We start from the raw sequence: 52,183 nt of genomic DNA on the forward strand, positions 1-52,183 counted from the left end.
TAAAAAAATACATGATGGTAACATTAGTTGAAAATTGTAATATACATGCACAATATAGTTACATACTGCTGGGGGAAAACGATTTAAAATGAATGGCATTTTTTCATAACGATACAGTACAGTTAGGCAGTAACACCGATGATGCCACTGGTGTCTAGTAGGTACAAAATTACATATTTCACATAGATCCAATAGAAATTTACCGTTACTAAAATTTCACAAATTAAATGTGATTTTCTATGTCACACTTTCATATTTGAATGCAAGCAACTCCCTAGGAAGTAAAGCAAACTGTTGAGGAAGTGTCATGTACTGGCTTCTGCATCAAGTGTACTTCTGACTCCATCTTGAAATGAGATTGGCTTGGTACCAAGAATATGGGTTAGTTTGGTGGTGTCCATGGATACGTCTGGTGGAGAAGCTACACCTCGATTAACCTGGGCAACAGGTAGATGCGGGCACTACAAGATGTTATGATGGAAAAAGTAAGCATATGGAAGCAAAATGTTTAAAGGGACCTCAATGCTCAATGTTGGATACTATTTCAGTTGTAATGTTAAGACCAATTGTATCTAAAACATGCTTGTTGAGTAAATGTGTTCTAATAGTACTCGTGTTAACACTAAATAGGCAGAGTGCCCCATAGCCGGGATGCTTGGTGCATCCACCAACTCGCCACGCCTGGTTCATCCACGCTTGGGAGTACTCGAGACAATTGAATTTTCACCACACTTGGTTCATCCACCAATTTATTAGGACCGCATGCAGTTGGGACTCTATCACAACCTTAACACACACAAAATACTAAAATTCATAGCACGAACGTGAGAAGTGAAAGGGCCTAACCATATGAAGGAGTATATAGAAACTCAGCATCAACATAGCAATTCGTTGGGCCATTGGGTCCTGCAAAAGAATTGGTTAGTAATGTTTGATATGAACTCAAAATATACACAGGCCAACAGGGACACCATGTTTGAACCTTGAGACCAAAGGCATTGAAATCAGGGTCCCTCCATACAACCATGAAGAGACGGTGCTGCAACTACTCACATGAAATCGTTCTGACCCTCCGCTATGCACAACGCGCTGCTGCAGCAGGGCATCCGAGAGCTGCGCCGGTCCTACCCGTCCGCGACCATCTACTACGCCGGCTACTTCTACGCGTACGTGCGGATGCTGAGGTACGCCAGTAAGGCGGGGTTCGATGAGGGGGCGCGGATCGAGGTGTGCTGCGGCGCTGGCGGCGGTGCCTACAACTTCGACATGGACCGGATGTGCGGCGCGCCAGGCGCGTCCATGTGCACGAGGCCCGACGAGTGCATTAGCTGGGACGGCGTGCACCTGACGCAGCGTGGCAACAGCGTCATGAGCGACTTGCTCTACCGCAGGGGCTTCGCGTCCCCAGCGCAGGTGGAATTCCCGTGAAAATTGAGATTCGGCTTACATGGACGTTCCCATTTCAACAGTATGTCCAAAGAGACTTCCTGGTTATGCAAAAGTCAAACACTGAACACGGTTGGAGAATCAAGTAACAATGTAGTAACAATAGTAAAACAATTAATCAATACTATAAAGAAAATGTTCCATACAAAAAAGGTTATCACATCGCCGTTGTTCATATACAGCTCCAGGGAAATTTTCTGTTACAGGTATCGTATCTGGAAAATCCCTATTGAATTATATGCCTATCAAAATGTATGCTGCTCTGTCACTCCCACGGCCACTAATGGCCGGCCACCGGCCTCATCCCAAAAATGAAAGGAAAAAATGGAGAACACGTTGGTACTTCTTTCTTTCTTTTGGCTTTACAGTGTACAATAGTTTATTCAACTCACAATGCTACATGAAATCTGCTGCTCACACGACAAAAAAGCTGTCTTCCTATCCTACCTGCAGAACAGAAAGAACCGGTGTTCATTTGCTTGCGAGAGAGAGAAATATTCCAGGAAACTTGTCTCGCTTAGTATATTGCACATAGAAATATAGAACCCATGTGGAAATCAAAATCTTATATTTTAGCCCACAGCTGCCAACCTATGTCGAGCTAATAGGTACAGCTAACCAGATTATTTTCATCTTCAAGCATATATCCAAAACAATGGAGCCTATGGATCAGCATTTGGTGCCTCTACCATCAATTTGCAACAATCTGTTTTCGTAAATTGCTATAGAAAATGAACTGCCACAGACAAATATCCACTAAAAAATCACGATTTATCTTGTGTAAAATATCTATAATCATACACCTTACTGAATTGGCAAACTACGTGCATATAGCTATTTACCATGTCAAACTGTTAACTGGGCAACACAGTAGAAATATGGCTACAAGAATCTATGTATACCTCAAGAAACTAGTTCATGTAGGCAACAACGGTTGCCTCTCATCAGTTCCAATCCGATGGCTCGCCTGAAATGAAAGCCAAATTAGATGTAGCCTCTAAAATGACACATCTATTCTAAAATGGAAATTGAGATACTCACATCATTAGCGGCACCAGCAGTCATATTTACAAAAGAAGATTCAGATGACCTGTGAAAAATATGCATCACATGAGGCCACATGTCAAAAGAAACTTAATAAACAGCCTGCTATTTCTACAACAACATTAACAGGCATCCCAAAGCACATGCCAAAGCTATAAAAGTCTAGATGGAGATCATGGACACAGTGCAAAACAACACTTCTTCAAAGGCCAATGCTAAGTGAAACCTAAATCAAGTATTGGAGTAATTTGTTAATACCATTTGAAGCGAGATAAAAACTTACCGGTGATTTTGGGTATCTTCCAACTCTATTAAGCCAGTTGGTTTGTCATCTTTTACTTTAGCAAGTGGAGAGAAGAACTAAGGAGAAATGACAGAAAGATACATGAAATACAACAATGGTCGTTCAACAAAAAAAGTAATAAAAAAAGGTCAGTTTACCTGGTGCATTGAAATAAACACCACTGATATGCCTAGGAGAAAATTAATGGTCAAGGTATGCCCCAAGAATGCAGCAGAAGCCAGGACAGTAAATATTGTGGCAACAGTTGACGAATACTTCTTTAAAATTATGTCTGCAGTGTATTTCAGTTAGACAATAGATGTGATAACTGCAATAATAATAAAGAGCAAATGTCAAAAAACATTACCTGCATACTTAAAGAAGAATGAAGATAGAATGCCTTGTGCGGCATTGTTACATATGAGAAACATTGTGGCCCTTGAATGCCCTCGAAGAATATTAAAACTTTCTGGCCCTGCAAAAAGACAGGACAATGTAATCATCATAAACATAAGGCAGACAACATATCTATCGTGTTTGCCTCAGGGAAACAGACATTCACATTCCCCCCGCCCCCTACTAACCATTAGTAAATACTTTAATTCTAATGTTCTACACAAAATCAGTCAGCTTTTATGAGCTATGCAGTTCGTTATGCATATCCTTTTTGTTGGTACAACTTCTTAAGCATGAGGGTACCACCATACAAAATTATGGGCTGCCTACAAAACCAAATAGTGAATGATCAAATAATCAGACAGTGTAGGGCAGACCCAGTGCCGGAGGCTTACACATGAGTGGGGTCTAGGGAAGGGAAAAACCGAGGCAAGCCAGAGACCCAGTACTTCGAACCCACGACCTAGTGACTCAGTGAGACAGCTCTCACCACTGCACCAGGCCTGCCCTTCCAAATAATCAGACAATGTAGCAAAAATTAAATATGGAGCAACAGTACATATCAAAGTACAATATATCTTGTGGTAGATAAATAACCTGTATGAAGGTTGAACGTGCCAAAAGTGGCTTTTCTCCAACCTGTTGCTTTCTAGACTATCACATTGGAACAACAAAGCAAAAAAAGGTTAACAGATAAGAAATTATGAACATAATACTACTTACTACAAACTAAAGAGAAAACACTACAGAGTAATTGTAATTCGGTACATCCACCAGACACCATGAAAATCCGCAGTGTGGAGGAATACTAACAAAATCCTAAGCTAATCTGCGCACACGGAAAATAGCTTACTTGGACTGACCAAGCAAGAGTGCCACTCCACATTTTAGAAGGCATTAACTGCTAGGAAAGATGGCTTCATGTTTTGTTCGACAAACACTTTTTTCCCATTTCCTTTTGCATGTATACACTTAGTCCTCTTATCCTTACTCTAGAACCACAAATCATAAGAGTTCTTAATTTTTTTTTGAAAGATCATAAGAGTTCTCAGTGGGCTGCTTATTAGGAGATCATAGATGTTATCAGACTAACATGTGAAAATAGCTCACGCAAAATGGATCACTCTTCATTTCTAAAGTCACCTCGAGTCAGAATGCTTGCAAAAAGGGAAAACATCAGCAAGCAAGTAAGAAGAACAAACCTGAATTATGAGCATCACAATAGCAAAGATGCCTTTCATAACCTCCGTCAGAAAGTTAACACTGACGGGACTGAACTGAAACTTCCCATCAACCTTTGACATGAACACTAGGATGGGCTGCATAAACCAAGTCAAACATTAGCATAATGCCCCAAGGCCAATCATTTGCTATTCAGATGAACGTAACACTACAGCAAAGGGCCATGTCAAGCATGCGAGGCATCATCACTAGTAAAAGCATTACTTCTGTACCAAATCCGTGAGGCCATTTCACTCAAACACTGATCGTGCAAAGGTCTCCCGCGCTTGGGACTGAAAATGAAGCGTTTAGGCGCGCACACACCTGGAGACCAACAAGGATGCAGTCACCGACGATGAGGAAGACGTTGAGCGCACGGAACTTGGACGACATCTTGCTACGATGCTTGTCGTATGCCCTAGACATGCTCCGAGGGCTCGGCACCACCACCCGGGAGCGGCAAACGCTGCATTCCACCACCCCGTTCCGCTGCATCTCGGTAGGCAGCCAGCTACGCAGGCCACGCCTCCGCCGAGATGCCGCTCAGTCCCCGTGGCCTCTGAGAGATCACGAGAGCATCCACCTACAGCGACCACGCCATTTTCAGCAAATCAGCGGCAATACATCAGAGAGGACTACCTAAGCGAGCAGATCCGAGGGGTTCAGCTTGGCCTCTGTACCTCGTGATAGGCGTAGCGGTGTCGGTGTGGATCATGCAGATCTGGCCCGTCCTGGGCACCGCGCTCACGGCGAATAGGGCTTGGTCCGGCTGGGTTTCGGGGGGGGGGGGTTGGGGGGGTTCTATCGAGAGCACGATGGTTTGATCTAGCGAGCGGAGCGCAGGAGCCCTTGGGAAGCTGCCTCCAGGATCTCGAATTTGGGTAGGAGTTGGGGACGCGGGAAGGAGAGAAAAGCCAGAAAGGGGTGAAGGGGAGAAGAGAGGAAGGTGGGGGAGGAAGAGGGGACGCGATAGGAAGGCGGGTGTTTCGGAGCCACCAGCGTTGGGGGAGGAGAAGAAGAGGACGCCCGCCGCCGCTCCGGGGGCGACCCGCGTCGGGGTAGGAGAAGAAGAGGGTGAGGTACCGCTAGATCCAGGCGCCGAGTTTTGTCGACGCCGCCACTGACGGCGAGGAAGAGGTAGCGCCGGGGGAGACCAGGGGCTCAGACGCGGCCGCGGCCACCGGCGTTGGACGGCGCACCATGGCATCGTGCCGGGGGACGCCGCTACGCCACGCACAGGGTGCGGGGAGCCTCGGCGGTCGCGACGAGGAGCGAGGGAGAGGAGAGAGAGGAGGGGAGGAGCGGAGCTACTGCCACCTACCATTTACATGAGAGAGAAAGAGGAAGGGGCACCATTTTACATGAGAGGACCACGGTGGAGCCATGCCGGTCGGTGGCCCATCCCATGCCGAGCGTACCAGCATGGTCGGTGCATGGTCAGTGGGTAAGGAGGAGAGACGTTAAATGCGTCCATCTGTCTGACTTGTTTTTAGCTGACGATAGTACAAAGGGGATGGATAAAGGATGGCTGTGACGCATCTCATCTGAGCCGTGGAATTTCGATCTAACGCACAAAATAAAAAGAACTTACGTGGACACTCTAGAAGGCTGCCGATTCGGCGTGCCTTCATATCTTTAATGGGGAATCTGCCATCGAACTACCACTGGTATGATCCGTCTTCGATTGACCAGCATCAGGTATCGGCTAATGGCATTTAGAAAGCTTCTCTTCCCTTGTTGGGTTCCTACCGTTTACTAATAATAAGAGTAGTGGTGCCTTTAGATTGATTTTCTTGTCTGTCTTTGAATGAGAGATGCATAAACTAAAGAAAAGATATGCCCATCTGGATAAATAAATCAAGGTGCTATTATATTACTAGGGGCGATCCTCTTTTGGTGGGGCAAAGGGAACGAAGAGAAGAGGTTTAGTATAAGAACAGAGGAAGGGTTGGAAAAAGATGAATCGGACTTGGCAGATTGAACTGAAGACTATAAAGGAGGAAGAAAGCCCATAATTATCATGTATGACAAGGTTGTTCTTATCATGGTGAAACTATTGGAAAAAGGTTACTGTGATTTTCTATCTATTAGTTGACTACAGAGCTTCTTCATCCCGACCTATCTATATGTGAAAAGCACTCTGCCAGAATCCTCGTAGTACTAAGTCGTGGCTTACAAGCTAACCCCTACTCCTTATTTGGGCAAGATCTATATGGTTTACCAACCTGGCATAGACACCAGATCCTTTTTATCAAGCGTGCAGGACCAGTGAAGAAAAAAGATTGGCAAAAACACACATGAAACATATTGAACTCCTAAGAAACACCTGACCTCTCTGCAATGTTCATATGATTGAAGAGGAAACAGTGTGCCCACAATATTGCTAATGATGCAGAGGAAGTTATATGAGCGTGAAGGACTTAAGGTATACCCAACCAAGCTAACAAAGTTCGAATTAGAATGTCAGTATTCAACCCTGTCACTTATATATGCCCACTTTTGTCTTAGATTGAAGGGATCTTTAGGATTAATGCAGAAAATAGCCAGGAAGTCTATGTTAGGGACTAGTTAAACAGTGGAGTGGTTCCAAATGAAGTTGACTTGCACTGCCTTGCCGGGTTGATAAAGGTATTTAGAACACCCCAATTTACCATTGGTCTTCCATGTGATTTCGTTCTTTGACCTCCAGATTGAGAAAGAATTGAAAATGACAGCCAAAGATGCAGAGTTGTAGATAACACCTTAAGTGTTATGAATATCAAACAGTTAGGAGTTAGGAATAATTAACATGTAGTTATTTTTATTGTAGGATATCCAAGTTCCCATTGCTTAATTATTTTATTGTACACCATTCCATGATCTACGCGGTGCCTTTTTGTAGGCATGGTTTCGGGTGCTTCCTTCAGGTGTATTGGATGCACTAACACCATCACAAGTAATGCACTGCAAGATGGAAGAGGAGTGCGCTCTCCTTGCTTTCCTTATTTTAGCTACTTTACCTCAGAATCCCTCTCTGCATCCGGGCTTGCCTACACTATCATTCCGATCAAGAAGAAGAATGGTCGGATACGCATATGTGTCAATTTTTGGGACCTAAACAAAGCATGCCCCAAGGGAGAACCCCCTTTCTCTCCACAAGGAACTGATTCCTACAACGGTTACGGCTTCCTCTGATCGAGCTCCTCCAACGAACTACGAACATACGCTTTTAAGGAATAGGAATAGAAGTCCTATCCGGTCTAGGTTCCTAATCTGATTCCTTCCTTGGCATTGGAACAATACTTTGCTCTACCCTCACACACCCAGGCCTAGGAGATAATGAGATGGAATTACTACAAAAGATACACCCTTTGGCAACCGCCCACGTCCCATCAACTGATTGGCCCCAGGCCTACCACTATATGTCGACGAAATACGGTCGGCAGTCTACCTAGGGGTATGCCCAAGGTAGTAGATTGTCGGCAGACAGATGCGCAAGTCACAAACAAGACGGTGACGCAAGACAGACACGAGGTTTTATCCAGGTTCGGCCGCCAAGAAGGCGTAATACCTACGTCCTGCGTCTGATTGGTATTGCTGTATGTCAATGAGAGATGTTTTTTAGAGGGATCCCCTGCCCGCCTTATATAGTCCGGGGGGCAGGGTTACTGATCTGGAAACTAATCCTAGTCAGCTACAATTGCCATATGTGGCCGGACAAGGATTCCTATTCTAACCGACCAGGATCCTGCTTGATCGCCAAATCCGCCTTGACTCCCTACGCGGGACTCCAACTAGGTTGGTTGGGCCGCACGTCGTCTTTCGGACCGGACCCATCGATCCGGGCCGGTCCAAGCTTAGCCATAAGGGTATAGGGGTTAATACCCCCACAGCTAGTCCCCGAGCACCATGTATTATGCTACTACACGCCATTTCGACCTTCTCCGACAAGTTATGCCCGAGTCCTTGACATCTTTCGACCACCGTCGTCGCCGGAGAAATAGGTTGTCCGAAGAATGTATGGTGCTCTTAAGAAAAAAGAAAAAGATTTCCGTCCCAGGAAGTGTGCCCACTTGTATTTCTGAAAAGAAATGTAAGTGCATCTTGGAGCATAGCATCTTTGATCATCAGAGGCGTAGTGGTCGAAAAACAAACATATTCACCGCAAGGTGAAGTGTGCCCACTAAGTCCCCGAGCCTGGTAGTAGGTGAAGTAGGCACGTGGTGCCAGGGTCTAAAAAGAATTCCCAGTTAAGTTGAGAACCCAATTGTCGAACAAGCAATACGAGATGCACCGGCAGGTGCATCGTACCGATGTAGTCCCCGAGCTTGCTGGAAGGCAAAGTATGAGCCTTGTAGCAAGGTCTAAATAAATATCTCTCCACTGTATGTGAGTACAAATCACATGTAGCCGAGAAGAACGATTCTTCGATCAGTGGTCGGGATAGCCCCCGAGCACATCAGTTGTCAGAACAGTCCCCGAGCATGATGGTGGTCGGAGTAGTCCCCGAGCACGTTAGTGGTCTGGACAGTCCCCGAGCACTTCAGTGGTCTGGGCGGTCCACGAGCAGGGCAGTGGTCTGGGCAGTCTCTGAGCACAGCAGTGGTCTGGGTAGTCCCAGAACATTGTAAGAGTCTGATCCATCCTTGAGCGCGAAACAGGCATAAAAAACTCGAACGCCATAAATGTATTTATTCGTTGTATTTATTTATCTCTATTCTCTGCCAAGTCCAGTCTGACACGCCTGGTCAAAAAAAGCAAATGGGTATAGTACGTCATTCTGTCTTCTTACTCTTTTCTGGCAAACACTCGCTTGGCACCTGTATGGAGGTGCATCAGTGTGGGCCCTCTTACACTATCAATGAAGAGGCGCGTACACTGGTAACGAAGGAGCGCATTTATTGGCGTAGAATTCGAGGTTGTGTGAACAACCATCTACGGCGCGTGCGCACAACTCCCAATAATCTCGGGCGAACGAAACGACGGAGCTCTTTGTTTTATATAATGTAGATCTGGTAAGTTACTCACACCGTTCCCCATTGTCATCCGCCGCCGCAACCTTCTTCTTCCTCCTGCCGAACCCTATTCCTCTGAAAATCATCGCCAATCCCCTCGCCACCGCATCCACCCCCGTAGTAAGGACAGACTAATGGCGAAGAGAGATGCCCAGAAGAAAGGCGGGGTCATGGTGAAGGAATGGTGGAAGTCGCAGAGCAATCAGCAGACCATCGAGGACCTTGTCGCCATGGGAGTGCTCCACAACAAAGCACTCGCGGGATGGCGTGCGCCGGAAGGAGAAAGCTTCCCCGGTCCACAACCAGGTGAGATTATGGTTTTTGAAGACTTCTTCAAATGGGGTTTCGGGATTCCAGTGCACCCTTTCCTTCAGGGTCTCTGCTTGTACTACAAGATTGGGATTTGCAATCTACATCCCAACTCGATTCTCCTTATCTCCACCTTCATCCATCTCTACGAGTCTTATGGTGGCTTCTAGCCCCATTTCAACCTCTTTCGCCACTTGTTCTGTCTTCGGAAGAAAGGGAGCGGTGGCTCAAAGATAGCCGGAGGCGTCTACCTGAATCTTCGCGACGGCATGAAAGCACAATACTTACACTGCCCCTAGAACACTTCGCTGGATGAGTGGTACAAGAAGTGGTTCTACATCCGTGAAGAACCGAACACCATCACCCTGTGCGACGTGGGGCTGATTCCAGAGAAGAAGAACAGCTGGACAGAGAAGCCCGAGAGCCTGGAGCAGATCGCCGAACTGCTCGGGATGATCCCATGGGGAAAGCTAGATGGACCAAGTGTGGTCGGGAACTTTATCAGCTGAAGGATCCAGCCCTGCCAGAAGAGGGTTCATCCAGGCTTCGAGTACCAGGGGAGCGCCGATCCAACAAGGACCAGGAAGGAGCCGCTCGACAAGATGGAAATCAAAGCCAGGATTGGGGAGCTCTTCAACCTGGCTGATCCCAATTACGTCAGGCTGAACGACATCGAGCACGCCTTCAAGCTAGCTCGACCTCCCCCAAAGGTAAATGATGCCTCCTTTTAATTGTAGAGTCATATTGTAACCATAAATTGACTGTTGTCCCCGCTTTGTGCCTCAGTGTAATGGTCGTGACCGGGCAGCAGTGTTTGTGTCGCCTCCCCCCGGTGTAGATTGGCCTCAAGCTACCGGCCCAGCCGCCCAGACCAGCACCAGGACCGACGACGTCCACTAGGTGGCACTCGAGACCGTGGAGGACGCATCGACCAGAGCCGCTGGCAAGCATCCGGCGACCAGCAAATGACGCCAAGCCATCTTCCCCCTATCGGACGACGAAGCAGAGGATGCGGACATCTTCTGGCTCGTCCCTCAAAAGAGGAGAAGACAGATGGGATCGTCGGAGCAAGGTGGCTCCTCTGTGCCAGCAGTGGTCGCATCACCGACCACTGCAACACAGAGGACAAACGAGGGAAACGTTGAGCATCAAACCCCAACGCCTGTACCGGAGGTGGAAAGAGACCCGGTGGAACCTGTCGAGCACACGGAGCAGGGGCGGTCGAGGAGACGCTCCTTCGCAACATCATTCTGCAAATCGAAGCTGTAAGTATCTATATCTTTGATGTAAGCTTGTAATTTGCATTGGATACTATTATCCTCTGAACTTGTCTCTGATATATTAGGTCGGCATCCACCGAGAACCCCGACCAGCTAGCCGGGTGCGGCACAACTTCGCCAGCAACGGCGGGACAAACTGCCCAGCAGCCAGCCGTGGAGGAGCCTGTAGTAGGAACTCCGCCTGGACCTCAGCAGGCGGACGACCAGACGCCAGTCCCCGAGCAGCTGGTCGAGAAGACAGCCGAGCAGAGTACAAGTGCTCCGAGCATGAACCCTGCTGAGGCGGATACCATGGTGCCAAGGGAGCCGGATCTAGCCGAGGAGCAGCAGCCAGAAGTGGCCCAGAACATTCTTGCCAACGCGACGGCTCGTGGAAAAGCCCTGGTGGTTGTGGAGTCTGTAGACTCCAGACCAGCGCCGCCTCCTGAACAGGAGGCTGAAGAGGAAGAGGTAGAAGAGGTCCTGGGCCATCCCCAAGATAGGCGACAACATGTATATGTGTCGCGCTATCGGAACAATGAATGAGTTATGCACGAAGAAATCCCAGAGGTCGAAGAGACCCTAAGAGTCGAACGAGCGGCCAAGCGTCTGGTGACAAAAGTCCAGGTACGTTTGGCTTGAATCCTTGACCCTGTTATGTAGTCTAACTGTCTAACTTAGCTTGTCTGTATGCAGGACCTGATGAAAACCGCAAAATACCGAAAGAGGTGCTTCGACCAGATTGAAGGAATCACGGCGACCAATAAAGAACTGGCGGCCGAAGTGGAACGCTTGCGGCGCCAACTTGAAGCCGCCGACCAGGAGAGGACAGATCGAGAAACACAGAACCAAAACCTGGTCGGCCAGCTCAATAACAAAGAGCTGGAGAAAACAAGTAAAGTTTCATCTTATCATAGCAAGTGCAGGACTTATGTTGTTGTATTCTTGGTAGTAACAGCTGTAATGCAGGTTTAGAAGCTAAAGTGGCCCGCCTCGAAGGGGAAAATAGCCGTGTGACCACAAAGTGTGGTCGCCTAAAGGAGGACAACGTGAAGCTAGCACGCAGCCAGTCTCAACTCCAAGACCACACCAACAAAATGAAGGAGGAACTAAAAAGTAAGTATTCTAGATCACCTTCCTCATTCTGTTGCCCACCTTGCCTTGTCGTGTTTTCACATTTGATGTCTTGTACTGTGTTCAGTTTTGAAAGTCAATGCCAAGAAGCACCTAGAGGCCATGATCAGAGAGCATGATGACTGGAAAGCACGATGCCTCAAGGCCATCGAGGAGCGGGACACGTGGAAGAACCGGTGCCAAGAAGTGGCAACTGGCATTGTGCCCGTCCTCGACCTTATCGACCCGGCGCTCACAGAGGAAGAGCCAAGGACGCCCCAGCTCGGGCTGGTCGAGAGATGCAAACAAGCGTGGGGATGGTTCCAGGAGTTCGTGAAGGAGGCTGGTGAGTACATGGGTGCCCATGTACTAAGCATGGTGCGTGCCCACTACCCCCTGATCGATCTCAAGCGCCTGGAGGCTGGGTACCCGAAGGAGGTAGACCCAGACAAGGCAGAGGAGCTTCGGACGGCCCAGCTGGACTTGTCGTCAAAGATAATTGGCGATATTAACCTGTGTGGAGGTGGGACAGCACTTGTATAGGATACGCCATCGACGAGTCAGCTGGAAATGCCATCAGCTGCAAGCCAACCAACGAAGCCTACGGTCTCGACCAGCTAGGCACCGGCGGGGCCATCCCTTTCAGCTCAACTAGCACAAGAGTCCCCGAGACTCGAGTAGGGTATCGGAAGCGGCGAGCAGTAAGTGCCATGCGCCCCGACCAGCCAATGTAATAGGCTTAGAGCTATAGAAAGAGGACATAGTTGTGTTATTGTGAACTTGAGCCTCTTCAGGCAAGCTTGTAATAACGTAACTGTATATTATTATAAGCTTGTTTGCTTTGTATAAAGCGTATTTAAGCTTGATACTTTATGTTGGTGTAACTAAGTAAGAACGTATTAACATTCTGTTTAGTTGTACCATCGTGCTCGACACATCATCCCGAAAAGTTTGTGCGGCCCTAGTTTTCCATGTGGTCGGAGTGTGAGGTCCAGTGACCTGTGCACACGTAGACGCAGACAAGTTAAACCAAGGGGGACCTGCCGATCACCCGTAACGTAGAGAGCGGATCCCATGCACGTATTGGGAGGAACCGGAGACAGGGCCTGCTCCGAAAACCATAGAAGGAGTGGTGGTCGGTTTTTACTGGCTAAGTTAGAATAACCATAAAATTCGAAATGACACATTAGAGTGGTCGGAGAAATCATAATTGCTTTATTGAAGTAAATCGAAAGTACAAAAGGAGTACATATCTCAGTAGTTAAGCATAGAAACGTCTAAGCTTGTCGATGTGCCACGAGTTTGGTACGTCCGTGCCGTCCAGGCGAGCCAACCTGTAAGACGTTGGTCGTGTGACTTCCTTGATCATGAATGGTCCCTCCCATGGGGTTGCAAGTTTGTGGACACCAGCCTAGTTCGTCTTCCACTTCAGGACCAAATCCCCGACCACGAAGAACCGCTCTTTAACATTTTTGTTGTAGTACCTGCGCAAAACAGCAAGGTATTTGGCCGTATGTACACAAGAATCGAGCCTTTTCTCTTCTGCGTTGTTTACTTCTAGCTCCCGTACTTCATTGACCTTGCCCTCGTCGAAGTTCTCTACCCTTGCTGGTCTGAAAGCTATATCTGGTGGGAGGACTGCCTTAGCGCCGTAAACCATAAAGTATGGTGAAACGCTGGTGTTACGACTGGGTTGAGTTCGGAGGCCCCAGACCACGGCTGGTAACTCCTTGAGCCATCTTCCGAGAGCTTTGTTGTTTTCTCTGTACATCCTCTTCTTCAATGCGTCCAAGATCATGCCATTTGCCTGCTTGACTTGTCCATTAGCTCTAGGGTGCGCCACCGAGACGTATTTTACTACTATGCTCCTTTCATCGCAGAAGTCCCAAAAAATGTTCCCGGTGAACTGAGTACCCAGATCGGTGATGATGCTGTTGGGTATGCTGAAACGGTGGATGACCTGGTCGAGGAACATGACAGCCTTTTCCGAAGATGCTTGTACCAAAGGCATGTATTCTATCCACTTAGAAAATTTGTCAATCAGCACAAAAACACATGTAAATTTCCCAGGAGCCGGTTTGAAGGGCCCGATCATATCCAGTCCCCAGCATGTAAAGGGCCAAGAGGCTGGTATCGTCTGGATCTTGTGTGCTGGTACGTGGATTCTTTTGGCGAAGAACTAACAACCCTCACAGTGGCAGACTAGCTTCTCTGCGTCGGCTACTGCTGACGACCAATAAAACCCTGCTCGAAAAGCCTTACCGACCAGTGTTCTTGAGGCCGCGTGGTTGCCGCAGGAGCCAGAGTGGATTTGGTCTAGGAGATGTTCGCCTTCTTCCTAGGTTATACACTTCATCAGGATTTCTTCCTTTGCGTTTTTGCGCCATAACTTGCCATCGACGAGCAGATACTGCTTACTGCGACGCATCAGGCGCTCGTTTTCTGTCCGATTAGTATAATCGCTGCCATCTATTAAGTACTTGATGAAAGGTACTCTCCAGTCTGGCTCATGAGTGGTCGGAGGCGGCTCGGTTGTGCTTGGCACCGGAACCGTAGCCACCAATTGCTGGTCCGGAGCTTTGTCGACCGTGGAATCTTCCTCTTCGATGGAAGGCGTGAGCAGGTCTTGGACGAATACGCCATGTGGGATTTTGGCTCAGGATGATCCTAACTATGACAGCGCGTCCGCTGCTTGGTTCTTGTCCCGGACCACGTGTATGTACTCGATGCCATAGAACCTGCCTTCTAGCTTTCTTATCGGTTTGCAGTATGCGTCCATCTTTTCGCTGGTCGTGTCCCAGTCCTTGTTGAGTTGGTTGATGACCAGAGCCGAGTCTCCATAGACATAGAGACGTTTAACACCAAGCTCAACCACAATGCATAAACCATGCAAGCATGCTTCATACTCGGCGGCGTTATTAGATGCTGGGAAATAAATCCTGAGCACGTACCGGAGCTACTCCTTGGATGGTGACACGAAAAGAACCCCTGCTCCCGCACCGTCAATGTTGAGAGAGCCGTCGAAGTACATCGTCCAATATTCGTCGGATCCCGGAGAGGCAGGGGTGCTTAAGTCTGTCCACTCGACGATGAAATCGACGAGTGCCTGAGACTTGATTGTAGTACGGCTTGCAAATTCCAAGGAGAAGGGGCATAGCTCCATTGCCCATTTGACGATGCGCCCATTCGCATCCTTATTGCGAATGATGTCCCCCAAAGGGTACTCGGTCATGACCACCACACGATATCCGTCGAAGTAATGTCTCAACTTTCGGGATGTTATCAGTATGGCGTAGAGCAGTTTCTGAATCTGTGGGTACCTGGTCTTAGATTCGTTGAGTACCTTGCTGACGAAATAAATTGGCCATTGTACCTTATAGGCGTGGCCCAGCTCATCGCGCTCGACCACCATGGTAGTGGAGACCACCCGATTGGTTGCTGCAATGTAAAGTAGGAGGGTTTCGTCTTCTCTAGGAGCTGTGAGGACTGGAGGTGATGTAAGGTAATGTTTTAGCTGCGTAAAGGCAGCGTCTGCTTCTTCCGACCACTCAAACTTCTCGGATGCTTTGAGTAGTTTGAAAAACGGTAGCCCTTTTTCTCCTAATCTTGATATGAAATGGCTTAGGGTGGCCATGCATCCGGTAAGCTTCTAGACATCCTTCACCTTCTCAGGGGGCTTCATGTCTAAGACAGCTTTGACTTTCTCCGGATTAGGGCGTATGCCATCGTAACTGACGACGTTGCCTAGCAATATGCCAGAAGGAACACCAAAGATGCACTTCTTTGGGTTTAACTTCCATTGGAATGTATTGAGGGCCACAAAGGTACGTTTTAGGTTGTCAACAAGGGTATGTGCTTCCTTGGTTTTGACAACTACATCATCCACATAGGCCTCTACTAGGTCATCTTTTATCTCGTCTGCGAGGCAGGCCTGAATGGCGCGTTGGTATGTAGCCCCGGCGTTCTTGAGCCCGAACGACATAGTCGTGTAGCAGTAGGCGCCGAAAGGCGTGATGAAAGATGTCTTGATCTGATCATCCTTTTTGAGAGCGATCTGGTGATAACCAGAGTAGCAATCGAGAAAGGAAAGCAGCTCGCAACCGGCGGTTGAATCTACGACCTCGTCTATGCGAGGTAAGCCGAAGGGGTCCTTAGGGCAGTGTTTGTTGAGATCAGTATAATCAACGCATATTCTCCATTCATTATTCTTTTTGTGTACAAGAACCGGGTTGGCTAACCACTCCGGATGATACACTTCTTTAATAAATCCGGCTGCCAAAAGCCGTGTGACTTCTACCCTAATCGCCTCCTTTTTGTCGCGAGCGAACCATCGTAGCTTCTGCTTGATTGGTTTGGCCTTGCTGTTGACATTTAAGGAGTGCTCGATCAAGTTCCGAGGTACACCGGGCATGTCGGCAGGTTTCCATGCGAACACATCCATGTTGCTCCTCAAGAACCCAACGAGCGCGTCTTCCTATTTGGGATCCAGGTTGGCCCCGATAAGGGCCGTTTTACTGGAGTCGCCATCGACCAGCTGGATCACCTTGTGCTCCTTTGACTTGATGTTCTTGCGTGGAGTCTCGAGGTCTAGGATCTTTAGGTGGTCGGCTAAGGTCTCCTTAGCGTCAAGCACGGTCTCGGCCATGCGAATAGAGAGGTCGTGGGCCTCTGCTATTTTGAAGCTGTCGTCCTCGCAGGTATAAGCTGCGTATACGTTGCCCCTAAGGGTTAGAACTCCCTTCTCAGTAGGCATCTTGAGCACCAGATACCTGTAATGAAGTATGGCCATGAACTTGGTGAGCGACGGTCGACCAAGAATAGCATGGTAGGTGCCGTCGAAGTCAGCGACCACAAAGTTGACGTAGTCGGTGCGAAAGTGGTCCGGAGTCCCAAATTGCATAGGTAGCGTGATTTGCCCGAGAGGTGTAGAGCTCTATCCGGGGAGAACGCCCCAAAACTATGCTTTGTACGGCTTCAAGTCCGCCTGGGCTATTTTCAGGGCGGGCAGACTGTTCTTGAACAGTATATCAATGGAGCTGCCGCCGTCGATCAGTACCCTGTTGAACTGAACCTTGTTGATACAAGGGTCGAGGACCAGGGGAAAACGCCCTGGCTCAGGTATGGCGGCCCATTGGTCCTTCCTGCTGAAGTAGATTTTACGGTGAGACCATGGTGGGAGCCACGGATCGGTGAGAAGGTTGTCGGTGTTTGCCACGTTCAAGCAAGCGCGGGCGAGCAGCTTGCGTTCTCGTTTGGTCTCAATGGACACCTTGCCGCCGATGATGGTGTGCACGCGATCGGTTGGCTTGACGTATTTGTGATGAGGGTCTGCATCGTCGTCATCATTATCCTCGTTGCGCTGTTCCCCTGCGTCGTTAGGCTTGTCGGACGTATCCGGAGCCTATTGACGCGTGTAGATAGTCTTGAGGACGCGGCAATTCTCCATGGTATGGTTCGACTTAGGATGGAGCTAGCAGGGCCCCTTCAATGCTTTGGCGTAGTCGTCTTCATAGTTACGACGTCCGCCCCCCTTTTTAACGGTATTGACCTCGCCGTCGTCTTCCCAAGCACGCTTGCTCCTGTAATCGTCACGGCAGTTGCGCCGCTGATTACATTGGTCACGGTGGTCGCGGGAGTCATTGCGCCGGTTGCGGCGATCAAAATTGTCGTTCTGACCACGACTACCGCGGTAATCGTCGTGGCGTGGAGGGTGGTCGAAGCGTGGAACCCTTGCTGCTTCTTCAACAATTATCTTTTTAGCATCGTCGGCGTCCGCATATTTCTTAGCGGTGGCCAAGAGCGCTGTGACTGATTCGGGTCTCTTCCGGAGGAGCTTGTCTCTTAGGGCGTCGTGGAAGCGGAGACCAGTGATGAAAGCCTCGATTGCCTCATTGTTGGAGATTGATGGGACCTTGATGCGCATCTCCGAGAAACGCCGAACGTACTTGCGCAGTGGTTCGTCTTTCCGATCTCGGATCTGTTGCAGATCGTACTTGTTGCCGGGTTGTTAACAAGTGGCGATGAAATTGTCGATGAAGGCCTGCTTGAGCTCCTGCCAAGAATCAAAATAGTTCACCGGCAAGCTAACCAGCCATTGGTGACCTGCATGACCAACAGCGACTGGGAAGTAGTTAGACATGACGTGCTCGTCAGCCATGGCTGATCGACACGCAGTTTCGTAGAGCATGACCCATAATTCGGGGTTTTCCTTGCCATCGTATTTCTGAAGTTTCTCGAGCTTGAAATTCTTGGGCCATATGACTTGGCGAAGGTGCGGAGTAAACTGCTTCAGACCCGGCGGACCGTGGGTAGTGTCATACTCCATACGGCGGTGGCTTTCGTAGGATGCTCGATCGTCGGCTCTCTGGTTGATGCGAGCGCGCAGATCCCATCCACTGAGGTAATGACGGAGATCGTTATTGCCATCGCGGCGATCCCGATTGCCATCTGGATTAGCTCTGCGACCGTGGTTATCGCGGCGATTGTCGCGGTTGTCCCGGCGGTCATTGTCCCGACGACGGTTGTCATTCTGGCCACCATCATGGCCATCGTTGTTGCGCGAGCCACGTTGGTTGAGTGGCTGTGAACGACTTGGGTGCTGGCGGCTGTGGCTTGACTCGACTGACACGGATAGAGCCCGAGCTTGGTTTGCAATCTCCGCGGTCTGGGCCATAGCAGCCGTCAGATAGGCTTGTATTTCGTCGCAAACTGCTTGGGTTTCCGGGGTGTTCGGTAGCCGTTGCATTGTCGCCATGGCGACGGCTACGTTAGCACTTGGAGTCCTGAAGACTTGTTTGTCTCCCACCCTGTCGAAAGCGTCGTTGAGGTCACGTGGCTGGACCCTTATGCGCCGTGCCTCCTGGTCTGCTTCGGCTTCAATTTGCCGGCGATTAAATCGGTCAATGTTGCGTGTTTCGCGTGCAGTCCTTTCTTGTTCTGTTTCGCCAACTGCCGGTGGTTCATCATTGCTGACTACGTTGATCAAACCCCCTCGCCTTGGCGGGAAAGACGGGAATTGCGGGAATCCCGGGGCGTGATCCGGGATATTCAGATCGTACTCGACGCCTTCATCCTCATGATGCTGGAGCTTGGTGTGGACGGAGGCATCAGATGCGGTGCCAGACGAGAAGCTGGAGTCACCCTCTTGGATCGTGTGGATGGATCCTTCATGATGATCTTCAATCCGGACCATATTGACGAAGTTGTGTGGCTTCTGCCGAGGTCGGCGCATAGAACACAGATACGGGCGGCGTTGTAGGTTGTACGCGTAGCTGGAAGCAGCGTTTTGCAGGCCGTAGGGTTGGACCTGGTGGTTCTCCGTCGAGGCTTCGTACTCGGAGAGTCAGAGACCTGTTGCGAAGGTCGGCTGGCGACGAGCGGAGCGCCCCTCAGGAGTAGATATGACCACGAGATCTGTTCCAAGTCGCGTAGGACGACTGGTCCGAGCTGGTCGGATAGATCTGTTGTGGGGAGCGGTTACCTGCTCATTAGGTTGACTTTGAATCGTACTTACCAGAGCTAGGGTTTCAGCGAGTTTGGTGCCGACCCGATCGATGGAGTCGAGCAGGTCGGTGTTGTCGATCTGCTTCCCTTTGTAGCGGGGAAGCGGACGACGGGTCGTCGGCGTGGCTGAAGGTGACGTAGGCGTGGTCGGAGCCAGATGTACCGTGGTCGGAGTCAGATCCATCGTGGTCGGAGCCGTAGCCGTAGTGGTCGGAGCCGTATCCGTAGTGGTCGGAGCCGTAGCCGACGCAAGTGAAGTAGTGGTCGGCGCAGAATGAATCCACGCCTCCCCCGTGGTCATGGCGATGGCGTCGTTGGAGCCGGTGGTCCAGGTGATCTGGCCAACGGTGAACGTGAGGCCGTTGGGAGTAGCCATGGAGCCGGAGGTGATGACCGTCTTGTTTGCTTGGAGAGCAATACGCACACCCCCTACCTGGCGCGCCACTATCGACGAAATATGGTCGGCAGTCTACCTAGGGGTATGCCCAAGGTAGTAGATTGTCGGCAGACAGATGCGCAAGTCACAAACAAGATGGTGACGCAAGACAGACACGAGGTTTTATCCAGGTTCGGCCGCCAAGAAGGCGTAATACCTACGTCCTACATCTGATTGGTATTGCTGTATGTCAATGAGAGATGTTTTTTAGAGGGATCCCCTGCCCACCTTATATAGTCCGGGGGGGCAGGGTTACAGATCTAGAAACTAATCCTAGTCAGCTACAATTGCCATATGTGGCCGGACAAGGATTCCTATTCTAACCGACCAGGATCCTGTTTGATCACCAAATCCGCCTTGACTCCCTGCGCGGGACTCCAACTAGGTTGGTTGGGCTGCACGTCGTCTTTCGGACCGGACCCATCGATCTGGGCCGGTCCAAGCTTAGCCGTAAGGGTATAGGGGTTAATACCCCCACACTATACAACTAATACTTGCCTGCTTGTTTCTTTTCCTTATGAGTGTGAGCAAGAAAGGGGATAGACACGGGTGAAGAAAGCAGACCTGGGGGTTTGACTGTTCTGTTGGAGTGGAAGAACATAACTGAGTGCCTGCCCCTTCTCACTTCTGGTTCATCAAGATCGGGTTCCAAGTTGATCTCCATTTCTTCCATTCGCAGTCCAGAAAACTACTGCTTTCAAGCCTACGTGCGCAGGAGGGCACTTCCGTTTTCTACTTCGGAGCCGGGTCGATGTTAAAAAAGAACCAAATATCATAGATTGTTCATGTCATGAAAAAGAACTTGTCAACGTGATAGATAGACTTCGTCTTACAGAAAAGTTAAGAAAAAGCGAAGCGGGAAGGGTCACAAAGAGCTTATTTTGGGCTCTGTTCCTGAGGTATACTCAGATAGATAGATAGATAGAGAGGTGTCAGGCTAGCTTTCAAACAGTGTCAGCAAAAAACATCTATATAAATTCTCACACGTCCCCATTTTTGTGGTCTTTTTTCTTGCACCAGGCTTGCTTTGCATACCTAAGAAACAAGTAAAAAAATCGGATATGTTTTAAAACTGGCCTGCGCAAGGCACTTTCAAAAGCTTGATCCCACTCCCGGCTAAATAACCTTCTTTCTTTACTCTCGTTCACGTTTACTGTAGAGTCATTCTATCTCTATAAAGCAACTACTTTACAACCTACTATGCCTAGAGCCTCATTTGAGTGTATGAAGCTGATTGGAAGGATGGGAGAGAACAAAGAATGGTACTAGGCTTTCTACCAACGGTGAACCATAAATAGCAGAGATCGAGCCAGGTTAAACAGATCTTGGGAAATCAGAGCGAGAATTTCTTCTGGTGGGTGAAAGGGGCTATCTAAAACTTCAACCTCATAGACAAATCACAGTGTAAGGAAAAAGGCAGCACAAACTGAGCCGTACTATGGCCATTTGAAATTCTAGACAAGATTGGAACTTTGGCTTGTAGATGGAAATAGCCTGTGGGATCGATGTCCGGCTTTCCACGTGTCTCAATTAAAGAAGGGCAGGCAGTATAACAGACCAAGTACTGGAAAATAAAGTGAAAGTCAATTTCGATATGCTTGGTGCCCTCATGAAATAGTGCATTGGCCGCAATGGTTTGGCAAGCCTGCCTGGTTTTCACAAATGATACGGGAGCCGACAGATAAATACCAAGGTCACTTTAGAAAAAAGGAAAATCAAGTTTTTTTCTGTTTATACGGAGTGAGTGGAATTAAAGTGAAATACAGATATCAGTGGTTAGCAAGGAAAGCTTTCAATTCACTAGGCGAAATATAGCTTCAAGCAAGCATGTGGTTTCTAGCTAGGGAGCTCACATAGGGATGATAATAGGGCTGCTAGGGTTCTTTGCGTTTATTCCAATTCCATTGCTTTGCTTTATGGCAGTGCACTATCTATATATGATATCATGTGGTGGTATACCTCTAGCGCTAGGTCCCTCGCTTCGAATGGAAGGATTCGTACAGGTTATACTCCCTTACCCGCCCAAGGAGCCGTAGAGGACTTGACTAACCACTTGAAACTAGGCACTGAACCCTAAATGCTTCGCCTGGCTATTACCATCCAAAGAGGAAAGACTTTGTTTGACCAGCAGGAATGTATTCTTAGAGCGATGCGAGGATAGAAAGCAGTAAGTAAGTTCTCTCTCATTCAGTTGTTTTTCCAGCGGTGAGATTGATCCCTGTAGGTTTATGAAGACAGGCTTTCGAGGACAAATCTACTATTTATCTTCTTTTCTTTTTTAAACAATTCTCTATAGCTGGTCTGCCCACTGGCCTATCCTACTTTGGTTAAGGTGATTGGAGATTGCTCAATCAGAAAAGGAAAACATTCAATCCTTGCAAAGCTTCAGGACATGAATTGGAATGAAAAAGAAATGATTACTTCAAACTTTAAGAGAGATGGAGGACTCCCAATCGGTTTAAGCAAGAGCTTTAAAGTTGAGAAAGAAGAAGGGCCGAAGGTTTTGACATTCAATCAACGGAGTTGTTTTGTATTCAATTCTTTCTATTTCTTCTCTATCCTTCTTCTCTGCCAACCCTACCTTACCTTATTGAATGCCTTGCACTTGCTTTCTCGTCTCAATCCGATGTTCTTCTTTCGACGTGTGAACCTATGAACTTCTCCAACGTCGTAGCTTTAGGTCAATCCCTAGTAGCTTTGTTTGCCGACCGAGCCATCACTCGCCTTCCTACTACCTACTATAGGCTTGCTCCTGAAGCTGGAAAGTAACGAACGAAGTGAAAAACTGGAATCTAGATTGTGGTGCTTCATCTCTAGAGTGGGCACTTTACTCACCAACAAACACCATTCCACAGCTTCAACATGCTACCAGTACAATCAGAATTGGAAAAAGGATGAGAGTGGCATTGGCTTTAGGGGATGTTGCTGGCTCTATAGTAATTGGATCGGTCATGGTGCATTTTGGAGAAGGATTGGATTGGATAGATAGCTTCTACCTCTCAGACGTGACAACAGTAGGCTATGGAGGCCTGATCGACCATGGAAGGAAGACTCCGCAGATGCTATATGAAAACTCTACATAGGAGGAGACACTAGCATCTCCACTTGGCCCTTCTAGCATAATCACTGAGACCCTACTTGCGTACTCGGATTACTGAAGGCAACCTATTTGAAAATGGGCTTCCGGCCTACTCAATCCTTTCCCTTTCTGTGTCTCCGCATTGAAAAGGGGGGTCCCTCCTCCCCCTGCTAGCTAGATATGGTGGGGTGCTTTCTCTTGATCAAAGTCTCCATTTTGAGATGGCAAACCCGGCTATAAGGGGATAGCAGAGCCCGTGCATAAGATGCGGCCTGGCTGCTTCAATAACAAGCAAATGGATAGCGCTCTGCCAACACAAACCAAACCTATTGTTTGCATCCCTTCCTTACAGAGAGAGAAATTCCAACCCAACATCTATAAAGAGAAATAACAAAAAGTAGAGTAGGGAGGACAGACCGGTACACAGGCACAACATTGTGCAAAGAAAATGAAAAGTAGGGTCTTCAATCAGAATGATAATTATTCTCTATTTCCATGACCTGCACTATACGCAACGAAATAAACTCCCAGGCTTCCTACCTGCTACCTATTTCTCACTCACAAGAGCTTCGACCTTGCTTATACTTGAATTTCTCTTGCCTTCATTCCCATAAGAGAAAAGCTTTCCTACCCTAGTTCCTAAGCATAGACATTTCCTCTTTATTTACTATTAGATAGAGTAGAACGACTATACCAAGCACCATCCCTATGTTGACTAATGCCATGCAAAGAAATCTACGCCTATGAATTCACATCTCTTTTCCATAAACTCCTATGAGAGGACCACTGACGACAAGACAACAGAAAAGTAGCTTACCCAAAGCTAATCCTCAGTTTCAACCAGTACAAAAGCAAAGCTTGTCCCAGCCTCATTAGACTGAAAAGAATTACCCCTGCCTCTGTTGGGTCTAGAACGGCGGCCCCTGCTGGAGTGAAACCTTCCACCATTTTCGCTCATTATCATATCCAACGAATATACATCGGATAGCTTTCTTGTCGAATTTACTTCGGCTCACTCTTTTGATAGCCAAGAGTCCCGATCTTTCACTCCATCATGCCTTTGGTAAGGGCTGGCTCACAAGATATAGCCAAAGGTATGTCCTTGCTTGTATTATCAGAAATCACCGATCCACCAACCCTTGCATTTCGTTCTAGTGACAAGGACCTACCTTCAAGCTGAGCGATTGAGAAAAATCTCTGTTATAGCTGCCATTTCTTATTCATATTGGACCACTGACCAAGAGGAAACCAGAACAATAATGAGAGATAAGATGCAGCTCACTTGGAAAAAACCCTGTTCTTATTCCTTTACTTGTGTTCAGCTTTGTCATTGGTATGGCAATCTGTTCTGTCAGACCCATCATAGGCTGTGTAAGGTATTATTGCCATCACTTCAACAACTGAAAAGGTTTTTTCTAAAGTCGCCACTAGGACACTTGTTAGGAAGGCCTGGGAATGACCCTCTAGCCCTCCAATCTGAAAAAGCAGGAATGCAGGAAAATCATCACATTAACTACGCCATTCTTGAGCGCCAATCAGTATCCTCCTAGATTCTCATGTGTTGAGTATCAAACAAAAGATCCCATGTTCGGTTGGTCAGATCAATTCGGCTTTACCCATTCATTGCTTTATCGAGGCAAGACAAAAAAGGGACAATTTTCTTATCTTTTGAGGTCTCCATGAACGGTTCTTAAATCATTAACGGATGCAGAAATGGGACAAGTTATTACCGGTTTGAGGGGACAATGGTTTTCTAGGTTGTTTCACCAATCTGTTGAATTGGAATGGAGCTCACGACCGTGAAACCCCTCGTTGTTTGATGGCACCTATCTTGTTCCCTTCGGGGAGAAATACTACTCTTGTTTTTGTTGTTCCTGTTGTTCTTCTTTCTAGAAGAGATGGGTGCACCGCCTTGGAGAAGGTAGTGTGCCTATCGACGACTCCTTTCCATTGTATGGGAGGATATCTTCTTTGTTGTAGCTGAACCGATGTATGAATAAGGAGAGTGTGAATGGGGATTGGAGAATGCCTTGCAATGAATTATGGATCCTTCTTGTATGTCCTCGAGAGGAGCCTCTAATGACCTTTCCACACCAGTTTGAGGGAATCCAATCCAGGTGGGAACTCCTAGAATGGGGTTAGAACTTGTTTTTCTTCATAAATATGGGGAATCTGCCATCGAACTACCACTAGTATGATCCGTCTTCGATTGACCAGCATCAAGTATCGGCTAATGGCATTTTAGAAATCTTCTCTTCCCTCGTTGGGTTCCTACCATTTACTAATAATAAGAGTAGTGGTGCCTTTAGATTGATTTTCTTGTCTGTCTTTGAATGGGAGATGCATAAACTAAAGAAAAGATATGCCCATCTGGATAAATAAATCAAGGTGCTATTATATTACTAGGGGCGATCCTCTTTTGGTGGGGCAAAGGGAACGAAGAGAAGAGGTTTAGTATAAGAACAGAGGAAGGGTTGGAAAAAGATGAATCGGACTTGGCAGATTGAACTGAAGACTATAAAGGAGGAAGAAAGCCCATAATTATCATGTATGGCAAGGTTGTTCTTATCATGGTGAAACTGTTGGAAAAAGGTTACTGTGATTTTCTATCTATTAGTTGACTATGGAGCTTCTTCATCCCAACCTATCTATATGTGAAAAGCACTCCGCCAGAATCCTCGTAGTACTAAGTCGTGGCTTACAAGCTAGCCCCTACTCCTTGTTTGGGCAAGATCTATATGGTTTACCAACCTGGCATAGACACCAGATCCTTTTTATCAAGCGTGCAGGACCGGTGAAGAAAAAAGATTTGCAAAAACACACATGAAACATATTGAACTCCTAAGAAACACCTGACCTCATATGCTTTTTTTTTCCTTCTGGATGGTTCTGATGTAGTGAACAGCTTCCGGCCATTATGACCTTTTATTTCATTTTTTATTTTCTATAGGAACTCACTACTGCTACATTTCAAATGTGCCTGCCTATTGCCTTAATTTACAGACCTCTGCGATTCACATATAGCCACACTAATGTAAGACAGCTCAATCGAGTCTAGCCTGAGATATAAAATCACACTAGACAATCAAAAAAGTAGCCAAACAAAGCCGGGTAGTTTTCATCCATAAGTACACAGGTGTACAAGTAGAAAGAGCTTACTTGGTAGGATGTGTTTATGTTGACCTCCTTCCTGCTTGATCTTCTACATAGACGATTTACCATGGGCTCTGGGCGTGCTGTTTTCATGCCAATATTTTCACTTAATATTTATCATAATTGCTGTGTATCATCAAGGTTCGACACTTGTCTTTTTATGTATTATCACCTAGTTATTTGTTCCTGTAAATGCTGTGATGCTCCATAATTTGAGTTTAGTCACTGAGCCCTCACGGTTCTTGGGCTGACTGTGAGTATGTCTATCACCTTGATTTTGTTTTAACAACTCGGTAGCTGCCAGTAACATCATGCTTTGTTTGTTGTTCCTCTAGAGATGGTAGTGTTAAACTCTTGATGATGCCATGTTTGCACTTTGATGTGTGATCTTGGGCCTGTTTTACCTTTAAAATTTTAACTGCCATGGCCTCACAAACCATTCTATCTAGCTCATTCTTGGACTTGACCTAAACAAGTTTGATTGAGCAGTCTAGTTTACCGATTGAAACTTGATTTTGTGGCAAAGAATTTGGTGAACCTTATTCTGCAATAATAATACATTTGACCATTTTCAGGCCGAAGATGAAGACGGTGAAGCTGAGGATGACGAACTTGATGCAGACGCAGAAGACAAGGAGAACACCGAAAGCAATGCAGGATCTTCCCTGCCAAATAAGAGGAAAAGGGATAGCGAGGATGATGCCAATGGAGACAAGTAAAACCGCGAGGGAAATAGTATTTGCTGAACTTCGGAAGCGTTTGTGTGCACTGATTATTATTTGCATGCTTTCTGGGTCTTTTTTCCCCGCACTTGTAATAGACTAGAGCATAGTGTTTTTAGGCGGTTCCATTTCTGAAGTTACCTTCTTGATTCTGGAGGTTGTCTGACTCTGAAACAATGAGTAATCTTGGATGTCCCCAGCATGTATACACCCTTTGTTTGGTGTGACTTCCGGATGCTACTAATCGAGATCCCAGTTCATATTATTCTACTTGTGCTTCTGGAGGATGATGACCTTCCTTTGTTTGGTGTGACTTCCTGATGCTACTAATCGAGATCCCAGTTCATATTCTACTACTAGTGCTCATCTGTTTCGCATTTGCATAAATCATCAGACAGCGACACGTACTGTAGGAATTCTCCGTCTCCGGTACGCATAGTCTGTAGGGTCAGCATAGTCTGGTGGTAAATCAATGTAGTCTGGTGGTACTCTATATTATACTGTACAGTATATGTTTCTGCAAGCAGAGTATGCGCTAGGAATTAAATTGTATGGATCCTGGGTCCATTCACTCTACCAATGCAGGCTACCGCAGGACGTGCAAGTTCCGTTGGCACACCTGCTTGCATCCCTATATTCCTATCGTGTCTTCCGTGATTCTGTCCATCTATCTTGGCTGGAACTCCGACAAGGACATCCCGTTCAAAGACACGTTACGCCGCTCATCAGAGCTCATCGTCTCCCCGTACGCAAAGGCGAAGGCCGGCTTCGACGGTGCCGCAAAGCCGCCTGACGATTGGCCGTGCAGCATGACGAGGACGTCGAGCATGGTCGGGCGGTCCGCCGGGTTCTCCTGCACGCAGAGCAGCCCCAGATGGATGCATTTCATCACCTCGCTCTCCGTCTCCGAGGCCTGGCAATCCAAGAATGGGTCCACGGCCTCCAGCGCGGTGCCTCTGACCCAGTGATCCCACACCTAGTAACACAAGACATAATCATTTACTTGGTTCGTGTATACGAGTGTGCGTCAAGTATACGGTGTTTCTGACCCAGTGACCCAGCGGTGTGTGAAAATTAAAAGAACAATAGGTAGGACTAGGACTACAACTCACGTAGCTCAGCAGAATGATGGATTCTCCTGATGCTGATTCGAACATGTCGGTGTTCTTCTGTCCAGTGACGATCTCCAGGATGAGGACGCCGAGGCTGTAAACGTCAAGCTTCACCGACAGTTGCCCAAGAACTGCATACTCTGGCGCCATGTATCCTCTGCCAAGCATGAAAACAGCTGAGTTTTCAGATCGCGGAACTACTGCTCGACGAAGAAGCTAGGAAGAACACAGCACATAGCAATGTGGGCATGTGGACCGATCGTTCAATTACATACAGCGTTCCGAAGAGCCTTGCCAGCCCGAAATCGGAGATCTTCGGGTTCATGTCGGCGTCCAGCAGGATGTTGCTCGCCTTCATGTCGCGGTGGACGATTCTGATCTGTGAATCCTCGTGGAGGTATAGCAAGCCTCGTGCTGTTCCATAAATTATGCGGTACCTTGTCTCCCAGTCTAACAATGGACGCTTCTCAGGGACTGCAAGAAGGCCAGACATTAGTGATATACTCGCATCTTGAGGAGTCAAAGATTCTTAATTGGCATGTCTGAGGTCGAGCACAGGAAGGACAGTGGCAGTGTTCTGTACCAAAAAGGAAGGTGTCTAGGCTTCGATTAAGCATGTACTCGTAGACAAGCAGCTTCTCCTGTCCCTTCAAGCAAACGCCGAGAAGCTTTGCAAGATTGTTGTGCCGAAGCTTGGCGACCAGCAGCAGCTCGTTCCTCAGCTCTTTCAGGCCTTGCCCTGAAGCCTTGTCCAGCCTCTTCACGGCGATTTGTCGTCCATCAGGCAAGAAACCCTGAAATTTTAGGCACGTGTTTATGATGTACTGCATATTTCTGAATGTCCCCAGAGAGATGTGTCTCTACACTACTCTCTAGCAATGGTACCTTGTATACCGCGCCAAAGCCTCCATGTCCAAGCTTATTCTCTACGGCAAAATTTGCAGTTGCCCTTCTCAGTGTTGCCAGGTCAAAGAGGAGCGACCCGGAATCGTCAGCTTCCTCCGCATCTGCATACACGTGCTTATTCTCATCATTCACAATTAAAGTTATGAATTTTCGCCATGTTCCTTTTGCTTTGAGACTCATTTCTACCATCCTTTTCTTTTTATTCTTAGTATTTATGTTTTCTGAAATATCAAAGATATATACAGAACTTGATCAGGAACAGGGCGCACAACTCACATCGTTTTACTTGTGCTTTTCTCCGGAGGTAGATCATGAACGTGGACAAGAGGAGGACAACTAGGACCCCGAGAACAATGGCACTACTGTTGCTGCATATCCTGTTCCCCTTGTCCTCTTTGCTGCAGATACAATACATACAATGCAGATAATTAGAGCGATTAAGGAGATGTTTGGCAGAGTGACTTAGGCGGCGAGCTGGTAAGAATCACTTTTCCGTTTACACTAGGAGGTGGGAGCTTAAAAAAAACTACTCTCTACTGAATCCCTCTACAATCAATTCTACCTGCTCCCTGCCTTGCTCCTCCACCATAATCAAGTAGAATCACTCTATTATAGAATCAAGGAGCAGAGCAAGAGAATCCCAGGAGTGGAGCTGTCTCCCAAAGAAGGCCAAAAGCTCGAGGAGTACAGTAGTTGCAACTGTTAACGATAATTTCATAATTTATATTTGTGGACGATTCATAGATACTTGCTACAATTACTTTGATGATTTGGGTTTCTGTTTTTCTATCTGAAATTATGCAAAGAGCCTACCATCGTCGTGGACTGCTGCACCCGGCGGAGCCGGCGTCAACGGAGGTGCAACAAGCTTCACTACCGGGCTGCTGTCATAGAAGAGGAACACCTCGAATCTCAGGTTGCACCACACCTCGTTGAACTGGCCGCCGGTTGAGCCGTTGAACACGGCCGGCATCTCGTCCTTGAGCCTGCCGAGGCACGCCAGGCACGCCTCGGGAGCCAGGTTGGGCGTGCACTGCAGCAGCCCGTAGATGTTGTGCACCAAGTTGCTGTCCGTGGTCGTGAACCCTTTGGCGGAGGTCACCACCCCGGCGGCGTATCTCGCCGTCGAGTTCCGCGCCGCCCAGGCGGACAGCGCGGCCACGAGGTCGGCCGCGAGCCCCACGAACCGACCGGGGTCGGCGGCGACGTTCACCTGCAGGTTGGTGCCGTACTGCACCAGCTCCGCGGCGTCGCCCGGGCTGGCCAGGAAGTCCGTGTCCGAGTACCGGAGGAGGCAGCGGTCGTAGTAGATGGACACGTCCCTGACGCCCCTGCAGTCGCCGAAGGCGATGTCCGGCGCGAGCGCGAGGCAGGACGCGCACCCGCTGCCGTTGACGTCGCCGCGGCAGAGCGCGAGGCCCCACGTCTGGTCTGGGGCGTAACCGAGCGTGGCGGTGGCGAAGCCTACGGCGGAGCTGGACGCGTTGGTGGACAGGGACCCGAGGAGCGCGACGACGTTGGAGCGGTAGGTGGAGTTAAGGGCGTAGGAGCTGCCGTTGTTGCAGAGGTAGTTCATGAGGCTGAAAGCGTGGCTGCGGCCCGGCCAGTGAACGGAGAAGAGAAGCAGCAGTAGGAGGACGGAGGCCATGTTGAGCGTGCAGGGTGCGGCGGCCATGAGGTTTGGTTGCCTGCAGTGCTGTGCAGCATCTCACTGCACCTCCAGATGTCACGGGGAGTGCCTCCCCATCCCCGTCCCCGTGGGGAAGAAAGTTATCTATCCCCATCCCCGTCAAGTGTCACGGGGAGAGTTTCTCCCCATCAACAACTACCATGAACACCTTCCCCATGGTATCCGTCTTTGTCCTACTAGCTCTCTTGTCTGCTCACCACCCCAGACGGAGCCACGCGGTCAACATCATGAACTTGCTCTGCACCAACGGCTGCTCTGCACCACGCGGTCAAAAATCCACTTGTAACCGCTGCCGGCCGGCCGCTGAGCTTATCCGACGGTCGTATCTGGTTCAGGAGGTCCTTTTTACATGCAGAAAGTACCACTCGGCAATGCGTTTCACCGGCTCATACTCATACGACCTCAACGTCGTTGCGCTCCTTGGCCCTTGGGTCCCTGTCTGTGGATGCTTCTACCGTCGGCCGGCCGCGCCATGGACCAGGTGTGGGGCCGCGCCATGCTTCTACTGTCTGTGGATGCTTCTACCGTCGTTGCTTCTACCGTCGGCCGGCCGCGACATTTAGTTGTTTTCGTCCCACCTGTCAACTGAATTTTTTCCATGTACTTACAGTGTCTTCTACCTATATTTACACTGTCTTATTACTAGATTTACAATGATTTCTTCAGTGTAATTTATTGAACACGGTGGTGTAATTTGGAGATAATACAAATATATGCCAAATTTTTCAGAAATACTTTCAAATTATTTTTATGAATTGCAGATACCAGAGAAATCTATTTCAAATTATTCACAAATTTTTCATAAATTTCAAAATAAATTTTCCCAAATTGTGGTGGGACCCACCTCCCCAACCTTATCCCTTCCCTTCCGTCACCTGCGCACTTCCCTTCCCTTCCCTTCCGTCGAATGCGCACGAAAACAGAGTCTGGAGAAGAAGCAGCAACGGTGATCCTGCCTGGGGGCGGCCCTCCTCGTCGGCCTCCTCGTAGCCGGCCATCGGCCCTCCTTGTCGCCGGCCACCGGCCCCGCGCCGCGCCCGCCATGGCCGGGGCCGCGAGCTCTGAGGCTGGCCGCACCTGCTGCCTCGCCGGCCCTCGCTGACTGCGCGTGCCTCGCCTGTTCGTCGGCCGCGCCCCCTGCTAGCCGTCCGCGTAAGATCAGATGGCCCAAAAATCAGTTAATTGGAGAGGCCAAATCAACCGTTTGAGGTTTAGCAATTCTGTTTTTTTAGAACAAACCGGAGCATCATTCAAGTGTCATGGACATGTTTACAATCGGCATACATGATCTCCTGTAGAGCTAGTGGTGGTATAAGCCACTCTTCCACCGACCTAGTACAGGAGACTAATTTAACACATTCATGGGCTAATCTATTACAAGATCTATTAGAGAAAAACAAATCAATTTCAACAAAGCTCCGGCTTAGATCATTGATCTGCTGCAGCAAAGGACCAATTTCAGAGTTCTGAAAAGTGCTCTTCTCCCACAATGAAACCAACACTTTGCAGTCCGTCTCTAACTGAAGGTACTCCACACCCCTCTTCAGCGCGTACTGCATCCCATCACGGCAAGCCATGGCTTCAGTAGTCAGCGCATTCAAGCAATGTTCATACCTTTTCGCCCAAGCACCACACCACCGACCTTCATGATCTCTGAGGACCACTCCGGTTGCGCCAGTTTGGTTCTCCGATCTGAACGAAGCATTCGGCATGGGGGCGTTCACCTTTTGAAGTGCTATATGGATATGCTCCACGTCAATTTGGCATTGCGACTTCGCCAGATACGCCAGTCACTGATTTGACTACATGGTTGTCTGATCGTGCTCTGATGACCGATGTCATTCGCCAGCATCTGAACCGAGCTAAACAGCGTATAAAAAGGCAAGCAGATGAGCACCGTTCAGAGGGTCAGTTTCAAGTGGGTGATCTGGTCTTCGTCAAGATTCAACTATACGTGCAATCTTCCTTGGCACAGCCAAGCAATCAGAAGCTTGCCTTCAAGTTTTTCGGACCCTATCACATTCTGGCTCGCGTTGGTAACGTTGCTTACAGGCTTGAGCTCCTGGCTTCCTCTTCGGTGCACCCTGTGTTCCATGTTTCCCAGCTTAAGAAGTCGGCGGGTGCTCGCCATTCTGTTACCAATCATCCTCCGTCTGTGGAGCGGCTCGGTGGTCAAGGATACGCGCTCTATTTCTTATGGATTGATTAAATGGTCTAACCTACCAAGATCTCAAGCTACTTGGGAAGACTTGGAGTTCCTTCGGCAGCAGTTTCCCCGCGCCACCGTCCGGAGCCAGCCTGGCGCGCAAGGGGGGAGGGAGTTACGGCTGCCCCGTCTACTGTTCTGCGTCCGGAAGCGACTGGACCACGGCGTGGTCAGGCAGCTAGCAGTAGCATATATATGTAATAGCGTGAGAGAGGGAATCATCATTGATAAAGGGGGTATTAGGTTCTTTTGTCGCTCCTAAAATTCATGTCACATAGAATATTTAGATACTAATAAAGAGCATTAAATATAGATTAATTACAAAATAATTACATAGATGGAGGCTAATTTGCGAGACGGTTTTTTTAAGCCTAATTAATCTGTCATTAGCATATGTTTACTGTAGCACCACGTTGTCAAATCATGGACTAATTAGGCTTTAAAGATTCGTCTCGCAAATTAGTCGCAAGTTGTGTAATTAGTTTCGTAATTAGTCTATATTTAATACTCCATGCATGTGTCTAAACATTCGATGTGACAGGAATTTTAGGAGCGTCTGTAGAAACCAAACAGGGCCAAACATTGTAACAAACTATCTTGCTTCTCCTGCAAGCATTCCTCTAATCCCGACCTACTGCTTTGCTTTCCCTTCCCGTGCTCTGATCTGCTGCTACCACCCTGAATTCTATAAGTTCTATCGCTGACCGTAACATCGGGCCACATTGCTCTGTGCTGTGTTCTTCCTAGCTTCTTCGTCGAGCAGTAGTTCTCCGCGATCTGAAAACTCAGCTGTTTTCATGCTTGGCACTTGGCAGAGGATACATGGCGCCGGAGTATGCGGTTCTTGGGCACTTGGCAGAGGATCCTGGAGATCGTTAGAACACCGACATGTTGGAATCAGCAGCCGGAGAATCCATCATTCTGCTGGGCTACGTGAGTTCGAGTCCTGCTCCTACATATTGTTCTTCGTTTTCACATTCCACGACTCACTTTTTTTAACACAAAATTGGATCAGAGACACCGACCGCTGGGTCACTGGGTCAGAAACACCGTATACTTGTACTTGTATACATGATCCAAGTAAAAATGATTATATGTCATGTGTTGTTAGGTGTGGGACCACTGGGTCAGAGGCACGTTCTTGGATTGCCAGTCCCTGGAGACGGAGCGCGAGGTGGTCAAGTGCATCCATCTGGGGCTGCTCTGCGCGCAGGAGAACCCGGCGGACCGCCCGACCATCAGCCTGTATTTCCCACAACTATATGCACCAACTCAGGTTATCGGACAGCTCTGTCTTCATCGAGATTCGTGCAGGTCAAACATTGTTCTCGCATCCGTGAGCACGAGATTGAATTTGTTTTCTCGCGATAAATACTCGTCTCCGCTCCCTTCTCTCTGCAACTGAACAACTTCTGCATCTCTCCTCTCAGTTCTGCTTTATCTGTCTCCCATTCTTCTTCCTCTGCTCTCTCTCCTCTCTCTCCCGTAGCGCGCTCTCTCTCTCTCTCATGCTCTCTCTCGCACTCTCGCTCTCTGTTTCTCTCTCCATCTCTTTCTTTTTCTAGCCCCTTATCAGTCCACTTGTTCATCCAACACACCATTAGCTTGTTCATCCAAACCACCGTAAACCTCCAGTCGATAATGCACTTTATTTTCCACATCTCTCATCGACGCCAAATCCTCTTTCTTCAGTGTTTAACAGGTTGAGAGGATCTATCTGCAGGTCTACTAGACATAATTTTAGTTTTTTTGTCAAAGATTTCAGATTCGTTTTGTACTCTGTCGCTGTTCTTCAATGAAGTATATTTTGCTCTCTCGGGTGTTGCCTTTTACTTTTTTTTTATCGGGACAGCTCCTTGCATTTGTCGAGTTCCTGATTTTGTTGACCAAAACTTTTTTTTGTCTAAATTTCAGATCCGCTCGACCTCCGCTCCCTCTTCCGCCACCCACTTTTCCGCCCATTTGCCGCACTCGGCACCTACGACGCCGGCAACATACTTGTGCCGCTCAATCTTTGCAACTTGCATCTTTTCCTCTCTCTCCTATTCCACTTTTCCTCTCTCTCCGATTCCACCCTCTCGGCTTCTCTTCTCACCATGATTTAATTTCTCTTTCTCCATTCACGACCTCTGAAGATTCGATCCCCTGCTGCCGCTTCCCCTTCATCTCCATGATTCTCTCTCTCTATACATCCATGAGCTAACACTACTCTGCTCCCTATGTTTTTGGTTGTTCTTCTTGAATCCGACAGATATGCAAACTCGATGGTTCTCTGATTTTTTGCTCCATTCTTTCTCTCTCTATTCTCTCTCTTTCTCCATCCACGAGCTTTGAAAGATTAGGTCAAGTACACACTGCTGCCGTTTCCTTGTCTCCCATCGATTTGATCCTCTCGATCCTCATCTCCAGATGATTTTAGCTTTTATTTGTCAAAGATTTCAGATTCGTTCTGTACTCTATCGCTGTTCTTCACTGCAATATATTTTGCTCTCTCGGATCTTACCTATTTCTTTCTTTTACGGTGACAGATCCTTGCATTTTTTGCTTTTATTTGCCAAAAATTTCAGATCCGTTCTGTACTATATGGTTGTTCCTCACTGCGTTTTTGCTTGGTCCATCAGATTAGACAGTTTCTTTCTTTTAAGGCGATAGATCTGTGCTTTCATCCAATTGCTCATTTTGTTCACCTAGTATTTTTTTGGTGTCTTTAAATATATATTTGTTGATATTTTAGCTTTTACTTGTCAAAAATTTCAGATTCGCTTCGTACTATATTGCTGTTCTTCACTGCGTTTAATTTTGCTCCCTCAGATTTTAACTGTTTCTTTCTTTTAGGCTGATAGATCCCTGCTTTTATCCAATTGCTCAATTCGACCAGTTTGATTTCTAGCACTACACAAGATTAGATCAGTTCTCTCCTCTGTTCAATTCGACTAGTTTGATTTTTAGTTTGACGTCTAGGAGTACTCAACTTTGGTTTCCATATTTAACTAGCGGTTAGCAGCTACACTTCTAATTATTCATTCCTAATAATTTCTTCGGTGCTTCGTAATTTTTAATTTTACCTACAGCATAGTTATTTCTGGTGTGCTCATATATCTAGATTTTAATTTTAAATTTTACCTACAGCATAGTTTGTGAACTTGTACTTGTAGTCATTCTTATGAAGAGTAGCTGGTAGTTTGCACCTCATTCTGGATTGCTTGTATATTTTGATTCTTGCATCTGTGGCACATGAGTGACTGCTTTGTCCACGGTTAAACATACATGTACTGTTGTACACATAACAAAGATTTCAAACATAGAAGAATTTATATTTACAGTGGTAAAAGAATTTATCACACAACATTTTATTTGTTAAAGTGCACTCAGGAATTTCTCCTTTTTTGCAAACAACACTTTAGTATGGTCGAGGGGAGGCAAGGTCTGAGATACAATTTTTTTCTAGAAGTATATTGATCTATAATAGTTCTTGCAATTTTCACTTTTTCCCTAAAGAAAATCTAGCAGTATTATACTTTACTTTTTTTTTACCGTGAGATGTCTAACCACTTCAATTTGCTCCCATTTATGTACACATTGTGAAATACTTAAAATAGACCTGTAAGCTGTTCGATATGCTCGTCCATAGATCTGTAAGTTGTTTCTTCAACAAGGGTGAAACCAATAGATTCCTCACCTTTGTTTTGAATTTCAGTCCTAAATTTATCAACTACTGTTTGTCCCTTTTGATTTTCACGCTTTTGGTCTGTGCCTTTGTTTTCCGTCTGAGCTATCCTTTTCCTTTTACAGCAATGACAAGAGGTTTTGTAGATGACATTATATTTAGCTCAGTTTGGATTTTCCCCTATCATGTAGGCATTACATTTTGGATCTTATATTATGTGAGACCGATGGGATTCTGACTGTATTGCACAAGAGCATGGCATCTGCATATTTAGCACTGAGCATTTAGCCTCATTTGTTGAGGTCAGCTTATCACATATTTACTGCAAAAATTTATAAGCAATAAACTTAAGTGTATTCTACTAGTGCACTTTTCATTAGTGTTAGTTAAGAGTATAAAAAATGTGGAAAGCATGTGGAAAGACCACAGATTAATGAGTGCTTTGTGTGTATTAGGAGCTGGGCTAAGTGCGTTCAGTATTAAAGAGTGCTATGTTAATTTCTCTTTTACACAATATTTTCCTCTTCCTCAACTTTCATGCTATCAATTCTCGGCATTTTTTTAAAACTCTTCATATGTACCCATGTAACATCTGAAAGTATGATGTATTCTTTAATCAAATAAATCAGTTTTCCTTTCCAAAAGGTAGTTGATACTGTATTTAAGAACACTTGAGTACCGGCCAAACACTTTTACGCACCACTACTTTGAATCAATCCTTTTGGACAATTTTATCTAATTCTGCATATTGTTATCAATTATAATTATGTTTATCATATTACCCTTACCCGCCTTGTTTTTCCTGGTTATATTAATTTAATTTCTCAAGTTACTAAAGCTCATGTATTCCCTATGCTCGTATATGTTTACCTTAATTTATTTGATTCTGTTATTTTAATAAATGCCTAGCACAGTGTTGCTGAGTATTTATTTACTTTCAATAAAAAATCTTTTGTACCAAACAAGAATATATTTAGGTGGTGGTACAATTGTTATCATGTTTTAGTAATGTAACTCTTCTCGATTATTGGCCTATTACTTGTATTTATGTACTTGTTCAATGGATGTACCTCTTCTCGACAATTCTTTGACTACACCATGAGCATCAACTACCAGCTTTAGTACAATTGTTATCATATTTTAGTGATATACCTCTTCCCCACTATTGCCTATTATTTGTATATGTACTTGTTCATTGGATTTACCTCTTCTCGGCAATTCTTTGACTACACCATGAACATCAACTAGCAGCTTTGGTACAATTGTTATCGAGCTTTAGTAATAATACATGACTTTATAGCATTCAAATTTTGTTCCAAAATACATGACACTCTCATTTCCCTGCTACAACGCATGTACTTGAGCTAAACAAAGGTACAGGAATGGTAACCATTGGAACTCCCTCCAAACCAAAATACTTGACCTTATAGGATTCAAATTTTGTCTCAAAAATACTTGACACTCATTTTCCAATGCACACAACTGTAGACCCGATGCAGCTGAACACTAAATATAACTGCTACTGTATGTAAGTACTTGAGCTAAACAAAGGTACAAGGACGGTAACCATTGGTACTCCCTCCGAACCAAAATACTTGACATTATAGCATTTAAATTTTGTTCCAAAATGCTTGACACTCTCATTTCCCTGCTACTAGTAACGCATGTACTTGAGCTAAACAAAGGTACATGAGCGGTAACCATCGGAACTCCCTCCAAACCAAAATACTTAACCTTATGGGATTCAAATTTTGTCCAAAGATACTTGACACTCATTTTCCAATACACATAGCTGTGAACCCAATGCAGACGAACAATAAATATAACTGCTACTAGTACGCATGTACTTGAGCTAAACAAAGGTACAGGAATGGTAACCATTGGTACTCCCTCTGAAGCAAAATACTTGACCTTATAGGATTCCAGTTTTGTTGTCCAAAATACTTGACACTCATTTTTCAACGAACATTTCTCTTATCCCAATATATCTTTTCGTTTTCCCAATACAAGAGTTTTAATTTAGCAAGAGAAAAAAAACTAGAGGTGATTAATAAGATTGGAAATTGAACTATAATTTAACATAAGGTTCTAAGTAGATGTGAATCAATGGAACATGGAGGTGCCATGAAAAAACTGGATATGGGTTAAAAACACATATATTAGTAATTTATAAGTATATTATCACATCTTAGAATAGATTACTAGTATCTATATGCATATTGTATTAGGAATTGATTAAAGATAAAGTGTGCAAATTGATATAATTAATTTTCTTTAGTTGTAGGTATTAGACATGAACACGGATGCTTATGTCTCTAAAACACTATAGTCCGTGAGGATGGATCGATGGACTAGTGTGTCCTAACTCATTTCCATTTGTCACACTTGTTAGATTCACCATACCAAGCTATGGTCCCCAACTTGATTGTTTTTCCATACACATAAATACACAATATTTTGACTTATATTTCCTAATAATTTTCTTAATAAAAAACAGATTTTAGACTTTTTTTAGAAAAAAATTATTGCACGCAGATTAGTCAAATCAATTATTCCCAAAAACAGCAAAAACTAGAAAAAAAAAGATAACACAAAGACTGATATTGAGGTCTCAGAATACAAATTGACTCACTAAGCTAGTGAATAAATGTTTTTAACAGAGTGCATGGACCAAAAGTGTTATGAATATCAACAAGAGGATACATCACTGGAAAGATATTGCATGGTATACATGCTTTTCGAATGACAAAATAAGAATACAGACAGAGCTGGCGACAAGGTGTCGACACACTGGCGGAGAAAATTACTTGAAAAATGAGTCGTTTTCCAAATCTGCAACCAAGCAATCTTCATCGTTGTGACCTTTAAGCCCGCACTTAGTGCATCGCAATGGGTTTCTTTGACAGTATCAACACGTAAGTGACTATAGCCACCAATTGGCAGGTTTGGATTTGCTCCAAGTGTGACTGCACCATAATTGCTAGCAGAAAGAACACCAGAATTTGCAGCCCTCAATAGTTGTTGAAAAGGACCAAAGATACCACCATCTGTGAATGTGTTAAAAAAATCACTTTGAGCTCCAAAAATAAAATTCAAGCAACAGAAATTACTAACAAGTGGAAATTTGACGAAAAAATAAAATGCTTTTACTATGTCTTTGGTCAGCAACAGATAAAGTAAAAATATTTTAGAGTGTCTTCCAAAAATATCAGCAACATTGAAATATGACCAAAAGCAAAGGATCAAGCTTAAAAAGTTATATAAGATAATATAAGGTTGAGAGGTACATGTAAATTAAGGTGTGAAGTTTAACATAAAGTACACTAATCAGATAATGACTGTTGTATAGTAGTGGTGACACCTAAAATATAGCTATTACCAGAAAAAAAATTGTGGAATAAAGATGATTGACCCAAAAACTAATGAGTACAGTATAGAAAACTAAAAGAAATTCTTGGTGAGCACATTGGTGATGGCCAGAAAACAAACCTGGCTGAGGAATAAAGGGTAGATTTGTTGAAGGAAATAGAGTTGTAGGGAGAACAGTGCAGAATTCCAATGAAGACGATGTCTCAATAAGTGGTCGAGTCTGGACGTCTGGATACGACTGAGACCTTTCTCTTTCCATAAAGACAAAGGTTAATAGCACTGAACTCGAGATATTGAGTTTCAACGGCAGTGAAAAATAAGCAATTTTATAAAGCCACCAGTGTAGAAAACGTTGACATAGGAATGACTATAAGCTAAATTGAGTAATTCAGTTTGGAATTAATGAAAAAACAGCTTCGACATCCTTGATGCTGAAAAAAAGAAAACTTATTCTATTAGTACTTTTCTCTAGTAAAGAATATTATGAAAATCGTACGTTTAATCTGTGAAAGATAAACTAAACTAGGACTAAAGTACTGGATTAACACCAAGCATTCAAGGTTGTTTCAGAACCTTTGCATCTTACAGCAAGTTCTATAACAATTTGAGGGAGGCCATTTCTGAAACCATAGTCGATACAGAAAATTTGATCGACATTTTTTTCTACTTGAAATGTCGAAATCTACTGAGATGCAGTTTCACTGTGCTGCCTGTGGACATCCTGAAGCAAGTATTTCAAATATAGCATCCCTAATGTTATGCCTACTTTACTAGTAAGTGCAAAAACAAAGTAACTGTGCTGACAAGCACAATTACTTTGTGGACAAAGCATCAAAATTATGTGAAGGAATTTTACCTCAACACCAGTAAAAATGCTTTAAGCAAAAGGTCACACCAATTGTGCAGATCACATATCGTTACCAGTTAACAGATCAAAGGGAACAAAAAAATAAGGTGGATCAATGTTCCCTAGAGCATTGCCTTTAATGGGAACTAAGAACTTCCATCAGGTTCCTTTAAAAAGGATTTTCAAGAAATATTGTGCCATATTTAGTACTTGAAACTATAAAACTGAGAACTACAACTATTGGAAAGCACTAGCCGTAATGCACAAGACAAGAACTATAAAACTGAATTTATCTGTATTGTTCCCAGGAAAAGCAGTGGCTTGAGCTGTTGAGCATTCAGAGAACTTTTTATTCGCATCATCCGTGTGAACTAAATTATAAAATGAACTGTAAGGACAACAGGATAATGAAATCTAACTACTACTACTAGACTAAAGTTATAAATAATAAAGAAAAGGTCACGCAGTAGAACTTAACTTAGTAGTATCACAGAGGCCGTCTCAGGAAAAAAACAATACATCAAGATGACATTTAAGAACTATTTAACGATAAACCAAAATAGACCTGGCACACATAAGACCCTTCGGTACTAATCTAAAACGAAGCACAAGTATGAACTAACAACATTCCATTGTCTCCAACGTGGACATTGAAATAAAACAATAGACAAGATCAAAAAACTAATCCAAATAAATAGACCTATGAAATAAAAACAGCATCAAGATCGAATAAATATAGAAGATCTAAAACCTAGAACAAGGGGAAAAGATTGAATCGATGGAAAAAGAGAGGAATAAGCTAGACACATGGGGAAATCAAGGGTAGAGTACCTGTATAGATCGGAAATCAAGGGTAGAGTACCTGTATAGATCCAGAACACAGATAGGACAGCGGTTAGTTGCTGTGGCTGGCATCACACGACCGACGCGGAGGAGACATCGATCTTCTTGAGCGGGTTCGAGGAGACGGGAGAGAGGAGAGACCAAAGGAAGAAGAAAGTACCGCAAAAAAGGGTAGCAGCAAGTGTGGAGAAAGAGAGCGCGAGAGAAAAAGAAAGCGAGAGGGAGAGAGGTCGTCTGTGTGCAGGAGGGCGGTGACGAGACGAGATAAAGGACGAGCTGAAGATGACGATAAATTGAGCGAGAAAATGGGCAAGGGGCAGTCAAAAAGGGTGACAGGTGGCAGACGAGGAAAGAGCAGGTGGCAGGCGATGGAGGGCGGAGATAGTAGTTGCGGCATTGATTTTCTGGAGTTCAAGCCAAGATAGATGGACAGAATCACGGAAGACACTCAGACGACACGATAGAAATACAGATAGGGATGCAGGCACGTCCTGCGGTAGCCTGTTAGCGCTTACTACGGAGTACTCTGCTTGCCGCACTGTCATGCTGGCTGGACTTTGCAGAAACACATACGGTAGAATATCCAGATTACAGCGCCCGTTGCTGACCCTACAGCTACAGATTACGCGTACCGGAGACACAAAATCCATACGCTAGAAACAGTAGGTGTCGCTGTTTGATGATATGCAAATGCGAAACAGATGAGCACACCTAGTTCAATGGAAGTCAGCAGATGTACGGATCGAAAGCCCGCTACCTGCAAATTAAACGGCAAGGGCCACGGTGGCGACCCGCTTGCAGATGGCCTTGAGGAGGCAGAGTGCCCCGTGCGGTGTACTACCCGGCCCAGTTCCCTCAAGTCGTCCACGTCGATGGTTTCCTTGTGTACGTCCTCAAGCCGTCGGTGTTCCTCAGGCAGGGGTGTTTGGACTAAACTTTGTCCCGGTCATATCGAACGTCTGGACAGCAACGAGAAGTATTAAATAAACATAGACTAATTACAAAGGCCTTGTTCGCTTCGCTGAAAAAATAAGCCGAAATATTGTTCCGGCTGATTGGTTGTGAGAGAAAAATATTGTTCCGGCTGAAAAAACAAGCTGAAAAAGACGTATTATAAGAGAAGCGAACAGGGCCAAAATTAATTGCACAGATGTAGACTAATTTACGATACGAATCTATCAAACCTAATTAATCCATGATTTGACAACGTGGTGATACTTAGATTAATTAGGCTTAATACATTCATCTTACAAATTAGTCTACATCTGTGCAATTATGTTTTATAATTAGTTCAAGTTTAATCCTCCTAATTAGCATCAAACATACGGCGGCTAAACTGTATCAAAACACCCCTGGCCGAGTCCTTCCTGGTCCTGGAGATTCTCACCCGGAAGGAGGAACACCGACGCATGCTTTGAAGCAGACGTCGGAGGATCAAGCAGCACGATACTAGGCCACGTCAGTCGTCCCAACAATCTCTTGCTCTCCCTAAATAAATGCATATCCCTGAAACATCATGGAACCTAATTTTACACGTGTGATTAGTAACTGGTTAAAGTTTATCCTGTGATCGATGTTGCCACGTCTGGGATCACTGGTTGAAGGGAACGCCACCTTGGGCTCCTGTGCGTGCAGGAGAACCCGGCAGACCATGCTGGACCTGGACGTCCTCGGCTAACACGGGTATTTGCGGGATTCGTCATCGTTTGTTGGAGCCGTGCAGCAGTGCTTCGTGCCGCGTTGGATCGAAGGTTGGAAATGGAAACGCGAACGCGTCGGTCCTGTGCGTTTCTCTGTCACTCTGTCTCTGTGTTCTGTGTGCTGGAGGAGGTTGCAGATGTAGCAGAGTAGACAGACCTCGTCGTGGGTCACCACATGGCGCACGTACTCACGACAGGCGCCTGAAACGGCCTTGCTGCAGAGAAAGGTAATAAGCTCTGAGCCTCTGACTACCCAACAACCCAGCCCAAATAGGCAAATACAGCCAAAGAATCAACCACACTCGTAATCGAATCAGCTAGGTTTGCACGTGCAGTATATTTAGGGTTCGCTCGTTTGGTTAGGTTGGGTCCGTGGGTCGTAGGTGGCTCCAGCTCCTCTACCTTTTCACGCTACGTTAGGCTATCCGCACTTGTTCACCTCTATTTTTATCTCTAAAATAGAATATTCTATTCTAGTCATCGAGATTCTCTACTCTATATCCATTTTTCCCGCACCCGTGTTATCTCTATCCCCTACTCTATACCCACTATTCCATATTTTATTCCCCTCTCTCCCCCCTTTCTCTCTCACCAACTCTTTCTCTTTCTGCGCTACAGTGTTTGCTACAGTGTTGCTACAATGTTTAGCCCGTTTCGCGCCCGTAGTCTGTGGCGCTTTACTGTGCAGCCGATACGCTCGCAGGCCGTTTACAGGCGCCCGGTACGCTAGCCCTGGCGTACCGGCTGCTTTACCGCGCAGCGGTGCGGACAGCCTTACTCTCTGATTGTTCACTGCTGTGATTCTGTGAGCTACAGCGACGGCTCTCGCTCCTTTCGAAATACTTGGCGACCAAAATATATGCTGCCAAAGCAAAGGCTTGTCACGCTACTAGTAGACCAAGTCTCACTTCTAGACTTCTAGTAGACCACTAGGAATCCATGCCCCCTATCATGAACAACTTCCAACTCTTTGCTAAGGTGTTGTTTAAATCTAGGAAATAAAATTTAGGGATATCATATTGGGTGTTACATCGGGTGTCACATGTGAGTGTTAGTAATAATAAAACAAATTACAAAAGTCCTCAGTAATCCGCGAGATAAATTTATTAAGCCTAATTAATCCATTATTAGCATATGTTACTGTAGCACCACATTATCAAATTATGTACTAATTAGGCTTAATAAATTCGTATCGCGGATTACTGAAAGATTCTGTAATTTATTTTGTTATTAGTATCCGAACACCGTGACACCCCCATGTGACACCCCAAAACTTTATACCCTGAATTTAAACAAGCCCGATTAGCATGCTACTGTACACGTTAGTTCCTGCTAGTGCAGAGATCACAACAGAATGTGGGCACTTTGCTGGATGGCTGGATGGATGCAAGTGCCACCATGTGCATGGCCTAGCCTCCGATAAAGCCTCCCTTTCTTCTAAACCGAGATATTTTTATCTTCAGAGTTGCTACTCTCCGGTACCGCGTCCAGCTAAGAATAACTTCTTCTCTTCGTAAGAGTTGGCATCCACCTGATTTAGATGTCATGCCAAAGCTATATATGTACTCTTCGTAAGAGTAGAAATTGATTCAGAGAAGCGCGTCAGGTGACAGAGTCACAGAGCTGAGGAGGATATATTGGAAGGAGAGGGAACGTCGATAAGAATATAAGATGTATGTGATCATATTTTAGCAATGTCAACACGTCATTCACATGGAGTTACTTTGTCATTTTACCCACTTTCTTGCTATCTAAAACTACACCTTGTTTATCTTAAAAATTATTCTCTCTAAGTTACCTTCTAGATACTGCCTCTGCCCTATAAAATGTAATCCTAAGTTTGAATTAAGTTCAATTTTTTTTAACAGAGTTTATAGAAAAAATATATTTATAAATAGGTTTACTAAAAAAGTATTTTCTATGATTAATTTAATAATATTTATTTGGCATCGTCAATGTTAGTGATTTTTTATAAAGATCTAGTTAAATTTGAAATTGATTAATTTATCGAATAACATTCTTTTTGAGTAATGCTAAACACCAACCGGGTGTTTTATCCCTCTCCAACACCCGACTTCCTCCTCCCTGGCCCGCACACGACTCCCTCCTCCCCGGCGTGCACGCGCTCGGCGCTCCTCCCCACGCGGCTTAAACCTCTCTCCCCTCCGGCAGTGGCGGCGGGTTCCGGCGGCGTCGGCGCCGACGAGGTAGGCCGGTCCCTCATCCTCCTCCTCCTCGTGCTCCTGGATCTGTGCCCGCCGTCTTCTTCCCCAGCTCCGCCGCGATGGCTAGGGTTCCGGCGAGCCTCTCCCCCTCTTTCTTCTCCAACTCCGACAGGTATAGATGGGGTCGGCCTGGGGGAGGCAGGCAGGTCAGGTGGTGGAGATGGTGGCCAGGCGGTTCAGGGGCCCTGGCAATGGTAGTGACGGCCAGGCTAGGTCGGGGCGGGGACGCCATGACGGAGCTCGGAGCTCGGTGTCGTCGGTGAGCATGGCCATGGCGGAGTTCCGACGAGAGGGGGGAGGGAAAGAAAGCGGCCGCCGCGGGCGCGGCCCTAGCGCGACAGAGCTCCAACGAACCCTATCACCCGCAGCGAGGTTGTGGTCGGCGGCGGGGGCGACAAGGAGGAGAAGGGTGGGGTGCTCGACGGCGATGCATGGGGTGTCGGGAGGAGGGACAAGATGTGAAGGAGAAAGAATAGAAACCGGGTGTTTTGGGGCCTCAAAACACCTACAGATTCCTTTTTTCGGAGGGAATATTATTTGAGGACCGCTCCGGTGCTGTGCCGTGCTATAAAGAGAACCAGGCATCCCTAGTTCCATGCTCATTTTGGCCCGAGTCGAGCCTCTGCCACATCAACAATGGCGGCGTCCATGACATTCAGTCTCCTGCATTGCTTGACCTTTTGGCTTCTGCTTGCGCTGCTCGCTCGCTCAGTAGCCATCTCGCTGTCGAGCAGTACAAGCAGAGGCGGCCGTCATGAGCACAATCCTCAGCATTCCAGCGCCTACATCATTTACGCCGACCACGTCGCCAAGCCATCCAACTTCACCACCGTCGAGCACTGGTACACCTCCATGGTGGGCTTCCTCTCCCCGGCCGCCAACTCCACCCGCTTCTTGTACGTGTACGACACCGTGATGCACGACTTCGCCGCCGAGCTCACCGTCGACGAGGCCCGGCGCCTGTCGAACACTCCGGGCGTGACCGGCATGTTCAAGGACAAGGCGGTGCATCTGCACACTACCAGGTCCCCGGCCTTCCTCGGCCTCAACAAGGACTCTGGCATCTGGCCAGACACGGACTTCAGCAACGGCATCATCATTGGCTTCGTCGACAGCGGCATCTGGCCAGAAACCGCCAGCTTCAACGACATCAGGCTCACCCCCGTCCGGCCTAGCTGGAAGGGCTGGTGCGCCGATGGCGAGCGATTCAACGCTAGCATGTTGTAGCACCCAGTTTTAAAGACAAAATCAGATACACACTATATGTGATCTTGTTGCTTCTCTTAATTCGTTCTAGTGAATCTTATCATCCATATGTTAAGCTTCCAAAAGATCTTGCTTAGCTTGAATCAGAAGTTTGAATTCCATGGTTCATTTTTATGCATTTTGGAATGTTTTACTTTTCAAAAGGAAGACTTTAAATCAAAACCGAACAAATTTTCTTTTTCAACTCCTTTTGAAATAGCTTTCAAAATATGTTTTATGTTTAGAACTCAAGAAAATATTTCAACCATATTTTGAAACTCTTTTGAATAAATGTTTTTTAGGTTTTGAAATAAACCCAACCATTTTCAAATCATTGAAAACTCAGGTAAACATACTAAGCTTTGTTTTCCAAACTCTTTTGAAACCTCAACTTTATAATCAAATCTCAGATAAAGAGTAGACAAATCAACTCAGGTTCTTTTGAAATCTGTTTCAAACAAGGGATTTTCAAGATTTTAGAAAACAAATGAAACATTCGAACTTCATTTTCAAATCATTTTGAATGAACTCTTTTGGGATTTCTAAAATCAAACCAAATCAATTTCAAAACTACTTTAGAAATAAAGAGAGTTAGTTTTTAATTCCCATTTTCTTTTGAAGTCAAACAAAAGATTTAATCCACATTTTCAAATTCTTTTTGAAATAAGCCTTTTGGGAGATCAAATCAAATCAAATAATTTTTAACCCTTTCAAACTATTTTGGAAGACTTCTTTTAGAAATACACTTTTGAAATCAACTCAAACCTTTTCTTTTCAAATTTTGTTTTGAAATCAAACTTAATTCTAATTCAAAGCCAAAAGTGCTCCGTTTCCAAATGCAAATTGTTGCAAACTTTTGAACCAAATTTTTCAAACTTTTGTAAAATATCTTGAAAGTATTTTGAACACCTTTCAAATAAAATTTGAAATAAGACAACTCAAATTGTTTTTTTAATCGGTCTTTTCCAAACAACCTATTTTAAAAACACTTTAGAGTCATTTTCAAAGTGTTTTAGAATAAAATGGTTCAAAAGTGTTTTTAGAATAACACTTTGAAGAGTAACCAAATACATTTTACTCTTTCTGAAATTTAGTTCAAAGCAAAGTGGGTTTTCAAATCTGATTTCACTTTCAACTTTTTGAAGTTTTAGGAATAAGATACTTTCAAACTTTTTATGAATATCTGTCTTTAAACTAAAACCTTGAGTGAAGCAGTTCAAATCAAATTGTTTTCTTTTGAATGAGCAAAAGAGTCTTTCAAAATTCAAATCAAAACTTTTAAAATGTCTCAAATATAGTCTTTAGCAACTCTTTTTAAATCTTTTAAACTTTAATACTCTTTTCAAATCAAATCTCTTTCTTTGGCGAAACACTTTAAGTTTCGAATACCAACTCTTGAAAATGAGAAAACAAACTTATACCCTTTTTGAACTTAGTTCAAATCAACTTTTGAAGAAGTTTTTCAAAGTTCTTAAATCAAAAGGTTGTTAATTCATTTTCCAACATCTTTTAAAGATTTTATTTCAAGGAAAGAGCTTTAAATAGAAATCAAAACCAATCCAATTGTTTTCAAGAGTTAATCTTAGTCTTGAGCATTCTTGCAACTGTCTATATCCTACGTACGTGAAGATCAAACTCCCAACCATAGCTAGCTCAAAGATCAATCTTGACATAGATCCGAACTCCTTGTGGTTCACCAACTCGCAACACTCTTAGCTTGGCTACCCCCCCCCCCCCCTTAAGACGAGATGGGATAGGGGCACCAACATCCAGCATGTAACTTTCTCAAGGTGTATTATCATCCTCTGACATCCTAGAGAGCTTGTGGACATAGATAAGAATAAGAAAAATTGATCCTTCCCGTAGATAGAAAATAGCAGCGCAGAAAAACATCAATATCTCGAGTTCCATTTATCCAATAAAGTTGCATCTTAAACCGTTGGAAAGCTTATAAAATTCCCCACAACTTTCTTTTAGACCACTTCTTCAGATTCTACATTTAAGTTGGTCGAAATCTTTGCTCAACAGAAACTATTCCAGATTCTAGACAGCGCAGATGTATCGCCTTATGATTTTTATATCTCCCAAACTAGAAATGCTATCAAGGTGACTCTTTCGGGAAAAGAAAGATCTTGAAGTCTACTTTCACCCAGAATTTTCTTAGAATTTTTAGTTGCCCAAAGGTTGGAGGCATAGGCCATAGAAGTCAGATTGCTCCGGAAGACCGAAAGCAGGAAACAAGAGAAAGAGAACCCAAACTATTTATTTCCTTATCCCTTATACCTTAAACCTTCAATATAAATGAAATTGTGAGCATAACCCACAAATTCACTACACTCATTACAAAGATCCAACTCAACCATAACATAAGGACAAACCATCCAACACAAAATACAAGCTCGTTGCTAATCGTTCCTTCTAGCTACTTGGTAGGCATTCTTAAGGGAAAACTTCTTAACATGGCTTTGGAATTTTGAATAGAGGTGAGACTAGAAAGTTTGCAAGAGATCAAGAACAACAACTCAAGGAGATAAGAAAGTATAGCTCAAAGGAAGCTATCAAGGAGGGGAGACAATAGGACAAGGATTGGAAATATTCAATTCAATGAGTCAAGGAGGCGGAGAAATAGTTTTATAGTAAAATAGGTTTTTAGAAATGACCAGTGCTAACTAGGCTTACGTCCTACAGTCAGTATTGCTTTGATACCACTTTATAGCACTCAGTTTTAAAGAAAAAACCAGATACACACTATATGTGAGCCCAGGAAGTCAAATCTCCCATATAGCCACAAATCAGGGTAATATCAAGAGACAATACTTATTACATAACGTATTAGTAAAAAGAAAATAACCTCAGAGTAAAGACAGCGGAAAGTTGACTCCGATCTTCTGGCGAAGACTCTGAATCCACAGGGACGACTGACTGGTTGACCACAAGCCTAACTCCTCCAAACCAGCAATCTAGTACCCATCCGGGATTTTTATCCAAAGTATAGAAAAATAAAGCAAGCGTAAGTACATGTCGTACTTAACAATTATATCATGGGGTTCATGAGGCTCAAAAGGCTGACACTGGTTTACTGCGATTAGCTTTAATAGGTCATCTTTTTAAGCAATTAAGTGGCAAAGAATTTATCATTCCCATAAACACATGATCAGGTAATCATGAATAATGTATAGCATAAACAATTAATCATTAGTATAATTATCCATTAGTGATCATCTCTATTCCATAAGAGTCCAAGGCCGCTCGTGTCCGTGAGCACGGCTGTTATAACAGTTTTACACTCTGCAGAGGTTGTACACGTTCATTGTGAGTCGTGATTTACCCTTTCGCCCGGGGTGATCAGCCCCTTAACCCACTACCAAGGAAGGTTGGCAGGGTTCACTATAAAGCCTTTCAAAGGATTTCGTCTAACAAGTTAGGGCCGCTAGGCGTATGTGGCCCCTCTCTAGGAGTGGCACGCGTGGGCATCGCAGCACGGTACACACTTTCCAGCAGCAAAGGAAACATACCCTGCGCCTTAAAGGTAACCACTAACAAGCTAGAAAAGATCCTCATACTGAGCTAAAGCCAGAGCCATATAGCCCTCACAGCTGTACTATAAGTCCCGGATGATCGCTTATAGATAAGTCCTTAGGGAGAGGAATCTGAAGCATATAAACACTCCAGCCCCCTGTTTCCATGTTACTAAAAAGTCATGTTTTAATTTTTATTGCATATACCATTAGTCAAGTTACAAGATCATGGTTTTGATTAAGCACTAGCAAAAACTACCCAATGTAATATTCCAAAGGTTTCAAGGTGCAAGATATCAAATATCTAGGATATCCTTAATGGTAACAAGGGAGACACATGCAATATGAATTTAGTGATTAAATGTGAATAGGTAACAAGGATGGTCCCATGCTATACTTGCCTTAACTTGCTTTTCCCCCAAAGCAATACGCTCAAAAGCCTTTAGTATTCAACTTTCAATCTTCTGCTTCCAATTCTCAGCTTCTAGTCTTCAGAGAATAGCTTCTTAATCACCACGTAAACCTCACCGATTGACTGAACCAAATATCACCACACAAACATCCATACATAGCATACAAACAAGAATATATGAGAACAGTACACCAACCAATAAAATAAGCAAAACGGCGTATCGCTACGAACACACAAACGCAAAAGACCACGCTATATGCGATTCAACGAAAAAGCGACTATCGAAGGATTTTCGGTGCAACGGAAAATAAAACCTATCCATTTAACTTATTTTAACTGTAGAAACACATGTGAATATTTTCATTAATCAACTTGATTCATTGCTTAAGAAAGAGCATAGTATAAAACCTATATTGACTTTATATTCCGAAAACGATGCAAGTGATAGTATTAATACAATTAACTTTTTAACTGCCAAAACATATTTGAGTAACATGAGAACCACTAACGCCACTGCATAGAACACGTCGATAACGAAACTATCGTTAAGAAGAAAGAACTACCGAACAGTTTTATATATATTATAAAAGAAACATTTACGAGCTTGATTCATGTTAACTAAGAAAAACTATGTGAGTAGTATCCACTCAGGTTACTCAGAACGTATTCAATTTGAAAAGTTGAGTTAACAAAAGCCATACGAAAGCATCATATGTTGAAGTTGAACTAAGCATGCTATAAATTAAAAATGTATTAATGTCGATATTAATCATAATGATAGTGATTTATGAAGGACTGATGTATTCACCTAAGTTGCTTTTAATTTTAAACCCAGTTGCATAACCATTAAACAAATTAACATTTAACTTATAAATTTTTGAGATATGAGACATGTTAAACGTCACTGCTAACACGTAGCATTAGTCAAATTATATTTTAATTTAGAAACTGAGTTAGAGTAATCATGTTTTATTTATAAATGTTGCCAGGTAGATTAAGCAAGTTAAACTTAAACTTGCAACACTAAAATGCATGTGAGAGCATCTATACAAGTTTATCATATATACAACGGGTTTAAACTAACCAAACTTATAATTGAAAAGAATATTAATATCAACAATTAATCATATTAATATTATACACGAATTGCCGAGATATGAAACATATATTACTTAATTATAAAACGGTTTGCACGCATACTTAATCATTTTAATATTTAATTATAAAAGTGTAATGAGGTAACATGGAACACATCGTCATGAACACGTATCACCCATTGCGATTAAACTCGCGCAATCGAATCGAAATCAAAAATCTAAATCGGCTTTAATTAAACAACAATTAATTAATTATAGACTCAATTAATATTTTAATAAAATAAATTCATAAACATGTGACATATAAACTAATAACTCTACTACATAGATCTCGACGACACGAAACTAACGCAACTGGAATGAACTGAAACGGAATTAAAACGATTAA

At 45.0% G+C, this 52,183-nt stretch overlaps 1 protein-coding gene, 1 long non-coding RNA gene and 1 pseudogene across 7 annotated transcripts in view; all 3 read right to left on the minus strand.

Moving 5' to 3' along the window:
- Positions 1 to 225: 225 nt before the first annotated feature.
- LOC136546364 (CMP-sialic acid transporter 5-like) lies at positions 226 to 5,365 on the minus strand. 6 transcript variants are annotated; one of them, XR_010781392.1, is made up of 11 exons: positions 4,715 to 5,365; positions 4,372 to 4,488; positions 3,767 to 3,823; positions 3,565 to 3,672; positions 3,141 to 3,248; positions 2,932 to 3,051; positions 2,774 to 2,850; positions 2,488 to 2,536; positions 2,349 to 2,413; positions 847 to 906; positions 226 to 461 (listed from the first exon to the last, which is right to left on the minus strand). XR_010781392.1 is itself a non-coding variant. In XM_066538456.1 (10 exons), exons 1-9 carry the CDS (start codon positions 4,883 to 4,885, stop codon positions 2,363 to 2,365), a joined length of 858 nt encoding a protein of 285 aa, XP_066394553.1. In that variant the 5' UTR covers positions 4,886 to 5,365; the 3' UTR covers positions 1,353 to 1,487; positions 2,349 to 2,362. The 6 variants fall into 6 exon arrangements, 2 of the variants coding, with proteins under 2 accessions (XP_066394553.1, XP_066394500.1); XR_010781345.1 differs by lacking the exons at positions 226 to 461; positions 847 to 906 and adding exons at positions 1,357 to 1,487; positions 1,593 to 1,893; XM_066538456.1 differs by lacking the exons at positions 226 to 461; positions 847 to 906 and adding an exon at positions 1,353 to 1,487.
- A 22,057-nt stretch (positions 5,366 to 27,422) lies between these two features.
- Positions 27,423 to 30,703, minus strand: LOC136473438 (cysteine-rich receptor-like protein kinase 6; annotated as a pseudogene).
- Positions 30,704 to 50,716: 20,013 nt separating this feature from the next.
- The window catches only part of LOC136473442 (uncharacterized), a 2,120-nt gene continuing 653 nt past the window's right edge, over positions 50,717 to 52,183 (minus strand). The window contains exon 3 of the long non-coding RNA XR_010762633.1: positions 50,717 to 50,821. This is a non-coding gene — a long non-coding RNA (uncharacterized lncRNA). The remainder of the gene's footprint in view (positions 50,822 to 52,183) is intronic.

This window comes from Miscanthus floridulus, chromosome 1 (genome assembly GCF_019320115.1).
Source record: "Miscanthus floridulus cultivar M001 chromosome 1, ASM1932011v1, whole genome shotgun sequence".
In the NCBI taxonomy this organism is placed as follows: Eukaryota; Viridiplantae; Streptophyta; class Magnoliopsida; order Poales; family Poaceae; genus Miscanthus; species Miscanthus floridulus.

Bases quoted from the DNA above. Each gene is read 5' to 3' on its own strand.
- LOC136546364 (XM_066538456.1), bottom strand. From the start codon at position 4,885: ATGCAGCGGAACGGGGTGGTGGAATGCAGCGTTTGCCGCTCCCGGGTG. The intron at 3,824-4,371 runs GTTTGTTCTTCT...CCAATGTGATAG, and splicing joins TTGTGATGCTCATAATTCAG to TCTAGAAAGCAACAGGTTGG. The intron at 3,052-3,140 runs GTAATGTTTTTT...ATAATTTTAAAG, and splicing joins ATTCTTCTTTAAGTATGCAG to AAGTATTCGTCAACTGTTGC.